Genomic DNA, 72,089 nt, shown 5'->3' on the forward strand with positions numbered 1-72,089 from the left:
TAAGTGACTGAATATTTAAGACAAAAAATATCAAGCCCCAGGGCCAGGTTTCATTCTGTATCTTACTACTCCATTATACTGGAATTTGAACGTTAGTGTTACTCTTTCTGAATGGTCTGGCACTATCCCCGCTCTCAGTCAGGCCACTGGTTCAATGATTTCATTGTCTGCACTGAAAAGCTCCATGTAGTTTTATTTCTTACCAGTATTTTAAACAATATTGAAAAGGCTTCTCTCTTTAGTCATCTTAAAAAAAAAAAAAAAACTCTCCAGATACAAAGATCAACTTGAAATAATGCTATGGTATTGAGGGTCATAAAGTCACTTTTAAAAATAATTTATTTTTGCAGCGTTAAATTGTCTCATCCTAATGATCATAACCTAACTGAATTAAAAACATACTATACTTGTATTTAAAATTTCAATTTATTGCACGTGACTATTTTAGACAAGCAGGCCCGGAGACCAATTTTGTCACGCAGCAAATATGAATAGGTAGCATTATGACATAGCTTCCTACACATTACCTCAACTCAAATGACTCAACTGCGCTCTAGACGGACTTCTTGAAAAGTGGAAGGAGAGCTATCTCCATCCCAACAGCACAGATCTGAAATGCAGACCTCCATCTAACTAGTGGACCAAGTAAATTTAGGGAAGGCCCCCATTAATCTCAAGTAAGCCAACGAGCCATTGCACAGCAACTCCTGATCACTACCGAACTGCACCGAATCTTGCATCGGCAATTTGGAATGAGTACGTGCCCCTCAAATCAACCAATTCTCTAAAAGTTCTCTTCCTTAAAAGATATATTTGGTACTTGCAGCTTATCTAGCAAGCAAGAACAATTAAGACAGAAGTATCATAAATGTTCACTTTACAGAAAACTGATCATCACAAAAAGCTGTTTAAAAATCTGAATGCAGGCAAGGAAAGGAATGTCACTTTTCTTTAAACCTTTCTTTAAAAGATGAATACTTTCATATTCTATTGTTAGCCCTTACTGTTTAACATACTATATCAAATAAGTTATAGCCATAGTGAAACACATTTATAGTGAACTTATTCTAAAAACTAAAACCCACCAATCCTCTTTGCTTGTCAGGTTGATTTTTAACTGTTTAAAGAAAAACTGCAACTGAAATTGCAGTTCACATTGCCTCTAAAACAGAGTAATAGAGGAAGGAGATTTCCCAGTGTGATAGTTACACGTGGAGTTTAACTCTCACAATGAGACATACATAACACTCCATAATGGTACCAGCTACCATCAAGTAACTCACACCCACTATGTGAGTTAAAACATTCTATGTTTGCTCAAATAAAGTTAAGAAATCTATTCTTTTGGTCACGTCCTAAAATGCTGCAAGACACAGATTTCCTCATTATTTATGCTCTCCCTGTTCTGATGGATAATTAGTTTGAAAAGCTAAAAACAAAAATGCAATAAAATTTCCCAATACAGAAGACTAAACAATCATCTAAATGTCTTTGTTAGTATACAAGTGTACTGATGGGATTGGGTCTGCTTTCTTTTTAGGAAAAAAAAAGAAACAAAACCAAGAAAACCCAGCCTCACATTGTCTTAAGAGTTCCACTTTAATACTAGCCTCTAGCCAGCCCAAGGTACCTCCTCAGTTCTAGACAACTATTATGCTACTCATTATGCAACTACTTTGTGTTTCTTCCTTCTGAGCACTGTTCCCTAACAAGTGCAAGTTCACATATAAGCATTGGCAGAAACCAAAGTTTTAATCCAAAGTCTCAATCAAAGGATGAATCCAAGTCTAAAGGATGAATCCTGGACTATGTATGCAAGCCCTGTCAATAAATGCAAGCTATACTTGTACAATTAAAGCAGGATTATACCAGTGGTGTAAACAGTCAGAGATAAAAACTTGCTTCTACTGGAAGGGGACAAGTATAAGGCACATTTATATGCCAGTATAATTGCAACCACATTAGTGATTATACTGATATAACTACACTGGTAAGAACCACAGTTACACTCATTCAAATTTCTTTTTAGATTAGGACTTGGTTATCAAGCACTTTACGACTGCTCAACCAAACATACATTAACAGTGCCTCAAGACAACAAATCTTTCCAACCACCTGCATTCAGAGATGTGTCATTCAATCACTACTAGAGCCATTTTTTAAAATAAGTTGCAACTGTCTTGAGATGTACAAGTTTCATACCCTTTCATGCTGTTTGAAGGGCTTGCTATGCAAGAGCCATAGATCAACTTCTTCCCTAAGATTCATATTGCAAAGAGCTATCACCTCCAGATAGCTTTAAGCCACTGCTACTTTCTTTTCTGGCAATCTTAAATTTGATATTTTTTCTTCAGAAAATTATGATACTCAGTTTCTCTTTATCTCAATATTTGCCAAGTATAGGTTAACTCATGCTGGGCATAGACATTCACAATAAAGAAAGGTTATCAAAGCTGTCAATCCCATTCTATGGCCCAAGCTTAAATAACCTAAACATACAGTGGGTACCATTAGACACTAGACATCTACTACCTGCAATAGTTGGTTTTACTGCAGCTGAGTCACAAAATAACAAAGCACCAAGCTGTGGTGCTTTAAGTGTCCATTCTTAAAATAGAACCCATGTAGCCAACTAAAACGTTTCTACAATAAAGATCTGTGCCCTTGTTTAATGGTAAACCGTGAATGATTGTGCAGTTGTGTTTTCCTCAGGTACTCTGAAGTAAACTGCTCCCATTTGTAATCTTTCAGTTGTGATCTCCATTTCTGGCATCTTGAACTGCAGGAAAACAAAATACAGCAACAATCCCCCCCCGAAACACACACACAGATTACCTCTCTTTTTTCTCCCTTCCCCAATTAAAAGAAAAAAAAAAAGTGTGAATTTGACACCTTCTTCTGTGTTCACTGAGCCCACTTAGGTTGAAGAGCCATAACTTCTACTCTGAAGGGTAATAAGAAACGTACACATCAATGCCATTTTGTACAGTTGACATACTCTACGAGCTGGTTGACTCTAAGCTTGATTTGGTCCAGTCTGCTGTTGCTGCATCTCTTAAGAAACATTAGTTATAGGTTTGTACTTCTTGAATCTGGTCCATTCACCAGTAGCATAGTTCATTTCAAAGACTGTATCAACCAACATAGTGGTGCTGCCAGTGCCATCTGCCTTTGGTAAGTCTTCTGTATGCTCACTAAGTTTAATCTGAATGATGTCACCTTGCTCTTGGCAAGGATTCTCTGCAAAAAACAAGGATAAAATAAGTTAAACATTTCAGCACTGTGTATTGGAAAAGGTAAAGAGCACTTAATAGAGATTCAATGCCTAATACTGGGGAGAGGGGAAGAGAGAACACAACAAATCTGATAGCAAGTATATGTTACTAACGCACGTAGCCACACGAAGACCTGCCTGCTTTCATGTCTCACAGACTGAATTTTAGGTATACTTAAAGAGAACCAAACCCAAACAGATGAACCTCAGGGCTGAAATAACTGGAAGAACAACTAAATGGAGCAGAAAGCATGCCAGTGTCATTTGTCTGCCTTGAGAACTGTAAGAGAAGCTTCTATTCAAATGGAATTTTATAAACCTGAATTAACAAGAAGTTATTTTATTTGGAATATATATCACTCAATAATTTTCAGTGGTTTAGGAAACCCAAATACAACTTCACTGAAATCCACTCATCCAGAAAACTCAGTTCCAGTCCAACTTGAGTATTGACTGTTACATTTTAAGCTGACAGTTGGGAAGCTCAGTTATATCAGAGTTGGCAGTCATTCACCCAACTTTCTGAAGGTGTGTACATTACTGTAGAATATATATATGTATATATATATATATATATATATACACACACACACACCTTGTATTACAAGAAAATGCTTGTAGATATTCAAATACTTCTGTACTGAACACTTTTTTTAAACACAGGAGTCATCACAGTAACTCTATGTTGTTCATGTTGAATTATTTCCTGTATTGATCCAAATGCGTGAGCCACACTTAGGCTCCAGCACTCCAGTGATAGAACCCTCAAACACCAAATTAAAAACCAGGGCTGGTACAGATGGACATAATTCACTTAAGAATTCCTGTACTCATTCTCATCTTACACCTGATACTCTTCCAGGTAAACCAGCTTTAGACTATCAAGGCCGATATATGGCAGCATCCAGCTACGAAATAGCTTACCTGCCTGTGATTCACAGCACCTATGGTTATCTATGGCCTTGGAAACAGCAACTGTTGCATTTCGAGTGTTAACAATTTAGTGAAGAAGCTCTGTACTGTGAATCTTGCTCCTCAATTTGCCCTATAAGTATGTACATTCATTGGTCTTCTGGGCAGAATACTAGAACCCAACCAGATTGTTCACTCTGACTGGCTGCCTTGTTTCTCCCCAATCCCTAAGCAAAGATATTATGTCTGTTCTGTTACACACATACTTTGTGCACAGTGGCTCCTTTAATGGTGTGTTTGACTTTTATTGGAAATAGGTCCTAAAGATTCCCAATATTTAAAGCTTTAAAATGTAAGACTAAGTACAGTGCAGCATACTGCTAAAGCAAGAGACTTCCATTCACATATACACACTAAGAAGTGCTAGGATATATTTCAGATTTAGATATTCAAAAGCAAACTAATTGAGTCTCAATACATACCTCTGGATCCTGCCATGAATCCAAGTATAAGAGCCTTTTCTGGCCTCGTAACTTTGTTTGCAGTCTTGAACATTTCCTGTGCAGCATACATTTGCTCCCTCTGCAACAGATAATAACTATGAATTCCACTGCAGAAAACACTGCCAACAGGTACTGTATTAATACCCAGAGACAAGCACGTAGGTCTACAAACTTTCCCCTTACCTTTACAGAACAACCTTTAACCCCAAGAATTTCCCTCTTACAACCCCCTCACCCTGCCCCAATGCTTCCTATTGCAACTCTGGACTGCAATAGTTTACAAGGGAGATTTTTTCGATAAATGAAGCAGAGCTACTACAAAGAAGAGAGTCACATAGTTTCTTAAGGTTCAGAAGTGCTTAACAAAGTATTTGAATCAGCTATATCTTGAATTAATTACCTGCTTATTTCAAGCATGAACATATAAACAAACATACCAGTAATAAAATTCAGGACATAAGGAATTACAGTTAAGTGTTTATTCTCCTCCCCACACCCAGGCTTTAAGACTTGTGATAGAAAAAAAAGGGTGGGGGGGAAGGCTTCCACTTTTGGTTCATCTATTGATATATTCTTTCCTACCACTGCAGTGATAGGATCATTTTTAGCAGCTTAGATCATATGCAATTAGTTGGGCAACAGCTCTGGGAGAAACATGCTATTCTCCCATTCTGTTCACCTTACTGGGTAATCTTAAGAACCACAGTGAAATTATTTGTATTAAGGAACAAAACATTTTATGTAACAAGCAACAGTAAATAAAGAGATCTTACAGTAACATTAACAATGCACAACTAAAAATTTTGCAATTAACATTTATAAGACAGCAAATGCTAATGAAGCTGCAAAGCATTTTCATCATCTTTCATTATAATTAAGCAGCCTCAGTCTCCATGATTGAAAGGTTAGAAATTTATTATTTACCTTATTCAATGCTTTGTCAAAGCTTATGTTTTCATATCTACATAAAAACAGCATTTGAAACACTCAGATGTCAAAAAGAACCTATTTTTACTTACCGTGAGAGAGAGGCTTTTCTTCGGTGGTGGCTGTTGTTGAGTTTGGGGAGCCACTTGTGGTGCTTGTGCTGCAGGGGAAATGGCAGGAGGTGTGGTAGGCGTTAGAGGTGAGGTAGGTGTAGCTGCAGGTGGATTAGAGTTACTATTGTACATGGGTGTTCTTTGTTTGAATTGTGCAGGAAGAGTCGTGGTAGCATTTGGAGCTGCAGGCTCTTCAGTCTGTCTGTTAGTCTGCAAGGCCTCTCGTGTAGAGCCAGCTGCAAAAAACAATTAGGATAATTTAAAACATTATTTCTGCAGACAGGGATCTGTATCACCAATGGCCTTCAAAAAATCTAAAAATTACAGTTTTCATTTTAGTACCATGATTCAATATGCCATCTAATATCTATGTGAAAATTCAGAGCCAAATGCTTTTTCCCACCAGCTATTTTTACCAATTATTGGATAATTAAGTGACTTATTCTCCAATACATAATACACTGTATATCATACTATACAGATGATACTACATATCAAGTGTTGTGTTTAATGGAAATCAGATTTAATTGAAAGTGTTATATTACTTTGTAGTTAATATTACTATAAAACTGTACTCTAGCCCTATCAAGATTATTGTACTTTTATTGCAGGAGCCAAGACCACAACAATGTTTAATCAATTTTTACCTAATGTAGCAGCAGCTTCCAAAGGAAATGGTAATTAAGTCTCAGTCAGTAAGCAAATACTGAAAATACAAATACTTAGACGTAGATAACAGAATTAAATCTAGTCTTAAAAGCTACTCATTTAAACACTGTTAGAAGAGTTAAGCCCACAGTACCAACAGTCCCAATTTTGACTTTCTTCAGTTGAGTTATTCACCTATACCTAATATAGGGAAGCTGTTAATCCAAAACTGAGTGCAGCCAGAAGTTAGGTATTTGATCCCGTTACTATTATTTTACAAGTTACCATCTGGCCAGCAAACAGCCATCACCCAGTGCACACTATAAGCAGTTAAACTCTTCTGCTCCTCTTAGATACAGGTACAGTCACTTAAGCAGCTTTCACATGAGGCTTAAGCTAACCTACTCCACTTTACATTGACAGTAGACTAAAAAAAGCAGATACAGACTAGAGATCAGCTGACGCCTCTCAGATCAGACTTTAAAGAATTTGAGTGAGGTCTGTCACTCTCCACCAGGTAGGCACAGACACAACGCTGATTTTAACAATATGACTCGTATCTTTAAGACATGAAATGGGACACTGACCACTTAAGATTAAAAACTCAATGATTAGCTACTCTTTTTCCTATAATAAAGTATAAGTAACTTAAAATATTTCCAGTTAAATTCTACTAAATCTTGTTCCAAATCCATCTGCTAGATGGATTGTTCAGTTTTATATCCCAATAGTTTATTCCAAACACAGTTGATACAAAGGACACACACACAAACATGGAAAGGCCTGCCTTTAAGATGATCATCCAAAATCCAGTTCTAATAGCTGTCTACACTTTTAAAACACTATAGGATTATTCTCAAATTTTACTGTGGCCCTGATTTGATGTGAAAAATGAATGGACTACTTTGAAGCTTTGCTCACAAAATACAAGATTAAATCACTACAGATTTACAAGATCTGAGCCATGTGATAATGAAATAGTGCAGTCTGCTTTAAATATATGTTTTAAATAAAGCAGGAGCTACACATTCCTTAGGTGAGCACAAATAATAAATTCACAGAACAGAAGTGAAGGAAGCAAATATATATGTGAATCAGCATCTCTAGTTTTATTCGAGATGAGCGGAAGTCAGTAATAAGTGACCACACAAAATAACATATGTCTTAATTATGCAACTGCAGATTACAGGAAGCCAAACCTGCAGATTTTCTTTGTGTCTTATGTTAAAAAACCAGCTCTATACTCCTTTCCCATGAGGAGATTAAGATACCTCACACTCCAGAAGGAAGAATTAAGTTAGAAAAATTAAAGACAATAGAGAATTTTAACCTAGGCCTTTCCTGTTGAATACAATGACAACACTCTAAAAAATACTAGCTGCTAACAATATGGATGTGCTCTTGGCTTTGTTCCTTCTGGAGCTGCCAATTTTCTGCCAAAGGGAGATATACATGGACCTTCAGAGAGATTCTAAACTCCTTTTCAGAGCCAAGTAGCAATCGGTTTTTGTATATGCCTCTTTCTATAGTGACCAACATGCTACATCTCACCTTCACAAAGAAATGTTGTTGCAATACTAAATCTCAACAAGCAAGAGTAAAAATAGTGAATTAAACTACAACATCAATTCTCTGTCAAGCTTTGGTACCAGCTTAGTACCACCTTTGGTAATGAATCCCAGTCACATATGTCTGTTGGAGCAAACTCCTAGGGTCCTTTCAGACTTTACATGCAACAGGGAAAGAAAAAGGTAAAAGCAAGTGTGTTAAAAAGGTGCAGAAATAAAGAATTTGTATGAATGCTCTTTATTACTCTTCGAAAAGTTTCTAGCATTTAAGTGTAGCATCCTTCAAAATACACAAAAGGTCACCTATTACCTGTTGGGCCTTTATAAAAAGGTAAAAAGAAAATGCGAAAAAAAGAAGAGGAGGGGGAGAATGTTTGATCCCAGCTTCGGTAAAATTTAGTATATACTTGACTGTAGAAATATATCTGACATTTGAAAGCAACCATCTAGCTTGGAAGTGCACAAGTATGGATATGTGTATAAGTTGTATATTCTATACTTATGTATATTACTGGGATGAAAAGTATGGATTTCCTCTAGTAGAGTAAGAAAAAACAAAGTAGCTTTGCTCACGTGACTAACAGTCATTTTAAGACCTAAAAAGAACAGGCATTTTCTTTATTTAGACTACATGATAGGTCTAGATACCTAAAAACCAAAAGTGTGGTTCCCTCACAAGTTTTGTAGACTCTTACGGTCAGTCTGATTAGAGTTAAGGGACAGTATGTTTGTAAATAAGAGCAGAGCTAGACAGTAAAGCTGTATAGAATCAGAGTTACTGAGTCCCAGTAGCGAAAAAGACTCTTCACCTGGCTGTGTTTCAGAGCTTGGGATATATGAGGAAGATGGCACCACACTCGGGGTAGCAGGTAAATAACTTGTAGAAGGCAGTGCAGGTTCGTTGTTCAATGAGCCAAGTTTCTGCAAAACAGCAAAGAAAGCATTATAGCCATACTGCAGGAACTCATAAGCTGTTTTTGCATTTTAAACAATTTCAACATTAGTTCTGCTAGGATGTTCCTTTTGGGACTTAATTATAGGCTTAATAATAGGGCAGTTTGCTATTTCAACCTTAACTTAGTATATGAACTTCAAATATTAGAATTACCCTGGGGGGAAAAAAAAGTAGCTTTCTTCCCCCCATAATACAGATCAAAGTTGCTTCCAAAGGAACAAACTGAGCCATAACAAGGTACTAGTATAATGGAATACATACTTCCACACACAAAAGAAAAAAAAAAAAAAAAAAAAAAGAACTGCTGCAGTTGCAGCTGAAGTTGCATTCTACCTGGAATATTATAACATTCCTACATAAATAAGCTAAAAGCTCCTAGTGATGCTTAAGTTTTCTGTAATTGTTAAGTCATTCCTGGATTACAGCAAGACAATTATTTACAGCATATCGATTCTGCGATATGTGGTAGCGACAGATTACTCTCTGCAGGCAGCACCTCCTAAGCAGCATTGTCTGTGGGCCACACTAGCAAACTCAGAGCCCTGGCAAACACCATAGTTTAGGCTACAATATGCAGACTGACTTCAAATTGTCCTCAATTCCTTTGCCTCATTTCTCAGCTAGCAGTATGGAGGCTAGATATGAAATTTTTGCAGATGGTACACTTTGAAGAATTACAGTTACTATAAAAATAAACAATCTTCAGCTTGAGTAAGCGTTGCATTTGTCTCTACTTCATGATTAGCGAGCAAAAAACTGAGTTCACACATGGCCAAAAGTCCTACAAAAATATCACTTAAAAATATGGCCCAACAGAATGCAAAGGCCCCTAGGACATATGTAAGCAGCAGACCTAATCAACAGTAAAAGCACAGAAGAACTTGTCTCCACTCAAACTGATTGTCTAAGAGACAGATATCATCTAGGCTCAAGCCAAAGGAAACGTCATGTTTTGTACATAGCAATTATGCATGATAACATTGCACAGACAGTGTAAACAACAGCATTGTATTTTTATGGAGCTCTTCACTTTAGTCCAACCCAGCCTTACTAAACATAAGGAGATGAGGGAGGAAAAGTTTTGGGTAAGTATAGCAGACAGATCATTAAAGCCTCAAATTATCTATTAGTACTTCAAGAACTTGCCATTCAAAGTAATTCCAGGTAAAGATGGGCTATAGTAAAAACAGACAGTTTGCAGACTCAGGAAGAATTCAGGACAGGACAGGACATTCTTGTAACAAAACATGTCCTGACTGAGATATGGACTTGCATCATGGTCTTTCCAATAAGTTTTATCTGAACACATAACCCCTCCATTCCCTCCCCCCCCAAAAAAAAAAAAAAAAAAAAAAAAAAAAAACAATATAGCTCTTTCAGTAGATCAAGACAACTTTTAGAAAAAGACTGCTAAGAGAAGGAAAGGCCACCTCCAAACCTTATAGGCTTTTTGAAGAACAAACTTATCACCTATGGATATTTTGGACCTTTCAGTGGTAGTGGGACATGCTGAAGCTAGTTATTAGACAGGTTTGGAGACTTCAGAAGACCTTGGTAAGCATTAGCTTACAAGCTTTAAAAAAAAAAAAAAAAAAAAAAAAAAAAAAAAAAAAAAGAGAGAGAGAGAGACAACCACACACAGAGAAAGGTATTAGAATATGGGCTGTTTTCTTAAGCCAGAAGATGGATGAATTTCAAAGATTTCTTTTGTACTTGGCTGCATATACACTCAGCTATCTCTTCCGAGTACAGACAAGTCCTCATTGAGATGACACTGCTTCATTAGCATGTCTCCCTCCCCACCCCAACTTGGGGAATTTTGAATCAGGAATGTACTTTTGAAGCAACTGTCCTCATTGTCTCCACTGGCTGCACTGTTTGCAACACAGAATGTCTTAAGCATGCAAACTAGAATTCTTTTAGATTAAACTAAGTGAGAAGTGCACTCCAACTACTAACAGTTGTTCACCCCAGAGGGCCAGACAAGAGCAAGTCCAAAGCAAAAACTGTCGAAAGGCACACATGTTGGATTTTTGGTTTTCACCATTTCACCCTGAGGACCCACTCTAAAGCTGCACCAGTGGCTAACCAGTGCTTCCCTGATACAGCTGAGAAGAAAGTCCTTATCTACAAGCTTGTGTGTTCCTAATCAGCAGGATGATTCATAGCAAGGTCTCTTCATTTTCGCTCAAGTGTTCAACAGCACAAACTCAACAGCTATATCTAAACTGCAGACCTCCTCAGAGATGCTGCTGTCAGTATGTGCCATCCAGGTTTCATATTTAAAACAAAAGATCTTCCTGATATTCAAGTAACTGCAAATATAGCTTCCTCATCTAGCAAGCACTTCTCTATGAAGTGTACATTTCTCCTAGATGGCACTTGGGTAAGACTCAATATTCAGACTGTGAAGCTGGGACATGGGAGTGGTACCGACCTAGAGTCGGTAACAATGCCTCTGCCTTCCCAGGGCATCCTCATTCCTTAGTGCCCCTCCGTCAGTGTTAACAGTGGTATGTTTGAGCTCGGAATTTAACTGTTCAACAGGAAGCGCCAAAAGGTATCTCCACAGATGTACCTAGGAAACGTGCCATCTTTGGACCACCTCTTGCTGTTTCAGTGTACTTTAACAGTGTTGAATACAAAATACAAAAATATACACAAAGCTTAAGCATAACGGGTTCTAGTATTTATTACTGTGCAACATAATCATAAATCAAAAAGACTTAACTTTGTCTATTTTAGATCTTTATACAGGTGGACAGAGGAAAGGGGAAGAAAAAGAAAGCAGCAGATGGAAAAAAGGTAGGAAAAAAGGTTATCAGATTTCAAGGATTAACTTCTTTGAATATAAATTTAGATCTACGTATTGAAAATAAAGCAAGTAAATGTTTTTCATAAAGGTTACAAGACAAACTTGCACTATCTTGCAATCAGGATTACTGAGAAGAGGAGGCCACCATGACCTCTATGCCTTTAACCACTCTGTTTGAAAAAGTTACCAGGACTAATGGACAGTCCTAAAGATAGTAACAATGTCAGAAATAATGACATGGAAAGCATTTTCAGTCACTAAGGAGACACTGACAGAGCAAAACTCTTGAAAAGGACTCTGTTTAGTTTCAGAGAACGTTCCTATCCTGTATCTCTGATAACATAAAGCAGTTCTCAGTTACAAAAACACCCCATCACAAACTTGTTCTCCTAGATAAATAGTAACAAGAAAACAATAAAACACCTTACCTTCATCCTGCATTGAACTTTTTATCTAGCTTAGTAAAAATGTGAAATGGAATTTTGGAATAATTAGAATTTTTACATTATAAGGCACGTTTCAAAATTTATAATAAAACATTATTAAAGCGTTTAGAATTAAGTAAAACATTTTTCATCTCATACTTTCTTACCTGTGTAGATACAAGGCCAGCAGCATAATCTGGAGTAGCATTTTCTACTACCGTTTCTTCTTTGGCTTGCTTTTCCACAACTTCCGTATCTATTGGATAAAAACAGAAGTCAACTCAAGGAAGGCTTCCTAATTATTGAATTATATTTACTTTAAACAAAGATATAAATCCCAAATATTTCAAAGTCCACTAATATGCTTAAGAAGTGTAACTTGAAATGTTAGCAGATACACCGATTTTCGTATTATTTTAAAATACAATCAACTTAATGATAAAATGAACTACAAACAATATATATATTTTCATCAAAATACAGTAAGTACGTGTCAGGCAGTATTGACTAATTTTGTGATATTAAGAAGTACCATCCCCCCCCAAAAAAAAGCAAAGATATTTAATTGCAATTATCATTTTGTTCTGAGAGATTCTATTTTTGGGTTGTTCTGGGATAAATACATTGCCTAGTGCAGTTTCCTGATACACCAAAATAGAGTACTATAGTGCTGCTTGAAATAAAAAATATTATAGAAAGTATTATTCCCTTGTTAACTTCTCTCGGTCTAAGTTTTGGGGAGAGCTATAGATGATTTCTACAAGATGACTTTAAATTAATTTACTCGGCTACTCAACTAGTAGAAATAAGCATACCAAAATATCTCAGAACAATTTTAGTACTGAAGCTATTCTCACACTTTGTTATACAAAGCGTAAATGGCTAGTTCAAACCTCTTATGTTACTGAGTCAAGTTATTCCCAAGTCAAATGGCAGTATGATTAGTAACACTGAAGGTGGAAAGGGGGGGGGGGGGGGAAAGGGGAAGAGAGAGAGAGAGAGAGAGAGAGAGAGAGAGAGAGAGAGAGAGAGAGAGAGAGAGAGAGAGAGAGAGAGAGAAATGTAACTCCTCCCTTACATTTGTGGTATTTTTTTTTTTTTTTTGAGCTCTTAAAAAAAAAATTAACTAAAGATGACAGTATTGGATTGACAATACAATACTATAAACCTGGATCCAATTTGCAGAGTATATTAACAGCCTTTATAAGTAGCTTTCTATACCAACCTAATGTCTTTCTTCTTCGTTTAGCTTCACGGCCAGCACCTACCATGTCCAGCTCAGAGATATCTAGAAGCTAGAAAGAGTGCACAAATCTTAATAACCATTATCAAACTGAGGTAGCAATTAGTATCTAAGTAATGTCCTTAATTTTTTTCTTAGTATATTAATAAGTGATTCAAAGTAACATAAATTGACTGTAGATCAGGAAGGACAGCCGAGCTGAGTGAGAATGCAAGAGTCTAAGAGTTCACCTACCTTTACTCCTCTTTCTTTACGCAGCGGTGCTCTTGAAGGAGGAATAGGAGTTCTGTTTCCAGAAGGACTAAATACACTAGGTGCTGAAGTACTTCTGAACGGAGCTTGTTTTGGTATTCCTTTGAGTGGTGCTTAAGAAAGATCAAAAAAGCAACAACTGTAATACATGTTTACTGATTTACAAAGAACAACATTAAAGAAGTATTTTAAGCTCTTTCCTGTCCTCCTCTTCCCCTTCAACTTCATAAGTTTCTTATGTGGAACTTTAAGAATATAATCAAAGTTCTTCAAGGATCAGATTGGGTTTTTACCCTTCAACAAGGACTAAAAGAACTTTCTAAGCTAGTGCCTGCAACACCAAAGGTTAAGTCATTTTCATTATACAGTCATATGCCTTGAATATTTTCACATACTAAGTAATCAAGAGATGCACTGTTATCAAAACACACTTTTCCTAATACACCAATGCATTCCTTACCTTTAAGGAATAAAGTTCAAAATCATAAAAAGGTATTGGACATGAATGTTTTGAATTTGATTATGACCAAGGTCACTCTTCAATCTTTTAAGATATAGTTACCCAGGAAAAATTGTACTTAATCAAAGATTTTGGGTACAGCTAGTTAAAGTTTCTATAACTGAGAAACACAAACATTCCTGCTAGCTTCCTTTGAATGAGCACGTGATTTGTGTTTACCGAAGAGCCTGAACATACCGCGGGCAGCAGTGGGACTGAAAGGGGGTCAGAATCAGATCTGTTTGTGGATGATATGTAAAGGTTAGCACAGAAAAGCTAAGATTCACAATGTGCTGACAGTAAACCAATTGTTCTGGTGCAAGGTAAGTTTCTGCAGGATAACAGCCTCCCTACTTTCATGAACCACAAAGCAAAATCTGCCATAGCCAGATGCCAGTGCACACATCCCAGAGCTAAGAGGGCAGCAGGGATCTGGCAGCAGCTCATAGCAGAAGGCAACAGTGATCCCCTCACAAGGGACACCACTGCTCTACCACAGTATGGGGAGGCTGGTGAACTGCCAGCCTCCAGAGCACCCAGGGTAGAAACTTTCTCATCAGCAGAGATTCAGAAACTCAGAACGCTGCATAGCTCCATCACAGAGATATTTTAGCTACCAGTCTGTCATGGGAGCCACACCTGGACAGTTCCTAAGCTGCAGGGTAGCCACCTCAGCTTGTTCCAAAGTATATTGAATCACCACCCTTATTAAAAATAGCATAGGTCTCATTAACATCTCCATTTCTGGTTCCCCCACAAAAGTGGCTACACTTTGAACCTCTGAACATAAAGGGATAAATCTTTACCTCCAAGGCTTCCAAAACCTCCGCTCCCAGCATTTTAAATAAAAAGGAATGAAAACCCAATGAATTTGGAAGAAATGGACGTAGAGTTCTGAATTTTTTTGGTGGATGGGCTGTTACCTCAGATAAAGATCCCATTTAGCTAGTGCTGCTATCTTGCAACTGAGGGAATAAGGGCTCTCATAATCCATTAGTAGGGTAAATTACTGCCTCACACAGAGGTTTGAAATTTTGGAGCTGTTGTTTGCACAAGGAGGAGGATCCAACTTGTTTCGATATTGCAAACAGAAAAACAGCTGCTTCATTGCTCAGTGGAAGCTGCTATATCCATAAGAAGTCTTCCTCCTGATTTTAGACTGTTACCCTCCACCTCAATGTAAATACTGAAAACAGCATTCTTTCCTAAGCTGCTAAAAAAAAATAGGAAAACAACTATATCCATCTATCAGGCCTTTCATCCTCCTGACAATCTTATCTTTACCCTGCAATTTGAAGATCTACATTTAAGGTCAAACAAGATTCTTGTATACCTTCAAATCCAGAAAACAAGTTAGATACTCCCCAACCCTCTAAATACTGCATGAAAAACATTTTCAGCATGTTTGCTAACCTCTCTAACCAAGGAGTCTAAGCTTCAGATATTTACAGCAGTGTAAACCCAATTGGTCCCATATAAGTAATATTTCTAGAGACCTTCTGGCTTTAAAGGTCCAGTCCAGCTAAGAGCTAAGTCACTTTCTGCACTGGGACAATTTTTAATTCAAAACACAACTGCACCTTTTGCATTTCATGTATGAACATGTGGCTAAACTTCAGTGCTCAAAACAATGCATGCTAAATAGCATCTATATAAAATATTTCACAGCTTCTAGCCACCATAGTAAATAATCACATCAAATTTTATACCTTAGCATTATTTTGGTGGTCAGAAAAAAAAAATATAGCTACGCAATGATTTAGAGTATGTTACTAGTTTTGAACCCTTCTTTGTTCCCAGTCACAAACTTATTTGGAAAATTCAAAGAATTCAGGAACTTCAGTAAATAGTTGAATCTAATTTTTCAACTCAGTATTAATGTTTATACATCTTTGTCATATTCATTAATAGAAACCACCGATGAGCCTTAACAGCGGTGGTCATACTGTCCCACTAAAACACTGTTACTTAACCTTTAGAAAGCAATTAAGAATATCACATTGATTGGCTGACTCTTAACTTGTTCAGAACTGTTTTGATAAAGATTTATCTGTACTTTTCTTATCTGTTGTTTCTAAACTAGCCTTCTCTAAAGAAGGCACAAGTTATTCCATGTACTATACTTATTATAGTATTCTGCTCCCCACATGCTTTCCCTACATGGAAATTCTACAGATATGTGATACTTTCGGTCTACTTCAGTGTTAAAAAGATCATAGCAGATTACTTTGATCCGCTCGCTATGTTCCCTTTTGAAACAAGATGTCTTAGTCAGGAGTTATTCCTGGAGTGATGAAAGTTAACCTCTTACCACTGTCTATAGGCATGATCTAGCTGCATATGTTTTAGCCTGATGAACATACTTGCCAATTAAGAAAAGCCTCTTGTTCTTTTAGAGGAGACATGTCAAATATTTAAATAGCAGCAGGAATGAGAGAGGCAGAAGGGGAGAAATCCTTTCCTTTGATTGGAATTAAGTATTATAAAATCAGACTTTACAATTTTACTCTTCAGCTATGCTATTTTATCAGATTTACTTTCAGGGAAGTAATACAAATGAGTCATACTTGTTGTATCTATTTTTTTCACCAGTCCCCTCCCTTTGGCATGAAAAGGTACTCCTGCAGTCTTCTTGAGTTGCTGTGCAGTTTCTGTTGCTAAAAAGAGAAGAGCTTTAGTTATTACAAAACCTGCATTGGAAAAATACAATACATCGCTTCTTATATTTTAAAAAAACACCACTAATACAGGAAAAGATGGGACTAGCCACAAAATAAGAAATATATTTTATTTTAGTATTTTATTTAAACTTGGCAAATGCAGTATTGGGGGAAAATGTAAAATCAACGTGACTATGCAACTGACAGAAAAGCTTGAGTTAAAGTATACAATTTATCTAAGAAAAAGAGGAACAATTAAAGAAAACTTTATAAAATCTAAAAATCTACAGGCCTTACATTAACTACAAGTCATAAGCAAGAAATAAGCAAGCTGCTGCAATAGAACAGTAGGCACAAAGTATTTTAAAATCACTCAGTTAATAGAGCCACCAATTTATATATGCATATCATATTTTACCTTTGTTAGAGAAAACCTTCTTGGCTTTCACCCTCTATAGCCATACTGAACAAAAGAAGAATTGGCAGCTCTTGTTCCCCGTTACAAAAACGTATAATAAAAATAAAACTAGATTCTCATTTCATTTCTGTTGTAAGAGCTTTAACCAAAGCTTTCCCTCACAAGCCTTCCTAACCAACTGTTAAATGCTGATTGTGACAGAAGAGAAACTATCTGTGCTTTAAAAAGATAGAGCTTTTTTGTATGCCTTGAAATCTGGACAGCATTACATTAAAATGCTAATCTCAATTTAAATCATGGCCAGAATGAGTCTCACCTGCTCCTCCACATGACTGTGTATCAAAGTGGGGAGCGAGGGGGAAATCAGTCAAAGCCCTTATAACAGAAAATTATAATTCATATTCCTGTATCCTGGATAAAACAACTGGATGTAAGTTTTCCTTTTACAATCTAATCTGTTACTCAATCTTACCAACTAGGTATAACACTACTTACACTTTTGCAAGAGTTCAGCTCGGAGAGTAGCACTTTTAGGTTTCCTTTTCAGCTGGAAGTGTTTCACTGGAGGAGTAAGTGGTCCAGCTAGTGTCGTCAAGGCATTTTTGTTTAAGTACTGGCATTCCAGCGGCAACATAGCTGATGTTTCACATTCACTTACTGTATAAAGAGTTAACACAGTACACATGGGTATAAGCTGATTTTGGTAGCTGATTATAGAACATTTTAAAACTAGACTGTACAGCTGTTTTAAAGTTTTAGAGTCTCTGTTTAAGCATCAAGGGAGTAATTTAATTTTAATTATTAGGATTAGCTAAAATGGGGAAGAAATCAAAGGGTGTATATTTTTTTTTCCTTAAACACCAGGTTCCATGTTAATTACACCTAGTTGACAGGAATCAAATACATGTTATTATTTTCAAAGAGAAAAGAGATTAAAAAAAAAGATGGAATTCTCAGATTCCATGAAACTTGTATACAAAAAGGAAACTACCAAACAGAAGTCTAAAGTAAGAGAACAACATGCTTCACCTCTAAGCCACTCTATTATTGGTCTACTGCAAACTAACTCCAAGATAGTTTCTGTCCATTGATGCCTCAGGGTTTTTTCTAGCCAATTTGCTAAATCAATTCCCCTGTAGCGAGAACAGTTTTTACATCATTATTTACTACATTGTTTGAAGCAGCAACTGAGACAGTATTTTTGACTCCTAGGTACTCCACAGTTAGACATCTGCAACTGAGCTCTTCTCATTTCCATTTTCCCCATCAGTTCCTATCACCTGTTGGCCAGAGGAAGACTTCCAGCCAGCAGAGGCACCCATTTGTACAACACAAGAGGTGGTACCTCCACACGGACAAGGCTGTCCGCACTGCAGAAACAGACCCTTACTCTCTTCCCTAGTACACAACATTCAAGATGCAGCAGTACACACACAAACACTCTGCTTGATTGAGCTGCATTAACTCAGTTATTACTCTGCAGTGTGCCAGTCTACAATGCTATTAAAGCCACACTAACTTGTGCGTTGCTCTTCATCAACATTTAGAATAATACTCATACGCAACTTCTGATGATTTGTCAAAAGATAATTTAAGATGTTACCATTCACCAAAAATCTGTTTGTCAGATTACAAACTAGTAGGTAAGAGATGGCCTTACTGCTTGTTCTAATATCAATACTGTTAAAACGTAAGACTGGCTGTGAAAAAACAAGTTATAAAAACAAAGTATCATATTTCTCTGATTTCCAACAACAGAAAAGGCTTACCTTTTTCTCTAAGCTCTCCTAAAATATCTTGAACATTGGGATTCTGTTCTTCAAGATCAAGGTTAAGGGAGCCAGTATCTGGAAAGGATTTTAAAATATCAGCTACCATTAAGACCCAGGGGTCTGAATCCAAGGTAGCGAGCTGGATAATTTCAGTCAGTGCCCCTTTCATCTAACAAAAAAAGAAAAAGAAAATCAGCCAATTGGAAACAGTTTTAAACAGGTTGTAGTTGGAAACTTTTTTTTTTTCTTAAAAAAAAAAAAAAAAAAAAAGACACCAGCACAAACACACACAATATTTTACTACCAGGGAAGGGAAGAGGGAGACTGCTTCCACACAGTTATACGTTAACTCTAGAACTAAGCAAAGAATGAACCAAGATAATTTTTTTTATACTGCTTTAGGTCAATCTAAACCAAGTTTGTTTAGAATTTTTGGCAAATCAGTTTTGTTTTAGTATTAAACTTAAAAAAAAAAAAACACAGCCCGATTCTTGCGGGAATGTCTCCTTGCTTACACTCTCAGTGTATCCCAACTTTATATTCAGCAATTAGGACATTCAAACAAAGCACAAGTTATTTAGAGCGGGAATCTAAATTAAGACATGTCTCTTACTGGGCTAGAGAATGAAACAGCTAACAGACCATACTTACACCATGCAAACATAAAATAAGTTCTCAAAATTTTAATTAAACTTAGACTAAAATAAATTGTTTCATGGTGAATCAAATTGTATCATCTGGAAAAATCTACTTATTACAGAAGTACACCCAGGCCTCTAATGCCACAAGTAACGAGATTTTTCCATCTGTTCAAAGCTTCTGTAGTGAGGAAAAAAATCATTTAAGTTAAGAATCTGTCTTAAAAAGGGGTAAATAATATAAAAGATTAACAAAGTTATATTTTTCACAGTAATTTTCTGAATTACTGATCCACATGCCTGCTGTTGGCATTAAAAATGAAACTGCAGCTACAGTCAACTGATTTTACATAGTGAATTATGATTTCTTAAATTACTTTATTCCATTCACAGGCAGCCAAACCCTGAAATAAAACCTGAACATTTGCTTTTTTTCTTAAGAAAGCTCTTATGTAAGCATTAAAACTATTAGTTTCATAAAACCAAGATGTTCAAGATCCAACATATGCCTATCAAGCCACAGAACATAACAGAATAAAATTTTGTGGCAAGTATTTAGACATATTCTATCTAGTCAGTATCAGCATTAAAGACCATAAGCAAGTATAAGAAAAATACTTGAATTCTGCCTTCTCATATCCCATTGTGCTTACATATTGTGGCACATATGGCATAATTTACAATGTCTAGAGGTTTTCAAACACAGTGAGAAAAACTAAAGATGGATCTTATACTACATTTCTTTTCCTTTATTTAGAATTTTCTCTTATATGAACACAATTTAATAAACTTACTCTACTCATGCAATTCTTTTAAGAGATAAAAGTTAAATTTCTATTATCTCTTTCTCAAGCACTTTTAGACCTCACTATTCCAAGTCAGACAAACATTGACATTTCTCAATTCCATTCACCCACACACAGATGTTACTGCCCCGTTACTTTAGTCAGGCTTAAAACTGTGCTAGAGGAGCAGCTTGTCATTTACCATTGCTTCTTTCAGTGCTCATGTTCATACACTCACAAAATGAACCAGATCAGTTCATCTGACTGAAAACTATCATCTCCTAATGATTTTCAGCCTGATCAGACCCTTGCTGCAGTCATTGCAGTGACACAAACACCAGAATAAGGACAGGAGCAGAAAGAAATAACAGAAGAATCAACCAACATTTTCAGTGGCATTATTGATTTATTTTGGATTAAAGTGACAACATAACCACAACTACACACAGTTTTAACTTGTCATCAAATTTAACAAACACGCAACAGAAAGAATCAATTTCTAAGAGTTTCTAATCTTTGTTGTCCTCCATCACTCATTTCTTTCTCAAAAAATAAGAGAGCCCAGATTCCACACAGGACACAGATATGGACAAATCTGCACCTAAACTGCCCATCACAAGTTGCTTCTATTATAGTACAAGAGGGCAGTGTGAATACTATCCAGAGTTTTATGTTCTCCTATCTATTCTATAGGAATTACAGAACAGATTTACACAAAATACCTGAAAATTTAAAATAACATCTAATAAAAGCTGATGAAACTTACACCAGCTTTTATCTGGATACTCTCCATCCAGACAGACTTACAGATTGTTTTCTTTCTTCCCCCCCATCAAAACAAACTCAGAAAAACAACAATTTGAAGAAAAATATCTCGAGTATCCTCCCCACTTGCCCATCATCTCTGCTCCACAAAACTCACATTTGCACTAAAAGCTCACAAAATGCCTGTATCACATATATTCCTACAGAGTTCTTGTCTAGGCAAGTTATACTGACACCGCTTTGAGGGCAATCAAAGCTCAGGCAACTTACTTATCCCCACAACCCACTGCTTCGCATGACTTTGGTTTCTTCAAGGAGGGAACAACCTGTCTGCCCAGCACTGAACAATATTTTCACAAGTCCTCATGAAAAGTGACAAAGGAACAGTCACTGCCATATATAGTCAAGCGAAGCATGCTTCACTATGCACTGGGAACTAACCAAAGACCATGCCTGAATACAGGCTTGCATTGAACAAGCCTGGATTTGAGTTTTTGTTCAGCTTTGTTTTCATAAGGCCATTTATATGTATGTTCCCAGTTCCCTGTTTAATTTATAAACCTGGCAGCTGTTAAAAAAAATTATTTTCATTTGTGGTTTGAGCATGCATGAAATGCAACTCAAAGTAACACAGATCCTACATGCAATTTTACTGTTACTTTTCAGAGCCATAATCTCAAGCTCTTAATTGGGTAATACTGCAACACTGGGTCTGTAAGTTGGAGTCCCCACAAGAGTCTTGTTCAGCGTGAATGTCAAAATCTCATGCAACATCTTCTGGCAGTTCTCTCATCTAAGGCTCAAGGATATTAAAGTGTTTTTCTCAGCCTGCTGGCACAGTAAGGCATACGGCACAACTAGAAACATTTAACAAGAAAGGATTGGGCAGGATGGAAAAATTCTGGGAACAGAGACAAAAGGCAGGCTGACAACGGTCGTGCAGAAAGAATATAGCCACAGCACCACAGGAAGGTGTGAAAATGGAAACATCACTAGAAATACACAAAACGATAGCTCCAGTGAGACTTCTGCAAAGAACTCCCATTCATTTTCTCTCCATTATGCCTAAATTAACATACATGACTAAACCTATATACTAATGCATTCACAGCTGGCTAATAAACCTAATTACATTTTAACCTTTCAGGGTCCACTAAGAAAGTGATATTTAATAGGAATTCATACTACTATAGTGCATTTGCATTACATTAAGTACATCAGAAAGTATGCAGAATTATTATTTATGATACAGAACTAGGATGAATCAAATACACTCTTGCATATGCCTTGTATTTTAATCATGACAAGCTGCAGAAGTGTCCTAGAGTAGTATTAAACACACCATCTTACGTCACAGAAAAATGAAAAATATTAAATGGTGGGCAGAAAGATTCATAGCAGCCTCTTCTGAATAGGAAAAAAAAAAGGGAGTATTGTACATCTTCTTATTTTGCACTAATACTCCGTAACTCCCACTTGCATGAAGAGAGGGCTCCCTATTCACATAAACAAGCAGGAGGAAATAGTCTTGACTTTTGCTCTCTTCAACACAGCTGCAGTAATAGGAAGGCATGTCACTCCAGGGATAGGCAGCATCTTCCTCTGAAAATATTTCAGAGCACAGGAGCACACTGCCCTCATTCCAGACTTGATAATAACATCATAGTCTAACCCTAAAAAATAAATGAAATACTGGCACAAAAATACTGCACTTGCCTTTGTGAATCAAGTTAACAAGAGTACAATACACAAAGTAAATAGAAATAACTGTTCTGCCTAATTACCCCTGAAACTCTACTCAGCACTACAGTGAGCTTCAGGCATCATTTCAAATAAGCATGATTATCTAGAAAAGATTTAGTAGATAAAAGGCTAGGGGAGGGAGCAGGGAGATTCAAAAGTTAGCAAATTCTACCTAGAGAACTGTAGCAGGAAAGGATACCTTTGATAACTATCTGCAAAACACACCTAAATGTTAAAAAGAAAGTGAGAGTCAATTATTCCTATTAGAGTGAATGAACAATCAGTAACAAGGTTCATAGTGTGATTAAAAAAAAAAAAAAGAAAGGAAAAAGGTAGGTTCATTACCTATCCCACATGGGTATTATGAGGATTAAGTCACTAGTATCTACACAATATTTGCAGTGTCAAACAAACAAGATAATATGAAAACACCATGATACTATCTTTTAGAAAAAAAATAACACTTAAGATACTGATCTTTCAAGAAAATTGAAAAGAGAGCTTTCAAAGGATTGAAGAATCATTTGTGCAGACTGAAGCCTTCTCAGAGATTTAGGAAGGATCAGTAGCTAATTAAATCTCTTCTTAAGCAAATACCACCATACTTCTTCTGAACCCAATGTAGTTTTTTTATTTAGATGTCTGCCCCCCAGAAGGTTTTTATGTTACTCTAACCTTCAGTTTAAATGTTATTATAAAGAACAGGGGGAGAAAAAAAAAGGATTTTTGAAGAGAAAGCGATTAAGTATAACCTGTTTTCTAGACAGAGGAATATCACTGAACATGTTACATGGCAAACCAGTAATACATGCTGCATCCACCATCAAGATTCAAAAAGATTTACAAAGCTGTACAGATTCTAATAGTATTAAGTTTTCAAATGCCAGTTCCGTGCTTCTCACATATGATTGATACAGCTGGCACATGACAAGTCACTGAAAACATACATATGACTTTCCCAAAATAAGTGCTTTCACAGTGAGGTTAAACAGTTTTCAGAGATCAGTAACAAATTTAAAGTGACTTCTGACTGAAGGATTTCACTTCCAGACAGCCACAGGTACTCTATACTGATGTACTTCTGCTAGCAAAAAGACTATGTCCAGCACTGTATAATGTAAAGTGCACAGAATAATGTATAGAAGTACACAGCACAGTGCATGAGGTGACACACACACATATATGGTCTGTGTATACACAGAACTGAACACTAGTACAAAACACTTAGCAGCTTTATGGTTAATAAATGTTAAACACCCAATACCAGTTAGAGTATCCCAAAACATGAGAACAAGTTATGTGACAAATCTCCATAAACACAGCTTTATTTTAGCAAATTCACTACAAGATGATGAATATCTGATAAGACAACATTCTCTTTAGGAAGTAGGTTTGTTGCACTTGCATTTTTTATCATTTGTAGGAAGAAGTCTATAAGGAAATTAGCCTATAATGAAACAAATTAGACCTAATAGCAAAATTAAGGGTTTCTATCTCATTGTTTTTAATTTAATATCAAAGATTAAAAAGGAAAAGATTAAACAAGGAAAGATTAAAAAAAAGTCCATGAAATAATTAAAATAAATTAGAAGTACTTTGCAAAGCATGGGAAAGACAGTAAAACTCTAGCTCTAGACAAGCATATTCTGTTTATACGTAAAAGATTGAATTTATGACTGATTTCACAAACTATGAAAGAACTAAAAATCAGGTAATACTTTATTTTTGTTAGAGCAGTAGTAATGAAAGATTTTGTATTTGGAACACAGCTGACCACTAACTTCATATTAAAAGGTACCAGCTTGCTCTTCTTCACCATATACTTCATCTCCACCACTAACAAAACCACAGATCAAGTGAATTGGCCTGCTGCCATCTTCCTTAACTTTGAAGGAGTCTTAACAAAAGTTAAGTATTATAAATCCAGTGAAGACTTGTGCAGCATTTCAATCGATTATTTTAGTTGACTTGAACTGCTGCTCCCTCACCACAGAGCTAGCATTTGAGTCTTACTTATGAAGGTCTCTAAGCTGTTAAAAATTCCCTTTTCTTAGACCTAAAAACACCCTTAGCTTTTTGGTTTTAACTAAATACTGTAAGAACTCTTCTTCCAAGCTATTTCTATTTTCACACTATTCAGGAAGAATTTTGCATACTCTGAGTTCGTGGGAACTTGGGGCTATTTCCTCACTCCCCTTTCCAGCTTTGGCTATTTTGTTTGCACAAAACAACAAAACAAAATTGCATGTCATGCATAAATAAGAATGCTTGTGCACTGGACATGCACAAGGTACCAGTACATTTTAGAAAACAGAGGAAACATAGGCTGAGCAAAAAGTGTCTTCTTAACAGCAACTGCAGTCATGTGTAACAAAGTAACAACCATGTATCTGTATCTGGCAAGACAGACCCTGGCATACACAAACCCATTGCTGAGAAGCAATGTTTTGCATTTTAAGCTTAGTGTGCAGAAGGAGAATGTAAAACAACCCAAATTATGCAGTTTCCCCACACCCTGTCCAGTATATACTTTTATTAAGTGTAAGCATACCCTATTCATGAGAAGGACTGCTACAAGCACAACTGAAGATACTGCACACAAGAAGCTGAAGCTCAAACTACTCATTGTCTCCAAAATCGTTATCAGAAATCAGCACCATACATGCTGGAAGAAGGACAGAGGTTCCTCCAACCTGGCCAGAGAAACTCAATGTTTCCCAATCATTTTCCAGTTATTACCCCAATCAGTAGCTGCCTACTGGTAAGAACAAGCCAACTGCAGGTGATGTACAGTCCAGAGCCAAGCAAGTAAACACTGCTGGATCTATGCTGACTCCCTGCAAAACTGGATCAGAATCCATCCAGCCAGATTACTAGCTGGGTAAAGGGCAGTAAAGGAAAGAACTAGTACTTCCCAAAAAGGTAAGAGGAGGCAAAAATAACTTGGCAATTTTCTCCAACAAATCCTGACTGCAAGGAGGTGGGGAAAACACTGTTCAGTGCAAACCCCAGATCTTCCAATCCCGAAGTTTCAGCACTTGCTGCTGTCCTTCCTAAATCCAAGATATTCAACCTGGGACATGTACACAGCTCCCAGCATTAAGGAGAGCAAACGAGCTCCTGTCCACGTTATTGTTGGCAGCCAGTCCTACCTCTGTGGCCTACACTTAGAGCAAGCATTGGCTCAGAGAAGGCCTTTCCCCCCCCCCCACCAAGATGCACCAAAAGCCCCAAAACTTCAGCAAAATATAGTCCTACAGCTACAAGCCTGCTTGGACACGTAAGACAGGTTTCAGGCTGAAAGCCCTGCTTTCGGAAAGCCTACTGCCCACCCGAGGAGCCGGACGAGGAGCGGCAGCAGCGCTCCCGCACCGGCGGGAACCCGAGCGCTTTTCTCGCGCCCAGGGCCGAAACCTCCAAGCAGGGGCCTCAACGGGCTGCGCTACCGGGGGGGGGGGGGGGGGGGGGGAACCAACCAAGCCACCCACCCCCAGGCAACCCCCACTGCCGGGGCGGAGCGGAGATATCCGCGGCGAAGGCGCTGGCTACCCCCCTCTCCCCCCCCGACGGGGCTCGGCTCCCTCAGGGCGGCGCGGCCCGCCGAGCCCGCGCTAACGGCCCGCCGCGCCGCAGGGGGAGGGCAGGGGCCCGGCGGACTCCATTTAAAGAGGGAGGGGGGAGGTGGTGCCCCCCGTGCCACCACCACCACACACACACGCACGCACTCGCTCACTCCGTTTCGCTTAAGCTTCCCGCGCAACGTCCTGCCCGCCGCCCTCACCTCATCCACCGCCCGGCGGGGCAGGTGCAGCATCCCCAGCAGCAGCTTGAGCTTGACGGCCGAGGAGAGGCCGTGGAAACAGAGGCGGATGTTGTCGATCACCGAAGCCGTGAGCAGCGAGGCAATGCTCGGCGGCGCCCACAGCTCGTCTGTGGAGCCTAGTTTGTTGTGCAGCCACAGGCCAGTGTCGCTCTCCCGCATCGACGCCATCTTGGGAGCGGGGCGAAAAAAGAGGGGATTCTCCACGGGCATTTTATGAAGACACCTAAGGGGGGGGGGGAAGGACCCCTGCGGTCGCCGTCTCGTTCGTAACCCAAAATGGCGGCGCCCTGCCAGGGAACCTCGGTCTAGAGAAGGCGGAGATTCTTCCGTAAGCTAAAATGGCGGCGCCCAGTGGAGAAAAACACTAAGGCTCTTCCGCTGTCTCGCTCAGATGCAAAATGGCGCCCGCCATGTTCCTTTCTTGCCGTATCGCAAGATGGCGTAGCCTCACCATGCGGAAGGTTCTCTGTCGGCTCCGGCTTGTTGCTCCTCACGCCCTGCCCCAACTTCCCCAAGACTCGCCGCGGCCGTGCGGGGCCAAGAAGCGGCACCGGGGCGGCTAGCGAGCCGCGCAGCCCGGCGGAACGGCTCTGAGACAGAGGCCGGGCCGCAGCCCCCTCCCCCCGCCGGCGGCCGCTTCCCGCGCGGCGCGGCCGTTGCTGACGGCGGGAGAAGCGCCGAGGGCGCCGTTCGCCGCCCGCGCTGCCTCCGCCGGGGCTGCGCCACTCCTCGGCCTTCGCGACCGAGGGCCTGGCAGGGCCACGGGTGGCACCGCCTCTCCTCGCCTCAGCCGTCATACCCGCCCTCGCCCTGGGCTCCCGAGACCTCCTCGCACCCCTTTGGCCTCTCCTTGCGCTGTCTTTGGTCGGCCTGCGGTGAAAAAAAGCCCGTTTCCCCCCCGCCCCCCTTTTTTTCATTTTTTTCCCTGCCAGCAGGCTGAGTGGCTCATTAGAGTTAATAACATCCTGAGGTGCACCATGTCTGCGAGTCCTGGGTCCCTCCTCTGACCCTCTGGGTGCTCGGGGCCTTCCATCCACACCACCCAGCAGAGCCTGCCAACACCGTGGTGGATGATGAAATCTCTGTGTAAGGCTGTGATTTGACAAAAACAGTTAGCTGCCTTTGCTGTCGTTTCCCCCAGTGCTGGATGCTTCTGAGATTTAGGAGGTTATCTCTGCGTCTGTAATGCTAGTGGTAGGTACACTGGAATTCAGGGCTTATTATGCATACACTCATATTCCCCTGTGATTCAGCTCATTGTTATTTAAATATGAAAAATTAATCAGTTACTTAAATCCCATAAGTTTTAGAGTTCTTCAGGTACAGCATAAAGGGTTCTTTTTGGTGTCTTTTCTAATTGAAATGAAAGCAGAGGAGCTGCGGTAGAAGTGCACAGCAAATTTGCTCGTTCTCTTTCTCCATTTTAAGCTTTTGAGGAAAAACTACTTTTTAACTGCTGCCTTCCTACACAGGAGGTTGCTTACAACCTGGCTTCTCTGTAAGAGTTTAGCAGTTGGTGCTGAGGAGCTTTGCATTGACTCTTCAACACTGCTGAGAACTGTATGTTCCTATACATCATAGAGCCTGTGAGGGAATTAGGTTGCCTTTACTGAAGGTTATGGACTCTGCTGAAGTATTGTGAAAGTAAGAAGTGCTAAGTAGCACAATTGTGACAATTCTCCCAGATCTGTTTGTGAAGTATGATCTCACCTTTAATTCTACTTTCTGCTATCTGCTGCCTCTGAAAATGTATATTCTGTGAGGTGCTGTAACTAGAAAAAATCTAGCTAAGCAAGGAAAGCTAGTGGTGTTTTCACCTTTGAATGTGAGGAGAAAACTAACCAACTCTTACCGAAGGTGAGTTGAAGAAAGCAGATCACAAGATACCCTGTACTTTTTCCAGCTGATTGCATTCAAGTAGTACCTAATGCACAGGGTTAAACTGTTTCCATGAGATGTTAAGAATGTTTTTTTTTAAGAGCTGATAAATATTCGCCACAATGCAAAGAGTAGAATTTTACAGCCTCTCTCTACCAGCTCACATGGACTGAGCATTTTCAGAAAAGGTAACTTTGTTCTGGTAGACTTTGTGTGGGATTAGGTACCATCATGCTCGGGTGATGCCAAAGCTGGACACTGACAGAAGACAAGGGAGTATTGTTATTGTGCTTACACTCCCTTGGAACACCTATTTCTGGCCACTGTAAAGGGTTAAAGCAGTGGGTTGCGTGGCCACTTGGTTTGTTCTGGTGTAATGATTTTTATTTTCTTAGCTGAAGTGTGATGCTGGAACAGAGTCTGAGTCTGAGACGTATCTGGAATATAAGGCTTTATATAGTAAATTTTGCTCCAGTTCTACCACCTGCAAGTCTTTGCCTGTCAGCTGCTGACTGAACATGCAAAGTTTGTGGAGATTAAGACAAAATGCCAACCAGTTTTAAGAACAACATTTTGTCCTGTCTAGTTACTAGTACTTTAGCTTTCTATTTGAATATAGTAAAGCTTTATTTATTTATTTATTTATTGGTTAGATTTTGTCTAGTTTGAGTAGTGATTTTCAGGGCAATATGGCAAATACCACGGTGCTCATTCCTCAAGGATTCATGAACTTGTAGATGGGTTCTTGATTTCTCTGAAAATGCTCGATATCCCACATATTACTGGCTTACATAAGTAACTGGATATTTTCTCCTCTGAGGCCCTAATTCAAAGTTTGTAATGCTGAATATCAAATTATTGAGAAATGTTAAGAGTGTGCTACAAGGTGAGTTGAGAGAAGACAACCGAGATTCACTTTCCCAGTTGTGATAGTATTTAAATAAAAGCAGACATAGCCAAAGAGTCACATGTTCAAATCCACTTTATATTTGCTTTGAGAAAGATAACTCTTCACCTCACACCCGAATCAGTGCTCCAGGAATTCCCTGACCTGCTGTTTGTCTCACTACCTATCCAAAGCTATATATGCTGAGATGAACTAGTCCTGCATCAGTGAGGGCAGCCTGCTGTGTTAGCTCTCAGACTCAGAATAAATGTGTATGTTCAGAAGGGAGTTACAGAGATAATGCCCAGTGGTTCCCTATTTTAGGGGGAAGCAGCAGTGCATCTTGACTGGGCACTGAAGTAAAGGAGTGGTGCATTGATGGGCAGAGGGTTCAGAGAGATGCTGGCATTGAGTTTTCTGTTAAGAAGCAGCAGCTTTTACTGTGTTTTAGAAAGCACTGAAGCATGGGCTATAAACATACCATTAGCACTAGCAGTGGCACTAAGTTCCCATTGGCATCCTGCAACTGCAGCTATCACAACTTCTGGGCCAGCAGTGGTTTTATGATAGAGTACTGTATAGTACACCGAACCCCCCGCGCACTATTGGAAGGATTCCATTAAGGTTGAATAACTGAGCTTTTCAAAGCTATAATTAAGTTTGTCTGTGCTATTTTATTTTTACTTGCCTGTGTGTAACTTTGCCATTCTAAACACTGGAAATGTTTAATACATTCAGTGCTTCTATACTTTTTTAAAGTACAACTTTCTAAGTTTTGGAAGTATAATACAAAGACAATTTTTATCATGTGGGATCAGGCTGACATCTAACTTTTCTGCACAGTTAGGACCTTTAGATCTGTCACTGGAGCTAACAGTGACTGGTTGTTAGGCTAATAGCCTTTATGGCAGCCAGCAACAGGTATTCTGTCAGTGGGTTTCAACTGCACACAGTTTTAAGGAAACACCATTTTACTTTATGTGTAAATCAAATTATCATTAAGCTGCAATTGGTTCCATAAAGTGGTATTTATTATCAGTTTTAATACCTGCCAATACATTTTTGTTTTCATTCAGTTCGTAAAACTCCGCTTGTTGTAAATTTATGTTTTCCTTTTGTGTGGGTGGTCTCTGGGGAGATTTTACTTGTTAAATACAAGTATGTGATTTTCATAACTGTATTGCTTTTTTTGTGGTCTTTTCCCTGCACACAAACACAATACTGCATTTTACAGTTAACTAGTCCTTTAAAATGGAGTTTGTTTAACCTGTCTTAAAAGTCTTTGCTGTAGCAGTGGAATCTGGAAGGTGACTTTCAGAATTTACTCCCAACAAAACCAGATTATTTGACTTCCTCAAGTCAAGTGCTAAGCTTACTTCTGTTAACCGCTTGCATCTGCTGTGGCACGGCTGGCTACCTTCTCAGCCACCCGAAGTCTTTTGAAACAGATATAGCTCTATTCTAGCAGAAATAAAAATAAAAGTACTTCTGTAGCTATGAAAATTTTACTGGCTACCTCCTCTCTGGTAAATTTATGTGACATGATGGGCAGTAGCTACTGCAAGGGCGCACAGAATGGTTACCTGTGTCTAAGATTGCTTACGTTGTCATCCCACCCTCTTACTTACGACTTCAGCTGCACAAACTTTTTTTTTTTTAAAAAAAAAACTTCAAAATGGTCTAGTGACTTCAAACCTAGGATGATAAAGACCCATGAAGACAGCCTGTGAGAGGAGGAAATCAAATGGTCATTTCCTTTAAATCTTGTTCTAGAGTAGTTTCACTTGATACAGTACCACTCACAGGCTCTGACATCTAAGTGGCTAATGGGGCTGATGGTTGAAGATTATCACCAGTGATAAAATAACTTCCTTAAACTCTCTGAAGAGCTGCAGCAGTGGCATACCTATATGCAGTTCCCATCCTTGAGGAAACACAGCCTTCTCTATTTGGAAAACTTTTGCTTTTCCCTCACTCATCCCCAGTTGTCACTATCAGTAGCTCATCAGTGTGGAGTTAGTGTGTCAGTCCTTAGAGTATGTACGGACCGCTTTGAAGAAGACGTGGCCCTCCTAGCTGGGAAGGCATTAGGGATGTTTAAGGGGACTTCCAGATTTCACTAGAGTCTATTATTTGCTTTCCACATTTGACCTCAGAGTTCATCAAAATAATGTTTTTGTGGCTGGTGGGCCTGGCTGAGTGGCATCCCTTTAGCTTTTTGTAGACATTTCTACCTACAGCCATTGCTACTGCTTGCATCGGCATAACAAGGCTCTTCACTGGCCTTTGCTACCTCTTACACTGCTTGTCTTTCACTCTTGGTTTGAATAAGTTGTTTAATGTGTCACTACAACAAAAGGAGGTTTTAAAATAATTATTTAAGACATGAATCTGAGAGACCTCCTATGTCATCGTTTACTGTCATAAGCAATATCATTGTATCAGTCATTTTATAAACTGTTAGACTCCATCTTATAACTAGTTTGCTTTTCCTTGTTACTGAAGTCTGGAAGTTTTCCAGAATCTCACTGCTCTGCTGAAGGTTTCTATGTTGTAATTTCCAGACTAAATTATGCCCATTTCTTTGAAAAAGTGCTCTTTTTCTTTCTGTGTGTACTGGATAAGTCATTTAGTTATAATAGAACTTGTCAGCATTTGCCTGTGAAAATTTTTACTCTTGAGTTCTCTGTTTTAATGACTGGGGAAAATAACTTCTCCTAGTGAGTCTGCCATGCTCCTTTCACTGTAGTCCAGTATGCGGTTTGCCTTACTTGCAATGAGAGCATGCTGTTGGCTTCAATTGGCTGTCACTCCGCCTGAGATCTGTTGTGATCCCTTGGTTATTTGCAGTGGGCTGATGCTCAGCCAGTCCATTCCCAGCCTGTCCTGATACCTGAGGTTATTCTGCCCTATTGAACTTTGTGAGGTTTCTATTGGCTTAATCCTCAGATTTATTGAGGTCTCTGTGGATAAAGTTTTGCCATTCATCATGTCAGCCACTCTCCCTAATTTGGTGTCCATAAATTTGCTAAGGATGTATTCTGTGTCATCACCCATGCCTCTGATCAAGATGTTGAACATATGAGCCATAGTATCAGTACTGGGATACTGTGCTGTTTACCAGCTGAATATACACCATTGGTCTCTACTAGTTGAGCCTTGTGGTCCAGCCAGTTTTTGGTCTATCTATCAGACTGAGAGTCCCAGCTGTACTTCCTTAAAAAAGATGATTTTGTGTGGCTGTATAGATTAAATCTTACCTTAAATCTTTATGTACTTTAAGTCTTGCCATAAAGTTGTATTGTATACATACCCTATTGTAGTGTTTGAGAGTCCATGCATGATAGAAGTGGATCTTCTAGGTATGATGTGGGAGATTAGATATCCAGGACTGGCTGAAACTCTTTCCAGACTTAAGCATCAATGGAGAACCTGGATTTCACAGTCTATCTCTGCTTGCTCTGGATCCCAGTCAATATCAACACTGGGAGAGATACATAACACAGGTAGCTGAATTTACAAGTTCATAGCTGTCACAGACACAGTTTCCTGCTCTTAATGGTAGCTGCAGATGCTGTAAAGTTTCCAGAGTTCCTGCTGATACATTTCTTACATTTATTAAAGTAGAGATTACTTATTGCAGTATTTGCTTATGTTCTAATTGTTTCCTTTTCCTTCATTTGTTGATATCTGCTTAGATATTTGCACAGCATACAGGGCAGATTTCCAGTGAGATGGCATGTTTTTGTCTTCCTAGGACAATGAAACCAGGACCGGAGTACCAGACCACACTGAAGCTTAAGGCTTGGCTCTGCAAACACAGGGAATGTGTCAGAAGCTGGAACACCAATAAATCAGGCTGTATAAGCAGCTGGTCAGCCTGATAGAAAGGAGAGTCCAGGTAACCAACAAACCTTCCTCCCCTCCCCACCTCCCCCCCCCCCCCAAGTGGAAGCACTTAGCAGCTTCCAGGTGGCGAAGTTAAACATACTTGGACTAATGGTCATTGTTTGAGTGATTCTTTTTCCAAAGAAGTTCTATTCTAATATAAAGCCAGAGGTTTCACTTAAAAAAAAAAAAAAAAAAAAAAAAAAAAAGTTTGATTTACAAATGCAAATCATTTTATCATGAAATTATACAAATTCACCCATGGTAGATTTCAGATGCAGACAAGCTTTTCAGCTTTACAGAATAGGCAGATAGTAATTGTCATTAATGTCATTAGTGACTGACAATGGAGAGCTCTAGCATTAGTTTAGATACTGCTTTGAGTACTGGAATCTTTTTTGAAAATACAGATTATAATGGGGAAAAAAAGGACAGAGATCTCAAAAGAGCATGACAAGATAGGCATAACCTTGGAGTCTGGTTGAAGTCTGACCATATCTCATAATTTAAGGGATACTGTGAACTTCAAGTATACTTACTTACAGAGAAGATGGACTAAAAGCTTTTCAAGTTCTTTTTCATGGCGGTGAATGTTATCCACCCACTTTTATGTTTTTATAATCATCTTTTTCTAGATTTTTGTTTCATCCTTTTCATTGCTGTGAGAAAAAGACAAATGGGAAAATTACTAGCTTTAAACAATTTTATCAGTATACAGAGAATAATGAAAATGATTATAAATCCTCAAATCCATTTCAGTCCAAATTATCTTAGGTTTTGTGAAGGAGAGGTTCCAACTTCGTTCTCCAGAGTTCAAATGGACATATTTTATTATGTCATTTCATGTAACTGCTTGTTTATTTTCATCAACTATAGTAAAGTGGATCTTGTAAAAGCTCTTACTTTTGAAGTAATACTGCTGTAGTCTACAAGAAAGGTTAGGTTTGTAGGAGGAGGTAGAGGTAATGTCTTTTATCATATATAATGGGAAAAATAAACAAGCTTTCAAGCTCAGGGTCCTTACATTTGGTCTGATTTCATCTATTAAAGGGTATTATCTTTCCTTACAAACTTTTATTTTTCAGCACAGATTTTGTCAGCATGGCTAGATTTACTCCAGAAGAGGAGTAATAACTTAAAAAGTTGTAGTTTTTGCAGGCAAGCTTACAGTGTTTAGTATGTGATTGTTTATGAATTCAGACATTGCTATTCTCATTATGAACTGATATTGCATGTGCATTACAAACCCAGTAACTGAACATTTTAAACAGTTTTACTTTTCTGCATATTTTGGATTTGTATTAGTTGTTTTACTCTGATGTGTTACAAATTTTCTTACTTTTATTATTACTGTTTTCATTAACATTTTAGCAAGACTGTTGTTCAAAAAGTGATGTCCTTATGGACTCATGTGTTGGAGCTTCTGAAGGCATAGATTTGATTTGTTTGTGTTATTTGTTTCTGTAGGTATGGTTTTAATTGTCATTGTATTTCACTGACTGTCAACCCCAACAGAGTGTATTCTCACAGAATCTCTTGAGATTCGTACAAGTAAGTGTTAGCCTGTTTAACAAAGAAGGAGCTAAAGAGGAGGATAGATGAAATATGACTAGCAGAGGAAGGTCTTTAACTCTGTTCTCTGGTGACTTCGTTACCCTACCTTTTTCCTTATCTGAATTTTAACCAAAGTGGAATATGCTAGAGTTAAAAATAATGTTGCATTCATCCCAATTTTAAATTATATTAATGAGGAGAAGGTTTAAATCCATCTTAATCTTTTAATCCCTCTTTTACTGTTCAGAAATACAAATTAGCTTGAAGGAAGATGTTTTGAAATGGATCCTATTAATAGTGATATAGAAGACTTTTTGATCTATAGACCTCAAAGCCCTTTTCAAAGAAGATATGAAGCACTTAGATTTTCAAACTGATAGAGGAGGGGAGTGAGAAGAGCAAAAAAGGGAAGGAAAAAATGAGGAAAAGGAGTAATTATAAAAATATTTGGATTTCAATAAATGTTTTGGAAAATGCTAATGATAGCAATTTCACATATTTCTTAAAATCTCTTCAAATCCTACTTCTTTTGAAATCAGTGGGAGACCATCACTGAGTTTGATGGCAAGAAGACTGAGCATAATAGGAAGACACTGACAGAGGAATGAGGACAGAAGACAGAGAAATGTGGCCACCAGGTATAACTGACTTATGGGTACTTGTGTTTTATAGGATAATTATTAGTGCATAATTTACTGTGTCCAGATGGAATAGATTGTTTGTATGCTGACATAAGGACAGCCCAGTTATGGAACTGTATCTTAATTATTATATCAAGTGATAAAGAACAAGGAGCATAATTTCACCATGAAACTAGGTACCAGCTTCTTTGCAGGGTACTGAACACAAAGCTGTCAAAATACTTTGAAAAGACATCTATTTAATTCTCACACTTTAAATACAAGCCTTCACACTGAAATGGAAATACTACAGTCCTAACCTGTAGGCTAGACAGAACTTTTCCCTCCACCCTCTTAATTTAATTGCTGAAGAACACAGTAATTGGGGGAATTATGTGGTAAAATGCTCATGCTCTAGGGGCAGGAATAAATTAGTCCTTTACAAGTTTGACAACATGGCAGGAAAATGCAGAAGAGGGAATGAGCAACGAAAGCGAAAGCTCGTCCCGGCCAATTAGGGGGTGGCAATGAACATGAAAACAATGGTGAGTTCGAGTTTTTTTGTTTGTTTTACTGTCAGTCACTATTTGCTTTTTCACTGTTAAAATGTTCACAGATGAAATGCTAAAGTTCCTGATGATTTGCATACAAACCTTTACAAAATTGGGTCCAGAACTGACTTTTCAGAGGAGCTTGCAAGACTCCAGGGAGGAAGCCTAGAGTGAGGCAATTCAGTTGCAGGTACAATTGACAGGATTGATTAGATCTTTGAGTAAATTCAGTTAAAATACTCTGGAAAAATTATTTTTGTAACTTTGTGAAGTATGAGGACCGATGAAGGTGGACACAGTAGGAGAGGATCCTTTGTATGGTAAAACCATAAACAGGAAAACCCTTAGCATTCTAATAGTCAGTTTACAAGTGTTATTCCATCCTCTTGGCTGATGCACTGGGGTTGCAGTATCAACTGGGCATTAAGAGAACCAAGTGTTCAGCAGATTTGTGTGCCCCAAGATGAGGTATACTCAGTGAATATGTGTAAACACTAAATGTAAAGAATCTTTGGCAAATAGGAGTTGTGAGTAGCAGAATATTCTTTTTTTGAGCTCACAAGCTCCCATAAGCTTTACAGAACATATTTGAACTAAGGCTTATCAAGTGGGCCAGTTTGTGCAGTGAGTCATAGCAGTAATAAGAAGCACATCCCCAGTGCAAACAACTCCCCTGTTAAACTTAAAGGCTCTGCTTCAAAGCAGAGGATGTAAAAACTTCTTAACAGAGCAATCTTGCATTTCTTTTATTAAGATGGGCATTCTTCTATCTTCTTATTCTCACAGAAAGCAAAGCCAACATTTTAAGAAACAAGCAAAGAAAATATCCTCAGGTCCTTGACAATCAACCAGCATAAACAATCTTGTCCAGTTAAGGTTAAAAGTTACAAGCTGTTGATAACAGACCTAGTAATGAAAGTGTCAGGCCACCTTAATTGTATTTGTTCATATAAGTAGCCAAACAGGAGTAGCCAAACATATAAGAGCAGTAACTTACTTTAATAAGCTATTAATTCCTGAGATCTTAGATTCTTCAATTTCTCCAGCTTTGTTCCTCCAGTCAGATCAGTGAATCAGAGCTTTAGTTTTAGGTGACCGAACTCAACATTACATGTTTGAAGTGAGATAAATGATTGCTGATTTTTTAATTATCCCCAACAGATTGAACAAATCTGAAATATATGTGCAAAGTTTATAGCACCAGTTTAGAACATGAAGGGATGCTTCTTCCACTATATTGATTTTCAGCTTGTTTCATTACAGGAAAAGGACGCCGTCTTTTAATTTCCATTAGCTAGATCTTTCCAGATAATATCTGTTCTCATTTCTGTAACCAAAAGGTGGCAGCATCTTGTCTACTTTCCCTTTTCATCCATCCTAGCTCCAAGCCCCTAAATAACCTTACTTAGTTTGTAGGGATGCCAGAAAATCCAGAACAATCATGCTGACTAAGGAACACTGATGAGACCTAATGTGAATTCAACTGTTCATTACCTTTAAATAAAAATATGAGACTAGATCAAGGACTAGTGATTTTATTCAGTTGTTTCAATGACAATCTGTTTGACTTTTGAATGTGTGAAGGGTTAAATTTCAGCTCAGCATGGTGTTACTTCAGGAAGAACACCTACCTAGAATCTAACACTATTATTAACAATAATGATAGCTAAGAAGCCTGTGCCTGTAGTATCTGGTAAATACTATCGATCTGTTGGACTTGCACTAATTTTTTTCTACTTACCCCTTCTGGTCAATAGGCAAAGTTCTAGTAGGCATCCAAAGGGGCAGAAAAGGGAGGGGAAATACTTTATGCAGAGAGAATACCAAGGTGAAAATGATGTGAATGTCTTAGTTGAGTTTTGCTGCATGATTGCATCAGTTCAGAGACTTCTGGAAAAATGCCCAAAACACCCATTTGTCATTTTGTCTGGTAAAGAGATTTTGGGGAGGAGAAAAGTATCCTGAAACATCACCTGCTCTTGGATCTGCAGGGATACTTTATGCTTGGCGTGATGCCACAAGTCCCCAGGAAACACAGTGCTACAGAACACTGCAGTGTTTGTCCTTAACAACTCAAGACACACAGAACTATATCAAACTGATTCTTACTCTTTACACTGGTTTTCCATAGAGTATCCAGTCAAACTCAGAGCCTCAGTTATCATTTCCAAGCTACTCCAAGACCTGGATTGGAGATTTCAAATGAAAAGCTCTGGGATGTTGGCCAGAGTTGATAGTACTGTTCCCTAGACACTATGAAGCTTCTTACCACAAGAATAAATAAAGCTTGTGAGTGCTGGAGGAAGTCAAGAACTTCAGTTATCCTCACTGTCCGGTGGGAGATTAGATGCGCAGTAAGGATAAGAATATGTCTGATAATTGTGGTTGACTTCAGGCTCACCTTCAAGCTCCAATTCACCAGATACCTATACAGAAACCTGTTAAGTATATGCCTTAGCAGCCATCCAGTCGGGGACCAGAAGCTTTTCTGAAGTTACATATGATATATTTAGTTTATCTGGCTGCTGCAGCCTGCAAGAATGGGTAGTTGTTAGCAGCAATCCCACAGTTCCACATGGCACTGTACCTCCTATCTTTGTTCTCCATGACCAGGGACAAGACTGAAAGGAGAAAGAAAGTCAATTCATAGACAGGGTTGGCTGGAGAATTAAGAAGAGTGATGTGGAAGCTGGTGCTGACAATATACAGATGCAGGGAAGGTCACTCAAATGGCTGGGAGTGTGTGATCCTTTGGCTCTATCGTAAGTGTCACTGTAGATGCATTTTTGGGGAGTACCTCACAGACTGAAGATACAACTCTTCCAGATATTAATGATCATCTTAAATTATTATTCTTCCCTCTATATATGCCTTTACGTGGCCTCATTGCTACGTAAAGGCACGTACGGAGGAGGATTCCCAGGCTTTAGGCTCTGTAAGCAGAGATGTCTTTGCAGAGGCTGGACGTTTTGATGTAGTTGTTGAATCAAGATGCTCCTCTGGAGCACAATACTGACTGATTTGCTGTGGAATATTCTGTTGCTGTCTATTACAAGATCAGATGTTGCGAGTCTGTCAGTCCTTGCAATTTACCTTCATTTTTAATCTGTGCTTAGTTCAGTCACCTTTATACAATGTCAGCATTGGCTCCTGAAGGAGATGATGACAACAGAAGGTGGCACACATAGTGAGCCCCAGGCGCTGCAAGTCTGTTACTCAGAATGAAGCATGACCCTCACCAGTCGTGCCTTATTTAATGTCTAGCATTGGAGAGACAGGGGGAAGAGACTATAACTTATTATTATCTGTATACTTATAAATGCACAGGTGGGAAAATCCTCTGAGAATTGTCTTGTCTTTTACATGCTGTCATCCAAGAGATGAGTTAATACAATTCTGCTATGCCAATATGAGCAGGTTTCAAATCTGCTTGCCTGTTGCTCCCTCTATTTCCCACCTCTTGTAGAACAGCTGGTCTCTAAAATAGAGGAATATTTCTGTTTGGAGATTTCAAAGCCTGCTTGAAAGATTGGGGACAGAGGACATCTCAGTATGTTCTTTCCCTACCCCAGTGTTAGCGCAGCCAGAAAATTGTCTGTATGACCAATAAATCCCAGTCCATTTTAGACCTGTGACAGACTTTCTACACATGCTCTGTTTTGAATGGGAATCTAGTTTCCTCCATCCCTTATTTTAAAAGCATCTGTAGTTCGCAGATACACTCAAAACTGACAAGTCTGCATGTCAAAAGGAAATGCCAACATAGTATGGTGTGACATGAACAGCATCCAAACATTTTCTTATGACATTTCTTGCTGGTGCAACAAAGGTATTTTCGGCATTTGTCTGCTTCAGATGAAGATGGGGTCTTCAACTGTATTATCTTTATTCCAGGAAGTTGCCATTTCTGCTGCGTTTATACTTTCTTCTTCTCTGATGACATTTGCAATGTGATACTGTCTTTCTTGGTTAGACAGAAAAGCCAGAATTCATTGATTCAGAAATTTCCCACACCACAATATCCAGTTGCCCCTCCACCTAGATGAAAAGCACTAGCAAAACAGTGTAGACTGCATGAGGTTTAAATAAGCGATCTTAAGGTAAAAAGTAACTCATAGCAAAATCAGGCAATGCAAAAGGCAATGTAATCCTCCCAACTAAGTGGAAAGAGGCAATTTTCAACTGCCTCGAACTTGGACGGAACTAAGTGTCAATAAAGAATCCTACAGCATGAAGATGAGATCTCTAAGTATAGTGTGTGTCTTGTGCCCTCAAAGATACTTTTGCTTAGATCTAGCTGTAGTCCATAAGTAAAAACCTTGTTTTGGTCATTGCTTTTAGTTGATGAAAAGCAGCAGATTTTTGGATAAGCTAATGTCTCCCAGCTGTGCTTAACTGCAGCCTTTTTGAAAAAAAGTACATTTGACAATTTCTCCAATAAATAAAATAATTGACTAAGTAAAATAGTCTAACGAAGATATGTGATGGTGAAATGGCAAATATTTCCCTTTCTTTAAGAATTCTTAAATTTCAGAATATGCATATACTTTTCTTTGTTCAGCAGGTCTGAAACAGAAAAGCAGCTCTGTAGGTATAAGTGATAATGAAGAGAGGCAGTCCTGCAGTCCAGGATAAAGAAGGTTACACTGCTAATCTGGAGAAGTTTCACGTTTCTGTTCTCCAGAAGAAGGTACATATTCCTATAGAAACCTGGCTGAAATCAGCAATCCTGCTTAGTAGGGAAGTAAGATCCTGCAGCTGGTCAGCTGATGGAAGGTGCCTTGCTTCTCTAGAAGGCTCTTGCTGAGCTCAGAACGCAATTTTGAACCAGGAGCTGACAGCTGCTGCCTCTCACAAATACCTCTCTCAAGATGCTGGCACAGGTTGCCCAGAGAGGTTGTGGAGTCTCCGTCTCCGGAGATGTTCAAGGCCCGCCTGGATGCAACCCTGTCTAACATGCTGTAGGTGACCCAGCTGAGCAGGGAGGTTGGACTAGATGATCTCCAGAGGTCCCTTGCAACCTTACTGATTCTATGATTCTATGCTGTGGCTCCCAGCTCCTGGCCCTGTACTAGCCCAACAGCATGCTGTTCCCATCTGCCTGCTTGCCATCTTGGGTGTCCTGGTTTGCTGATCTTTCTTCCAAATCATGTGTAAAGCCCCTCCAGTAACATCAATACAACAGGGCAATGAATCAAATCATGCACATTAAGGAAAAAATGTTAAATAGGTCTAGCTTTAAAATTGCAGAACAGATGTTCTTTGTTTTTGACTCAAAACCATTGAAGTTTAAATACAAAAAGAGCTGAGCCAAGTGTGAGTGCTTCAGGCTCAAAAAAACATTGGAACTAATGAGGAATGGCAAGCTTGTTTTGTTCTCACACCAGTGCATCAATTCAGTTTAAAGTGCTTTCCCTAAATTCACTTCTGTGCTTGGACAGTTTATGAAAAACTACAGTTCCAAAGACATTCTTTTGCAACAGTTATGAGCAAGTGGAGAGCTTAAGTGGGGGTTACAGTAAAAGCTGGAATTCAGCTTTAAAAACTAAATACACTATAGCCATGTTTACATGCCATATGTAGTGGCCTACTTTTTCAAACACTGTACAGAGCCCTGGTACCCCTCTTTTAGAAGGATTCTCATCTGAATGTAACTTGAAAACCTTTCTTTGCCTCAGTTATATTGTGCAGTTGATATAAATCCACTAGATTTTTTTAATCTTGAAAAATATTTGCTTAAATTTCAGTATTGTCCTTTGCAAAATCTCATACGACAACCACATACTGTGTATGTGAATCTATTGCCCCATAGTTACTGTGGGTCATATTAGATTATACTATATCTCTTCAAAAGAGGCTGCCTGTGTTTGCAAAATTAGCATAGCACAAGACATTGCAGGAATCTGTGCTTTGAAAAATAAGAACTTTTAACCCTCGCATAATCTCTTCTCCCCCCTTGCAATTTCCAGAAGATAGTAGGAAAACTAGTTAAAGATACCTGCTCTCTGAGGGAAGGATGCTGCTCTTTGGGGCTAAAAATGCAGGATGCCGGCCTAGAGAAGATGCCTTGGCAAGAGAAAAGTATTTATGCAGCTGAGAACTCTGTCTTTTTCTTTACTTTCCTTTTGTGAGATAAGGAGATGAGAAGTAGTTTGTGCATGATCACAGATTCAAGCATAGCACTTAATACAAGATAGTACCATGGGATGCCCACATTCCTGGACACATGGAGCTCCTCTGTCCTGCAGATACCTCCTCCAGAAGCAATAAACAAGAATAACCAGTTGGTTACTACTGTGTCTTGCCCATATCCCTGAAAATAGGGAGAAAGTCTTAGAAAAGAAAAGATGTGCAGTGTGGAAAAGTGAAGAACACCTCTCTAGGGCCTTTGCAGTATTCTCAGGGCTTCCTGCTAAAGACTGAAGGTTTAGTTCTGAGCCAGTTGTCACTCTGTTGGAGGTGAGCTGGGCAGGTTTTGTCTCTCTCTCTCTCTCTCTTTTTTTTTCCCTAGCCCTCCCCTGCCTGTAACTTTCTTTTTTAAAAAGCGTATGTTGTTGTTTTACTGTCCCCAAATAGCTAGTATCAGTGCTACGCACTGATTCAGCACAATCCCAATGCATGTATTGATTTATTGACTGCTCTCGGGGGCCTATGCCACTGACTTTCTCTGCAATAGTTGAGTGATTTCTATGCATGTTTGAAGTTCTCAGGTGATTACATGACTTCTAAAACCAAGAGTGTCTCTTTCTTTTACATTGATTTACATATTTGTTTACAGTCTCCGCTGTTTGGAGCTAGCTGTGTTAGGAGCAGCCAGCCAGCTGAGCTGATGCTAATTCTGCAGACTGGACAAGCATGTAGTCATTCAACACTCCATGTTGCCCTTTACAAAGCACTCTGTGATCCGTTCTGGCATAGCATGCCATAGACTGTCAACTACAAGGGGATAAGAAGCCGATATGTCTGCCTCAGCCATCTTTCAGGGAACAGTAACATTTTGGCAGAGGGATAAGGTGGTTGAGAGGGGCACAAACGACTACTGCTTCTTTGGAGGTCCTCCAAACTGCACTCAGACAACTGAGGACCCAAACTGAGGGTTAGCATTCAGGCACTGCAGCTGAGCTTCAGATCACCGGAAAATTACCAAGGGCTGAGAGAACAAAGGGTGTCAGATGGGGGCAGAAAACTAAGGGACGGAGAAAGAGACAATGAATAATTATAGCAGAAGTTGTATAAGAGACAAGAGGAAAAAAATGAAAGGAGCAGAGGTAAAGTAAATGAGGGAAGAGCTTGGTTGACAGATACCGCTTCCATATTCTCTCAGCAGCCCATACTGTCCTTTGCGCTTCTCTGAGTGCCTGGTAGAATATCTTCTGTGATTTCTCTTCTTCTTCACCTTGAAAATTTGGCTGCACTGCAAATAACTTGTTCCTCCTTTTAAACATAAACATAAACTATTAAACTTGTATAAGCATCTGTCCAACTTTAACTGAGGCAGTGCTGAGTTTTGAAAGAACTGTTCAGCTGTTTTGGCAGGCAGATTCATCCATCAAGTGAGTATGTTTAAGGCTTTTTGACAGTTCTGGGTTCCAGTAACAGTGGAAGTCCTATTTTTCTTGATTCGCTGAAGGTCAAGCTTCTGTAAGCAGTAATGCACAAAAGTCACAGTAATGGGACATGTCTAGACACAACAGAATTGTATGAGGGCATTTTATTCCTCATGATTTCTATACCAATCTCATCTGAAAACCTGGAGGAAGATTTCCCAAAATGAGTCTCCACATCTCCAGCTAAACTAACCTTTCTTTTTTTTTTCAGCCTGCCCAGCTTCTGTGTTAACTTCAGCTCCCCATGTTTGTCTGCATCTTGCATGACCATGCTTACACTTTCCTCCGCAAAGGGAAATTTATCTCCAATATGACTTCTGTGGTGGCTCCCTACATGTCTTTCAAAATCCTCAGCAAGATTCAGTTTGTCATCATCTCCTTCACATATATGTGACTGAGTTATAGATGGATCTCTGCCTTATATGGAAAAGGATGGGAACACAAGGAAAGTTTTCTTCATGTGACTGGGCAGCTTATTATTTTATGTCAACGGGAAGAAAAACATTCCTTTTCCTGGCTTTTCAGTTTCCTATGATTTAGTGCTCTAACCAGCTTGCAACTTGTAGCACTGTAATTGTAAAAAAGAGAAAAAAACTGTTAAAAGGAGAAGCCATATATATCAGCTTGCAAGTACCTTCTTTACATGAACTCAGGTTAAAGATGTTGTTTTCAGGCTTAATATATAAAAGTTTATCCATCTTTAAGTCACTAAAGTATAGAGATCTTACTGTCAAAATTGCTGATTATCAATGAGGTACAGGGATTGCTGTCACCAAAGTAATCCTGGATCAGTCCTGGATGGCTGGCTACAGAGAAGTTGTTTCCTATAGCAGGGAATGTATTTGGAGCCCCCAGTTATGTTTTTTTCTGGATTCTGGAGCATTCTGGTGTGGACTTTCGGTAATAAACTTCTTTTAGGGGAAAAAGGTCATTGATAAGCTTTGGAGTTCAGCAATCTCCTTCCTTTGATTTCCTCAGTTCTCATTTTTCAAGGCAGCATTTGCAAGGAAACTGGCTAATATTGCTTCTCAGCTGAGACATCTTCTCTTTACCTTTCTATGCCACCCATATTAGCAGAGGCCTCTGCGCTGTGAAGTGCAGTTCTAGAATAGGAAGCCTGGAAAAACAGTTCGCTTGGCTCCAGTTCAAAGCACAGCCTGTTTATATATATACACGCATATTTGTGTAGCTGCTGCAAAGTACTCAAGACATCTCTGTGGACATAGCATGCCATTGCAAAAAAAAAAAAAAAAAAAAAAAAAAAGAAAAAGAAAAGAAAAGAAAAAGTTGCAACTACTGTGTATCTAGAAATAGCTCAACAACAGCTTGGAACATGAGAACTTATTTCCCCAAAGGTTGTGTGTAGGAGAGCAGATAGGGACAGTGCAGTCCAAGGATAGCACAAGTAATGATAACTCTTCCTGAAAATTGCCATGGGATTTTTAAATGCCTTTCAGCTCTCAGCTGAAAGATTTGACCTGAGTTTAGTGTCTCATCTGAAAAATAGTAAGTACTTCTAACAGTGCAGGTTTCCCTGAGAGCTATGTGGAAAAGTCAGCATTGGACACAAGCCAGTCTTAGTGTTGCATTGAAATTCAAGACTTTTGGGGTTTAGAATGATTTCAGTTGTTGACCATACTCTGACTGATAGGGGACTGCAGGAATTGGAGTCCTTGTGTTACTGATGAATCATTCCTAAAATTACTGTTGGGGAAAATGGAAGAAGGAACAATTTCATTTGTTTAGCTGCTTAGCCAGATATGCGAGACCTGCTCAGGGAACAAAAGACTTCATTTCTTAATCTGGTCACTCTGACACTTTCCAAGAGCTTTAAATCGGAAGAAAGAGAACAAGAGGTTGCTCTATGAATAGCTCAGATACCAGTATAAGGGACAACGGAGTCAGCAGTGGGTAGTTTGACGTTATTAATCATGCCTACCTGAAGCTCTCAATCAACAGTTCAGGCCTTGTGGTGCTACGCTAGCAAGTGAAAACACAGCCCCTGCCCTCAAGTGTTTGCAGCCTGGGATTATGACAAGATGACAAGGGGGGAACTCAGCGAGAGGTGTGAGGCAGTGAGATATTTGTATAACGAGCATATTTGCATAACATCAGCAGTCCTGGCTGGCTTTCTCCCCAGGTACTGCCAGACAGCAGCACTTTGTAGAAATCATGGTAGAGGTAAAGCTTAAAAGGAGATTTGATAGAAGACAAGATGGTACCTTTGTAGAGATATTTTTACCATGATTTAGAGGGCAGGCTGTGAGAAAGCATTAAAGTGTCTGCAGGAGAAGTGACAGAATCTATTATCTTTAGTGAGGGAAGAAAGTTCTCTACTGTGACAGAGTATTAGATATAAGAGATAAGGAAAGATGGAACAGTGAAGGGGCTTAGAGCTAAAGGCTTGAGCTTCTTCCAATTCCACAGAAATGTTTATAATATCAAAACATGTGCTATCAAATCAAGATGAACAACTGAAATCTCAGCAACAGTGCTTTGATGCTTTTTAGTTGTTGGGGATCTCAAAATAAAAGCTAGTTTGTTCAACTTAATCTTGAAAAGGAGGTATACAGTAAATTCTCACTGATCACCTCATGAGTGAGTCCACGGGGCAGCTGGGGAGTCAGCACCTTCTAACTTTCTCCCACCTTTCATACTAATCCCAAGTTGTCACAAGTCTATCACTGCGATTTTGGGGAAAGCCAGTGAAATCCCCGCTGAAGGCTGCTGTGCAGGTGCTTCATACTCCTCTCCTGGTGTCCAGAGGACAGACCTGGACAGGCTGGAGAGCTGGGCAGAGAGGAACCTCATGAGGTTCAACAAGGGCAAGTGCGGAGTCTTGCACCTAGGGAGGAATAACCCTAGGCACCAGTACAAGCTGGGGGCTGACCTGCTGGAGAGCAGTTCTGCAGAGAAGGACCTGGGAGTGCTGATGGATGATAGATTGACCATGAGCCAGCAATGTGCCCTTGTGGCCAAGAAGGCCGATGGTATCCTGGGGTGCATTAGGAAGACTGTTGCCAGCAAGTCAAGGGAGGTGATCCTGCCCCTCTACTCAGCCCTGGTGAGGCCTCATCTCAAGCACTGTGTCCAGTTCTGGGCTCCCCAGTACAAGAGAGACATGGAGCTACTGGAGAGAGTCCAGCGTAGGGCTACGAGGCTGATCAGAGGGCTGGAGCACCTGCCCCATGAGGAACGGCTGCGAGAGCTGGGCCTCTTCAGCCTGGGGAAGAGCAGACTGAGGGGGGAACTTATCCATGTGTACAAGTACCTGAAGGGAGGGTGTCAGGGGGACAGGGCCAAACTCCCTTCAGTTGTCCCGTGTGACAGGACAAGAGGCAATGGGCAGAAATTGAAGCACAGGAAGTTCCGCCTGAACGTGAGGGGGAATTTCTTCCCTGTGAGAGTGACGGAGCACTGGAACAGGTTGCCCAGAGAGATTATGGAGTCTTCTTCTCCAGAGATATTCAAAGCCCACCTGGATGCAACTCTGTGACCCTGCTTGAGCAGGGGGGGTTGCACTAGATTGATCTCTAGAGGTCCCTTCCAACCTTACTGATTCTGTGATCCTGTGATAACACCCAAGCTACCAAGGGCTGACTGCTTGGTGTTACTATTGTGGTAGAGAAGGAACAGGGCTTGGGAGAACAGGGTAAGATTTACTGGGAAGGGTCAAAAACACAAGAGAAGGCACATATTATATATTTGTAAATGATTATGTCCATATGTGTGTTATTTTATCAAGAAGACAGGCCAATGTTTGAGATTAGATGGCTGAGAATGACCATGAGTAAAGCTTCGCATTTGTAATTCATGTATAAGCAGATACTTAATCAGACCAAATCCTGTATTTTTCAATCCCTGCAGAACAATGCTATCTTTTTTTTTTCCCCAAAAGAACAGTCTCTTATAAATATTTTCTTTCTTTCTCTTTTTCTTTCTTTCTCTAATTAATTCTTTCTTGATGATGCTTACGGATACTGTAACTTTACATGAATTTCAGAATAGACGGGGTTTGCAGCACCGTCAGAAAACGAAACTTACACATGAGACAAACTGAAATTCTAGCATCTTACTTGAAAAGCTGAATTAATGGGAGCAAAATGTTCTCTTATACAGGACAGACAGCATTTAGAGCATATTGAAATGAAAAACGTAGGGCAGCAATTTAGTCATAACGCTGAGTAGGTGTTTCTGCTTGTGAAAAAAAAGGATTGCGCTGCTGACCTTCCCAGATGCCGAGTGCCCCTGACTTTCACCCTGAAGGCATTTAAAGTTCAGCCTCTATTGAACTGGCCAAAAGCAGTCAGAACAGTTCCCTTTAAAGTTCTGTAAACGCTTCTTGGTGCTGCACCTGCCCTCGGCTATATCCATTCACTTTGGAACAAGAACTCATAGTGTCTAATGTGTGATAGGAAACGTGTTTGGGAAGGGAGATGAAACCCTTGGACTGTAGCACTTTACCACCTGTGCTACATCGCTGTATTGCATTCGGTACCAATGCCAGCAGTGTACTGTTACGCAGTGTAGCTCATGTACTGTTGAAAGGGGAACAGAGGTGCGGGCTGGGAAAAGAGGATGACGTTTACTCTGAATTCAGACTCAAGTTGTTTCTCAGGCTTTAAGTGCCTGCAGTCTTGCTACTGCTCCTGCCTTCTGACAGCCCTGATGCTGGGATCACAGCTCTGAAGAACTGTCTAGTAAAGCAGGTGTGAGTGGTTTACAGACCCTTTAAGTCAGAGCTGCTCAAATGCCAGACTAGGCTGAGCAATTCCTGCCCTTCACCAAAGCCTCAGCTGCGATGTGGCCTGCAGGTCCTGAGTGAAATGCCATCGCTTTCCCTGGTGTCCCATAAAGCAGCTGCAATTTGTCATGGCTATTTTCAGCCACTAGGAAGAAAGTTACTTGAATCAAGCACCACATCCCTGAGCAGACCTGAGGAAAACCGTTCAGTGGACTTCAGGAAAGATGAATCAAATGGCTTTAACTGAGCATTCAAGCCAAACCTTACCTGAAGCAGGAAAGTCACTGCTGGAAATCACATGTCAAAGAAGAAACATCTTTCCTCAGACCTGGGAGACACAGCCTGTTCCTCTTTAAATCCTAGCTGTGTGCTGCAGTGCTCTGCACTGTTGCCATGGCAGAAATCTCCCCATAGTAATAACCTCTTTCAGAGAAGGTTAAAAAGAGACAGCGCACATGCTCAGAAATGCTGCACTTGTTCTGTTAGCAGTTTGCAGCGGCCATTTCAAAGGGATCATCACAAAGACGAGAAAGAGAGAGAGAAAGAGAGAGAGAGGGGGAGATCAGGTACTGATATTTTTTCCTTTGTTGGAGGGGGTGACTTTTCTCTTTCACAGAAGTCCACGCACAGATCTGTCGCTGTTCCCAGTTGCACTGCAGACAGGGACCACCACTGAAGCCTGTCATGATTATTCCGTGCAGACAGCTAATTCTCATGGAATAGCTAAGAGGCAGTAGTTAGATGTGGTGTGAGGTGACTTCTGCACTCGGAGAGCAATTATTTTGCAGCAAGGCTCACATCTGAAGCTGAGCTGAGGCTGGGGTAAATGATGTGTAAGGTGCCTTAGAAACTAAGTTTAACAGTGTATCTATATTGTTTTACTGAACCCCTATAGCACAGAGTCAACTATGGGAATAGCCTCTACTCCTGCTGACCACGAAGGCTTCAGCATTAGGTACTTGAAGGAGCTTGTATTATCTTGTTTACTAATTTACTGTTACGTGTAAACAATGCTGCATCCCATTGCAAAATCTGATGTCTTTGATTGCACTTGTTTTGATTGCAGATCACCATTAATTAAAACAGCAAAAACAAGCCACTTGTTATTTTTAAACCCCTTTATTAATGATTGTAGAAATAAGGATTAAATCAGACCACATCACTTCTAAATATTGGGAAGGGTAAAGGACTCAGTCCTGGGTTTATAGGAATTACATTACCAGATCTGTTATGTGTTGTGGGCCCAGATATGTTTATGACTGTACACGTGCACATGTCTCCCTTGCCTCTGAACCCTCCCTTACCCACCTACATTTAGGTAGAGGTGCAGAGGAAGGGAACATGTGTAATGCTGTTCCTTCCCTGGGTGAATTGCTGGTTTGCATGTGCAGCAAATGTTTGTACAGAATTTGCAGCTGCAGATTAACTATGTCTGAAACAGTGACTTTGCACAAGTTGAACAAGAGACCTGTACTGCTTTTGTGGCAAGACATGGGGAAAACCTTTCCTTTCCTGCCTCCCTCCATTGCCCTTCCAAATATGAAATATAGGTTGTTTGGGGGGATGGTGTACTCCTACATTCAGCACACTGAATCAATATGCTTACACAACATCTTCTGTTCAGTATGAACTGACTTAAAAATCAGGAAGAGATGCCTGTTGTCCTGCTTTCCTGGGCTTAGCTGAAGAGTAACTTCATGTGGATTTTGTCGTTTTGTTACAACTTTATTTTATCCTTTCTGTTTCCTCCCTTCCCTCCCTACAGGAAGGGAAGTTAAACTTGGCTGGACTAGGGACCACCCTGTCAGTTTGCCAGGATTCTTAAGGATTGTGACTGATACCTGTAATACACAGCTGCAGCTTGTACTAGTCCCAGTTTCCCCTTTCTTCTCAATCTGAACAGTTTACATGTTGACTCAAGAAAATACTTCATTTTGAAACCAGTGAACTTCTCAAAAACTTCACCTCTTTGTGAAGGGGAGGTGTTGCTGGATGAGACTATCCCTGTCTTCAGGAAATGGCATGGCCTGGCTGTGAAGTTCAGGAACAAATGGATGGCTTCAGATCTTTGTCTGAAGTCAGGGCAGGAAGGGAAACACAGAGTCAAAGAATTTTTATTTAGTTGCCACGAGAAATACTACCTGTGGATTTGTGGAGGTTTAACATAAGTGTTTTCCTTCAGCTGCTTTCATAAAGGAATACATTTTTATGATCAATGTAGTAAGTAATTAATGACAAAAATTAGCTTTGGTTATGTTTGTGAAAAGATGGTACATCAATAAAAAGAGCCAGTTGGTGAAAACCTCATTTCGAGGTTCAGGGCAATTTCACCCAGGCAGCAGAGCGCTGTAATGCCTACAGGTTTGATCTCCAGGTCTAACGGTGAATCAGCTTTCCAGATTCCTGTGTTGTTCTGGGGTTATGTAGGAAGACGAAAGTTGGAATTACAGAGTTGGGTCACAGTTGCTGGCATCCTGGCTTGCAGTCCCAGCAAATGAACCCCTAAACTGGTAGACAACTGATCTTTCCCTTCCTGTCTAGGACATTCTCTTCAGGTCCGGTTTTATGTGCACTGCTGGAGAAATACAGAGAACTACTGTCCATGTTATAGTTGTGCTTTTTTTTTTCTTTTAAAGAAGAACTGTCAATCCTTTAACTGTCACAAACATTAAGTTCTTTGTAACAGATCTTTTGTATCTGTATTGTTTCTCAGTGACTTGTTTATGTCTCTTGATAAAGGAAGAAGCAGCTATTCTCAAGATGCTGGCAGCCTGCCTCCTGAGAAGAGTTGTCCTTACAGTTCCTTTAGCTTTTCTGGTTGCACTGCTCTTCACGGAGCCTGCTAGAGCTGATCAAGAAGCAGGAACAGCCATACCAGCTGAAAGTATGTGCTACCATAAAATTCTGTCATACAGCTTGTACAGTTTTACTGTTGCAGGACTCCAGACCATTGACTCTTGTCCAAATAATTCAATCTATTCTAGAAACTTCTTGCTCTCGATATTTTAAAACTGCATTTTGACAGTACGCTGATAGTTTTCCTCATGCATCCAAGACTTTCCTCTCTCCTCCCATGGTGTTACGCCTGTTTCTGTCTTTTTGCACCTGAAATCTGCCACTGTTGTGCACCTTTTCTTTTGTCCATCCCTTTCATTTCATTCTTTCTATGCCACAAATCACCCTGCTTGCCTGCTTTTCAGTGACATTCTTGAGACTTGCTTTTTTAAGTGACATTGACCTTTCATTTCCTCTTTCATTCCTGATGTTGTCTACCATATTAAATTCAGTATTTTTTATTAAAAAATAACTCAGTGAAGATGCCAGGAAAGCATCTCAACTTTCAGCCTTGCTGCCTTCAGCCACCTAATGGTTCTTCACTGGTCTGTGTTGAATTTAATTTACATCATAATTTAATGACAGGTCCTTGCATCAAGCTGTTGATCAGCAGTGCAAACCTTCTCCTATTGCCTGGTGTATATGTCATAACACTAGAGTTCGTTGGTGCTGCAACAGTGGGAGAGGAGGCCTTTTATGCTGCCTAGTGTTTAATTTTTGCCTATTTTTTTTCTTTTCCTAACTAGTTAAAGAATTTGGCAGACTCCTTTCCTCCAGTAGGCAGGATTGCTGTTTGCTGGTTAGCACACAGACCGTGAGCTGGAAGCATGTGCTCCAGCTTATCAGAAGCTTAATCAGTCAAGTATCAAGTGTTTGTAAAATAGGCTGACAAGCACCACAGGATTTTCAGACTTCTCTCTAGGTTTTATTCTTTCTTCCTTACCAGCCTTCAAAGAGAAAATTAGGCCTAGACTCAGAATTCCTCACTTGCACAGTATTTGCTAGGAAGCTACCAGAGAGGCACAGGCATTGAGAAGCAAATAAGAGCATATGTAGAACCTGATGATTCTAAGGCGTTTTATCATACCTATATTTGTTCTGTCTTTGTACTGCTATTTGTTATAGAATAGCTTCTTGTTACATGATGATCAAGACAAAGCAAGCCTTATGACCTTCAGTCTGGATTATCTAGATTTGAGAATACAATCTTAAACGCTGCAGTTAGTCCAGAATGCAGTAGCTTTGCTTATCAGCAGTACTCAGTAATGTCAGGGCATTGTGTTTATCTGCTGTTTGCTTCACTGGCTTTGGACAAAACTGTATCAAATTCAAAGCTGCAGCCCAAGCGATCTGTCTTTTGATAATGATCTCAATTGCATTCCATTAGCTTTCTATTTAGAGCTCAAGTTTGTGAGATTAGGAGACAAGATTTTTCTGGGAACAGATCTGTGGTTTCAGAGACCATTTCTGGAAGTTAGGTAGAATGTGTGCTCAGGGCTGTGGAGCAAAATGTTATGTTTACTCATGTTATGGGTTTAGCGTTGTGTGACAGAGAAGTGAGATGGTGGAAAGAAGGAGGAGGGAAAAGATATAAAAGGATGAGAGAAATGGCAATAAAGGCAGAGAAAAAGGGGGAAGGGAAAATCAAAATTTTAATGCAAATTTGTTGAAGCATTTCTTCTGTCATTGAGACACTGGATGGATGATCTTGATGGACTAGTTGTAAAAACCTGGATTGTTGAGGAGTAGATCCATCAGTACTCACTCTATGCACTCTTGTCTGTAGCTCTTCATCATGCTCAAAATCCATGTTTATTCCTTCTGCTTAATACTTCATGTTGTTTTTCCTAATTCTCTACTAAACATATTCCTAGGCCGTCCCTGTGTCGATTGCCATGCATTTGAGTTCATGCAGAGGGCTCTGCAGGATTTAAAGAGGACAGCATATAATCTAGACACACGGGTAAGGAAACATTTGTCTTTTATTTTTTTTTTTTTTTTTAGTGTGGAAGAAAATGCTATAGATAGAAGCAGATAAACTGAATGGATTTTGCATAATATGCTGTCAATCGACTGTACTGTCCTATCTTCAAAGGTGATGTTGGGTAACTTCATTTCACCACTCAAGGCAAAAATGTTTGGAATTATTCTGACGGCTTATCAGGGTCACTAGGAAGCTTAGGAGAGAGCAAACTGACAATCTTCAGCCCTCTACACTTCCCTTGCCCAAGTCAGAGTATGTTATCTAAGGACTACCATTAGCCCTTCCACTCTCATTCCAGATGTTAAATGCACATTTTTCTTTTTATATTAGAGTGAACAAAGTTCAGAACATCAATTATATTAACTGTCCATAAGAACAGAGCCAGCTGAAGCAAAAAAACACATACAAGAGTAGAATACTCCTCTGCACATGCTTCTACCCCAGTGAAGAGAGCAAGGGAGGAAATGTCATTTCACAGATGTTTTTTACATTGCTCTGATTCCATAGTGATGAAAGTAACACAAAGTAGAACAGAAGAAAGTAGAGAGAGAAACTTCGTTGGCTTTTAGTCAGTGTGGAGAATTTGCCAGAGTTGGTATGTTCCTTCTTTGATGGAAGCTGAATCTCTCTCTTGCTACTGCAACCTGCAGTCTGGGACTAGCTGTATCCCAGCTGCTGTGAGATCATGGTGTCTCAAGAGGTGGTTTTTCCTCTCCCTCCCATGTACTCTTTAGCTCAGGTGCTGTATCTACACTCTTGCACAGATTTTTCAACAGAACGCACTCAAAACATTTTTGCTGTTCTAACGTATGGTCAAGATTTAAAGAATGATTTGAGGTCACTCCAAGCAGGGTACATGATACTTAAATGAAAATGCAGCTGTAGGAAGGAAGATGCCTTGAACTGTGGATTATTAAAAAAAAAAAAAAAAAATCAAGCCAAACCAAGCTGGTATGTAACAGATTTATAGTTAAACAAAATCTGTTCAATAAGTGCAGGTCAATTTCTGGGCTCCTTCATGAAGAAATCTGGCTAATGAATACATCTGCTGAGTATGGTATACAGACACAACAAGATGTTAAGACTGCTGAAAAATGGTTCTAGAATACTTTTTCCGTCTATTACAAAATTCTGAACATTCTGCTAGAATTTCTAAATCTTACTTAATAATGTCTCAACTACTAAAATCTTCTCTGGTTATATGGTTGTGGAAATGATTTTTGTGACACCTATAGCTTGGAAACCAAGCATGAAGCTTTATGAGATACAGATCTCCAAAGCAGAAAGGTCGCAATGAGGACTGAATTGCTGAGCCCTAAAGATAGCAACTGTATTTGAATATTATTGTTTTAAAAATATAAATAAATAAATAAATAGAAAGAAGAAGGACAGGGAAAAGGTTCAGTTGAGAAGAATGTCCTAGAACTGAGTTTTGCAGTTGTAAATTTGACAACAAGCCTGAAAATGTGGCTTCATGATACATTCTTGCAACAACGAACGCATCACTTTTTGATTACTTTAAAATCTAAATAATTGCATCTATATTGAGATCCTTCAGTGCCTCTGGACTAGGACAGGCCTATTCTAGTCATTAAGCTAGGAATTCTGTCTGCATCTTCAAAAGTCATAGAAATATTTAATTGTTGAAGACTGCTTGGCTCGTGGAACTGCCTTCTACAGTGATTCAATTCTTAGTTTTGTTATTCAGCTGTGGTCCAATTGGATGGGAATGGGCAGCTTTAAGACAATTACTTTTGGCTACATATATATTTTACATTTGACTATTTTAGTCTGGTTTTCTGCTTAATGGGGCAAATGATTCTGTCCCCAAAAATACAATGCCCTTTGTTAATATTCCCCCTGGAGACACTTATTTCCTTGAAAAACCCTCTTTTGTTTGCAGGCAGGATTTTTAGAGGATGACTAAGCAGCTCTTAACAGTGTTGGAGGGGGAGAGATTCCCAAAAGATTAGAGAGGAAACTCTCATTTAATTCTCTCTGGAAATCTTACCCTGCAGTTCTGCACCAGGGAGACCATATACTTTTACTACAAACTCAGAGTTTTCACAGTTAATTTGGCCCTGTGTTGATCTGCCTGGTGTCAGGAAAAGCAAACTGACTCTAGTGTAGGTTATGTAATTTTTGGGGGGGCCACAGGCTGTGTCTTCTTCCTTTTACAAGACTAGAGATGCTTGTAACCCCCACTGATGTGATGATCACTTACTGCTTGTCAGGATAGTTGCATTTTAGTCATGCAGTAAGAGAACGGTCACAGCCCATCTCTGAGAGGTTTACTATCTGTGCAGGTACCAGATCTGTTTGCGCCCTTTACACGCTGTTTTCCACCCTTTCATTCCTGCTGGGCCCTCAGAGTGTGCTGCAGGCTGGATAATTGTTGTAGCAGCAGTAGCCAACTCCGGGCAATCTTGTCTGAGAACACCTGTGGTCCTGCCTCACCTAACCAAAACACAGTAGTGTACTTCAGCAAGTGCAGCCCTGATCATGAACTGGAGGAGAAGCCCTTGTACTGCTGGGAGGGAGCTACTATCATCAAACCCATTCATCGAGCCTACATCCTGTTCCCTACTGCATCTAAAGGCTGCTAAAAGCAGAGGCCAGCAGGGAACCGGCTATAAACCAAATTCTGTAAAACAAATCCAGTCCATGGGCTGCAGAGTTCACTATGGACATGAAAGACACTTATTTTCAAAATTCCAGCCCATTTTTGGGGAGTTACCAGGTGGACATTGCATTACAACTTTAAAGAACTCAGGAACTGCACTTTTAGCTGGAGCACATAAACTTTTGTATAGATTAAGAATCTGGACCCTAGGATATTTTTTTTACTGTCTTTAGATCTACTAGGGGATAATAACAAATCTCTGTGCAAATGACTTTGTGATCATGCTCACAGAACAGTCTGTAAAGCCATTTAGTGCTATTCATTTTGTTCTTTATTCATTTCTAAACTGTCAATGGTTATTTGGAATGTTCAAAACACATTAAGTTAGATGGGCCCATGAAAGTAAAAATAAAGGCTCGTAAATATTATTAAAGATATATAAGATAGTAGGCAGCCTTGGGGCTTAACTCAGAGCGGTTGGTGCGCTGTCAGCCTCCTTTATTCAAACCGTTGTGAATGACGTCAAGGTGATATTTAGAAGGTGGTGATTGAGTGTCTTCTAGAGGATTAGCAAAGTCTGATCAGATCTTTCCAGTCTTGCAGGGTAGCTGAAATGATCAAAAGCGATGCCTGATTTAATGCAATGTCACATGGCTGTGTCTAGTGATTTATCAGCTGGAAAAACACCTAACCAATAGCTCTTCCTATACTAAGAAAGTGGTAAGCAGGATGCTTTAGCCTAGTTCTGCTCCCAAGTGCCTTTAGCTGATGTGTTCCAGTGGATAACATAGCTTTTAAAACACAGTCTTTTATTACATGGTTATCCCATTTCATATGGCAATCACAGAACAGGCAGATTAGGGATATATTTCACTGACATTTTGAGTTGGCAGTCTTAATAATGCCCTTTGAGTGGCAGTCTTAATAGAGCCCTTTTTGTGTAAAAGGGGGCATTATTCCAGGTTACACCAGTGGAGATTAATTTGGTGAGTGAATTTCCCACAGCTAATGTTGCACAGCGATAAGGATAAAGTCATCTCTTGGGTCCAGCTGATGCCCAGATACAGCTTCACTCAGCATAGATAAACTGAAATGACTGTGTATGATAGATGAAGACCTGATGTTGGTGCAAAGCAGCTCTGTGCTCTACCATGCATCTACTGAAGCCACAAGTGTTCCAAACATCTGGAGAAACAAAGTCTGAGTAGCTAGAGAGGAAGGATTCCTGTATTTCTGTTATGCAGTCCTACTTTTCCTTCTCTTGTTTTTGGCCATCTGTAGGCTGAGAAGATGCAGGCCTTTCTGGTCAGACCTATAGCTCCAACTCTGGAAAGTTCCTGATCCACTCTGGTTGCTCCAAGAAGCCCCTGGGGAGAGCAATGAGTTCTTGTTGTTGACGAACAGCAGTTCAGCTGGAGGATTTAGGCTCTCATGGATTTGGGATCCCCTTCTGTAATGAAGCTAGAAATTCCATCACAAGTTTGAACTGTGATTGCTATGTCCCAAGTCAGTGCCTACTGTCTATTTTAAGCACTAATAGCGTATTAATAATAACAGTTGTTAAGCAGGAGAAGTTAGAAAAAACAGGTAGTTTATTCCTTACTTTCTCTATATAACTTCCAACAGTTAATCCAGCCTGTAACACTCTCAATTCTTTCAAATTTTTGAATGTATTTTTCAATAAAAAATAATAGGTTTGGGGTTTTTTAAGGGTTCTCATGAAGCAGCTTGAGCAATTAAAGTTAAGATTGTAAGAAAGACAAGTAACTTCAAACAGAAAAAGACAACATGCAGACACAGTGAATGTACTAATGTGAAAAACACAAATGTGTACTAGACTGAATTTCTCAGTGTCAGAAGAAGTATTGCCATGTTGGTATGTCAGTTAATCAGATAGAAGCTAAATTAGTGCACAGCGCAGTAAGCAGTAAGTCTGATTGTTACTTCAAGTCTCATCTCATGAAACCATTCCCAAATCTTACAACAAAAGTAAAACAAGGTTTTTTTTAGGAGCTAATTAGTTTTATAGCACTGAAACTTGTGTTTTGATGTTGCTTTTGTTCCTCCCTCTTATAGACAGAAACACTGCTTCTTCAGGTGGAAAAAAGAAATCTGTGTGACTGTGTAACTGCAAACCTGCTAAACTGAATCCTGGAGGCCAGCCAAGGAGTGTCACCTGTTCAGCGATCTTTAAAAAGCAGCTGTATAAAATACAGCTTTATGGAGTTAATTTTGCAAGCATGTATGCCCAATGTACAGAGGAAATTGCGGGGGGGTGTCTTACGTGTTTGTTTCTTCTGTTTCTTTCTTTTTTTTTTTAATGGTCTTCTCTTTTCACATCCACTGAGTTGCCAGTAAAGGCTCAGTTCAGTAAATCTGTTACTTGGTATTAGAATAGGGAAAAATCTACTTGCTTTGATTTTTAAGTCAGAGTTGGCCAAGTGTAACCCACAGGATAAATATGGCCAGCACTGTTACAGAGATGCTTGCAGCTGATTTTTGTCTCTAATGTCAATGTTTCTCTGTGGCAACTTACCCAATTATACAGCGAAAGGGCCTTGTGGTCCCTGTCAGTTTTGCCTCTTTGTCAAAAATTATGGAAGTCCTTTTTGCTTGTTATGTGCACTGTGACCACATTCAGACATGATGCAGTTCTGTCAGCTGTAATGAGGTATGTGTCCTGAGGAGGTTCATGTGCTGTACTTGGACCAAAGTGGCCTATATCCTAGTGTGGAGTCTTCTGGTATCCTGGGTAAGAGTATTGTCTTTTTAATTAAAACTTTGCATTTCTTCTTCTCGTCCTCCTGGACAGTCCACTCTAAAACCACCGTATCTATAAACAGCTCTACCTTAGCAAGTTAAATGGGTTGAATAGAAAAGCAGAAAAAGGAGAATAAGACCATGACTAGGCAGCCTTGCCAGTTCCAGCTCTACCAAGATGTTACCACCAGCAGCTGCTCAGGACCACAATGCAGAAGGTTACAGACTCCATGTGTTGCCAAGGAGCTTCTTCATGTGAGTGTTCTTTACTTCAGGTGAAACACAGTGGTTAGGTCAGTCATATTTTGTTCATTCTGTGATATTGTAAGGACTAAACTGTGAACTTCTGAATCTCTCCTTGTAATTTTCTTTGGAAGCAGCTCTTTTATTTCAGGCAAGAAGAAAGACTTGGGCACCTGAAAGCTGAGGTGATTTTTTCCTCAACACTATCATTTTGTTCTAAGGTACTCTGCCCACCTACAAGTCTGAAAGAGGTTGAACAGTTTGAGTAGATGCTCTTGAGTTTGTTTGATGTGATTTAGAGCCTTCTCAAACCAGTCCAACAGTGAGGCTGCATGGTGCTAGCTAAATGCCATGGGGAGTGGAAGACAGCTGGGCATCTGAAGGTCAAAATCTATTCAGCTGAATTTAGGAGAATTTAGGTGCCTGTCTGCAGCCTCACCTCCCTAACTAAAATGGCAGGACTTTGCTGGAAGAGAATTAGGAGTCACAGGAACTGCTCTGGCAGTGCAGCTGTAGGTGTGGTACAAACAATTGGCAGAGTAGGGGAACACAGTAGACTGCCTGAATGATTTGCAAAATGAACATCTGTCCACAGTTAAACCAGGTTTGGAAAAACGATTTCTGCACACTGAAAAGTCCAGGATACCCTTCTGGATAGGATCAAGATAATAAGCCAGCAGAGAAATTTATTGCAAATGGAAGAGGAAGGAATTCTGTTGGTTTGGGTTTTTTTTAATCTCTTCCTGAAGCACCTGTGCTGTGTATATTTTTCACTAAGTCTTTTCATACCCCACAGAAGCATTGGCACCAGTCATATCTGACTGCTGTGCAAAACAAGAGTAACTGCCAGCCCCAGCTGAAGCTCCACTCCCAGTGGGAGACGGCTGTGGGGATTTGATAAACTTCTTGGAGCAAGGCCTCCTTTAGATGGCTTTATCCCAATCTTGATTGTAGTGGAATGGCTCTTCAGAGCTTCTTGACTATTGCTGCAGTTGGGTCTTCCCTTCTTGTTCTAGATTGGCTGTCCTTTCCACTGCTACTTTAATTCCCTCTTCTGATCTGGCATTGCCTTCTCTCCAGGTCCAGGGATTTCTTAGTAAACTCCTTCCCTCCATTCTGACTCTGCAAGCCTGAATGTTGGGGCTGATACTGCTCAGGTCAGCAGCTGTACTGCAGGATCAGATGATCTCCAGAGGTCACTTCCAACATTACTGATTCTAAGATTCTCTGATAAGCGTGTGGCTCTCCCACTTAACAGTGGAGTTAGCAAACATGGTGCTGAGCAACACTGGTTCAGTTCCTGCCAATGACCTTAAGTGAGGACCTTTTTTACTTGAGAAATCAAGGGTCACACTGCAGAACTCAGAAGGTGTTCCAGAAGATTGCAGGTGGTGAAAACTCTGCTCCAAAAGCTGAGTCCATCAGTGGACTGTCCACTAGCCTGCTGAAAACTTACCAGCTTGTTATGGGTGTGGATAGGAACCCAACCACAGGCAACTCCTGCTTTCTGTGTCTGCACAGACATCTGCATGACAAAAGAAAATCTGACCATGTGGAAACATTAATCTTCAGTCATTTTGCATTCTGATTCTCACTGCCAGAACTGGGGTAGTGAGCCTCGGGACATGATAGATGTCAGCCCAAGAGAAAGCAGCAGGGAAATCAAGGAGGGGAGTAAATTGGGAATAGCTTCTCTCATTCTCTTGTTTAGGACCTAAAAAATTAGAGATTCCTTCCTTCCTGCAGAAGATCCATCAGAACCAAGAATTTCCATTAGGACTTGCTTTGTGCTCCTTTAGAGTCCACCTTGCCTATTTTTCTTTAGTTGAATGACTTCTCACTGTCACTTTTTTTTGTTTAAAACCACCATAATAGCAGGAGAGTGGAAGATGGCTAATATAGCACAAACTCTAAAAAGAATTGCTGAGAAGATCTGGGAAATATAGACCAGCAGCCAGAATATCAGTTCTGGGCAAATGAAGAGAAACTTTTGAAGATCTTAATTTGTATGCCCAGATCTAATGTGACATAGTGACAACAGTAATGACCATTTTTATAGAGCAAAAGAATACAGTAGAACTAGACAACGTGCAGACAAAAGCAACTAGAATAATCCAAAGTAATGTGCAAAGAACAGACTATGAGTCTTCAGTTTGAAAAAGAGATGACTGAACAAGGAGATGATGGAGGTTTTTAAAATCATGAGTGATCAGAGAATGATTGTTTGCTGTCCTCTCCCAAACAAGAACTGGTGTGCATCACCTGGAGGCAGGTTTAGAGCAAATAGGATGATGAGACTCTTCACCTACTATGTGTTCAAACTGGGAACTTCCCCACTGCAGGATGTTGCTGGTGCTAAAAATTTATGTGGGGTTAAAAGACAGTTGTTCCAACTCATGTCTGAAAAGTCTATTGCAAACTGTTAAGTATAAAAACATCAGTTTTGTTTCAGGAAGTGCCTGAAACACAAGTTACTGCAGACTAATAATGTTGTAGGAAGAAACTGTAGCTACCCTGGTTTTATACTTCTCCCTAGACCTTTCCTATTAGTCACTGCCAAGGACAGGACACTGGCTTTTAAAGGACCTTTGGTGTGATCTGATACAATTGTTCTTATGTGTAGAAATTAACCTCTTAAATTTATAAAGCAAGCCTTTTCCCTGTGCTTCAGAAAGCCATTCCTTCTAATCCCTTAGAAACAAGCACCTTTGCAAAGCCTCTGAATTCTGGGTATCCCCACTGCCTGAGCGGAGGCCAGTGGGCCTGCTTCTTCAGCCCAGTGCAGAGACTGCTCCACAGGCAGGAGAAAACACTCCTTTATAAAGGGAAAGTAATGGGACATCAAACCCCAGTGACATGCCTACTGCCAGTAAGCCTCACTGTGGCCAAGAAGGAGCTATGCAATTACTCAGAAATTTGTGTCTCCTATGTAGTGTACAAACTCAGTCCTGACCAGAGGAAGATGACTGCTCTGCCTAGCTTTTACTCCTTGCTTCTGCTTCTGCCTTGGCTTTTGCTCAAGCCACTGCCTTGGCTGCAAGGTTACAGGCATCTGTGCTGACTACTGGATATGATGATCATCATTCATGTGCCATAATGAAATCTTACAGCAGTGCACTCCTTAGTAGCACACTTGTGCATGTCAAAAATGTCAGAGGATGATTGTATGCTGTTGTGCTCATGGTGTTGCGCTCTTTCCCACTGAGCTGGGAAAAATGTATGTTCTTATGTCTTTGGTGCGCCTGGCACTGTTTTGCCTCTTCTCCCTCTTCATCTTCACATGCAGTATTTTCTCTGTCCTCTTCAAGCATGGCATATTTTTAACATGAAAAGAGGAAGTGCAAGGGCTAGAAAGGGTTTATACGAACAGACTGACTTTCTGTTCCAGTTGTCCTTAAAACTCTGCCACTGTGCCTCCTGCAAGTGCATTTTTTTTCCTCAATATCCAAAGGTCCCTGCTAAATCCAAACTGTTGTTTTGTATGTATTTAACAGGGCCATCAGAACATGCACGTGGTCTTTTTACTATATGTTTTGTCCTGTTTTTCTTCCTGTACTGCATTTTTTCAGTGGTCTCTTGCTTTGTGAGTGCACTGGAAGCTGCTTGGGGCAAAAATCTTGTCGTGTTAATAGCACTAGAAGTTGGCCATCACACCTTCAACCATTGTGAACTTATTAAATAAAAATCAATGTAAAATATGCCTGTCTGTTGCTCAAGTTTGAAACATAATATTTGTTTTTATATAACAGATGGATACAGAATGAATCCAGGTTTTCAGTTTGATCTCCGTGGAGATATCCCTTAAACTTCTTGCTCCAGCTTACTTTTTTGTCTTGAGCTTTGTAGAGATGGGGAGTGGCAGAAATAGTATTTTCATAGTCTCTTAGCTCTTGAATTTTAAAAAGTAGTTTAAAACATGAGAAAAAGACTTCCAGGTGGTGGAGGCCATGAGAAAACAAATAAAAATATATGCATTTATTCTATTTCTTATGTTGATCTGCTTTTGCTTGTCTTTCCTGGTAGTCAAGGTTGCAGACCTACAGGAGGAGTAGTTTGACAATAATAATTATATATTTACATTAGTTTTCACTGTGATTCTGGCTTTATGATAGATATGACAAATGGGATCTCTCTGAATGCTTTTGAGATACCCAATACCAAAGAGTGTTTCCCACAACTTGATCCTGTATTTTCCAGGATCAGATTTTTGTCATCATTTGATTTCTGCTCTGAACCATGTACTTGTTGAAAACCTACATAACACATCAGTTTGTCTTCACTAGCCTTGAGCACATTTTGTAGTTTAAATCAAAGAATGTGATGCTGCACTTTCCTGGTCATTTAAGTCCTGTTTGTCAATAGAGTCTGAAAATGGAACAGCACTGAAAACTCATTAAACTTTATATAGCTTCACTCTTCTTTGAGAGTTCAGTTCAACTGGAAAGATTGCTGACTGGTTATGCAAGTTAGACTGTAGGGTAAGTAGGACAAAGTTTCAAGAGAGGTCAGTACTGAAATTCTTGTTTTTGATGGAGGAATCTGAATGCTCTGAGTGTGTGTGCTCGTTAATAACTGCACTTAATAATTAACATTTGTGCTCTGGCAAACATGAGCTACATATAATTCTTAGATGTTTTTAAGCATTGATGCTATTTTCATGTAGTTCTTAAAGATTATATTTTTACACTTAATCTTGTATTTTATTCCTAAACTGCCTAGGAAATTTTAGTATGCAAAAACCAATAGGTATCACTGACAGAAATAAAGGAATCACGTAACTGGGGTGGTGAAAATACAACAGATTTTTTTGCACCGTGAAGTGTGAATTGTTGCATTACAAGAACTTGAGTCTTGTGTTGATCGTTAGCTAAAAAATAGAGGCAAAACATAGCTTGTATTAGCTTGAAGTGCAAGGAATTTTTAATACATGCCAATTTGATGTACATAAAGTTATTTATCTAGGGAGCTGTTCTAAGAAATGAGCAGGAAGTGTAGGAGTTTGTATAACAGAATTATGACTAGTCCAAATTGCTAACATAAAGTACATTTTTATTTCAAAACTAGACTAACTTTAAAGCAAACCAATATTCATTTAGGCAAACAATATCAACAAAATTTGTGATTTTTTTGTGGCTTCTGCACAGAGCCTGGTGAAGCTTGGCATATTGCTTTGCATAAATCCACACTGACTTTCAAGTTCCCAATGATACCAGGTTTAATAAGGTTATATCTGTTCACCTATCAACTACAACATAAAATTATGACTGATTGAGAATGGCCGAAATAACTGTTTCACTCTGAAATTCTTCAGTTGAATATAGAGGGCTAGGGAGAGACATAGACTCTGGGACAAAAATCAGTTACCACCACTTCTGGATGCATATTATCAAGGCTTTGACTGGACTTTCAGACTGCTGGGTATTGTTGGTTATTTCTCTTCCCCGGTTAAAGAGCAGCCCTTCAAATCACCCATGCAGTAAATTTGATACACATGGTTTCTTGCCTGAGCAGCTCTTGCGTTCCTCCTCAACTAGATCTACACTAAAAAAGCATCCAACCTGTGACAAGTATCTGGTTTCAGCCAACAGCACTGAATATAACTAATGCACAATTCAGTCTTGCATTGAAGAGGGAACTGAGCAATGTTTAAATGCGTTCGACAGCTGGTATATTGCACATTCAAAGAATGGTTTGGTTTATATACAATGTAAAATGGAGAGTTTTAACCATGGAGGGTTGAATCATGTCCTGGAAGTCAACAGCTTTTTTTTAAACACTATAAGATCTCCCCACCTTCCTTTTCAGTATGCACATACAGGCCAATCAGAGGAGAACTGCCTGCACCTTCTGTTGCTCTGGTTTTGGCAGCCACAGAATAATGTGCGAAAATCCCCAGCTCTAAAAATGCAATGTACTCACAACACATAACTCAGAAGGAAATTTTACACATATTTCTCAAGCAAGGAACAATTACTTGCTTTTATCTTCCTAGACGGGGACAAAGCTAGTAATAGTAAGGCAATAAGTAAGTAAGGCAGGACAAATAGCTCAGCTTTACTGTCCATGGCATTGAGGCTGTGTGTATACAAACTATACACAGCCCTTGCCTATGGTGTAATTTGCCCTACATCTGGCACAGTGCTCAGTTGCTAGTTTTGCTGCAGTGCAATGCAAACCTCACAGACAGTCCAGGAAAGCCATGATATTTTGCTAGTAGTTCTTCCTTCTTCCTTTGAACCGAAGGACTGCAACTGACCTTCATTTCACAATAGCTTGGCAACAGCTTTTCCTATGTATCAGAAAGCATTCTAGCCTTTAGGAGGGGTTTAAAGGTGCCTGTTACACTTGGCTTCAATTGTTGATTTTTGGTAAACTGTGAAAGATTTTTAGCCTGGTTTCTTTCCCACATCTGACACTGTGGTTTAAGAGGCCTCTTGGAATTGAATAGTTCCTGCACTAAAGGGGATCTCAGTGTTGAGTTTCTATCATGCTCCCTGTTTGGAGATACATGCCTTTCTTGAACTGTTGCATGGACTTCACTGGGACAGCTGCAGTGTCTTGAACCTTCATAGCTGACCAGAGTTCAGCTTGTGGTTGGATTCTTGAAGGGTTTTCCAGGAAGCTCTAAGATGGAGAATTTGTCAAGCAACACTGCCAACAGCAAATTTATCATTTCATGAAGGAGAATTTTTTCCATCACCAAACCTCTACCTTATTGTTTAAAAAAGATACTGAGCCATCAAACAAAAGTGAATCATTATCTCATGGCATGAAAGACAAAATAAGGATAGAGTAGTTTGATTTTCAGTCTTGCTCACAGCCTGAGAAGAGTATCAGGAAAAAAAAAAAGCAGTTTGTTCTATTCGTGTGCTAAAATGTCTACGGTGTAGCAGCCTGTCACCTCTCAACTCATCTACAAGACTGTAAAATAGTTATTTAAGTGAGAATTACAAAGCTGTGGGTCCTGGTTGCTGCACTGTAGCCAAATGTCTCTGAATTCCTGTATCAGTAACCCATCCCAAAATGTGAATGCTCTCCAGCCATCTTACTTGTTCAGACCAGAAAAAGTTGCCTTTGCCCTGGTAACTGAGAAAGGAGAAATGGAAGTTTTCCAGGGGCTTTGGTCGTACTTTGATGCAAATTAACCTGTTACTTCTTGTGTGATCCATCAGAGATGAACCAAACAATAGTTTCTATGCAACAGCCTTTTATGTCCTTAAAAAGAATTCATATCCCCTTCTCTTCTTCATGTTATATAACCTCAGTTCTTTCAACTGTTTTTGGAAAGCATGATTTCTAAAACTCTGATCATTTCTGCTGTTGTTGGGGTTCTTCTAGTTCATAGCATTCTTGCACTGCCATGACCAAAACTAGACGCCGTAACCAAAACTAAGACCTTGTGCCAAATAGAGTCTAAGATCTTGCACTCCTTTTTGCACATCCCAGTATAACTGTCTTTTTTGGCAATATTGCAGACTTATTTCAACTTGTGGTTCTCTATCTTTTTTACAGAAGTGCCACTTAAGCTGCTGTTCCCCACTCTGTGTATGTACAGTTGATTATTTCTGATGAAGTATAGCTTGTTCTCCCCTTTATCAATTTTTATTGTTTTTAGACCATTTTTTCAACTTGTCCTTGTCATTTAGAATTTTAGTCCCCTCACTCAGCATTGCCTGTAGCCTCCCAGGCCGGCATTACAACCACTGAAAATTACCCCTCCACTTAATCATTATCCATTCAATTAATATTGAATAATCCTTGACCCAAAAGATGTCTCTGCAGAACCCCATGAGATATATGTCTCTACAGAGACAGTGACCCATTGCTAACTCTCAGCAGAATTACTTGGCCAGTTTTGCTGACCTTCAAATAGTTTCTTTAGCTTACTTCTGAGGACACTGTGTGACACAGTATCAGAAACGATCCTGAAGCCAACTCCCCAGGGAGTTCTAAAATTAGGGCCCTTGCACGCCTCTACCTTTTATGCATATATTTTTAATTAAGGCCTTTAATGTTAGTGATTTTAATTAAGTTTACATGTTTTCTTCTCTCACTGTAAGAATGTAACTTTTTGCAGTTAAGGCTGCTAACATGTCTACTTCAGTGACTGCTTTTCTTCCCTGAGATGTCACCTTTCCTTATGTCCTTTGCTCTTGTTAGGGACCACGCAACAGCACAGCAGCAGCTGTTCTTGTCACTGTTGGTACTGTTTTGGGATCTGCCATTGGTTACCTACACTGACAGTTGCTCATGCTAACTGTAGGTTGCTGAGAGCTTTAAGGAGGGATCTAGACAATTTACAGCCCATCATGCTGTTCTTATGCAAGGACAGGGATGTCAATAAGGCTGAAAACATAATTTTTAGATGCTGGACTGGTTAGACACAGGCTTTGAGGCTTGAGGTAGGTATCCATGAGGTATGGCTTTGAGGTTTATATCTCTGCATCTGTCTCCCAATCATCCTTTCGGACTGTGTTTCATAGCTTTGATTTTCCTTTTTACCAGTCTAGTTTCATCCTTGAGAACATAAAGCCACATATACCAGCACAGTAGACAAAACTTAAGACATTCTCAGATATGCTGAGAGGCTCTTCTTTCATTTACATTTAAAAATATGGGAAACAAAAATTAAAAATATAGAAGCCAGGCCTTAGACTTTCTTTGAAACCACCTGGAGTTGGTGGCTAATGCTCTTGGGAATTGAGACCTAAATTCCTGACGCAGGGCTGCCTTTAGAAAAAAGAATTTGTGAATTATTGTGGGTTGTGCTCCTTTTTCTACTTACCTACTGGAAAGACCAAGCAATTATGAAAGAGTTTACTCTTAGAAAAGACTATGTTGGTACCTTGAAAAAGTATTAAACAGCAGCTTGATGTTGTCAAACGTTATTGCATTTGTAGGTAGTTGCTTTTGCTTTTGCTGTCCTCTTCTTTAAGCTCATGTATGACAAGTGTGATATGGCCCATGGGACCATAAAGTGTCTATGTTCAAGGAACACATATGCCAGCGCTGATGGAAGTGTAAAGTTTTGATTTCATTCCAGAATTTCCATTTGGTGTTATTTAAAACTGTGCTGAAGAGGGCTACACTTTGTGACCAGCCCTAGATGAGTGTATAGTCAAACTTTGCAATATTTTCCCATTACATCTTGGCTCTTATAGAGCTGTTCCCTTAAAGAGGCATCTGAGGGCATGAGAAAAGATAAATAATGTTAAAATGGGCAATCTCACCTAGTCTAACTTTAGCCATCCAACTTCAGAGCTTGGATTAGGAGTCTCAGCTTCCTTTGGAATCAGTGGAACCACTTTGAGAAACACGTGTGTCCTAACACACCTTCTGAAGACTTCTTTCACCAAGACCTTCATTTGGACCCTTTACACAATGCAAGCTGGATTGCAGCTGCATTTTGGAGCTAAAAATTAGCTCAGTGTGTCATTCCTATAGGAATTCAATCCACTGCTCTGGGCTGACCCTCTGCAAGTCCTCTTTCATGTGCACAAAGCAATTCCACTTTGTCAGAAAACAGTCGAGAGCCTGGAGTCTTTTGAGGTGACATTTAGACTAACCTCACTCAAAATCATAGGAGTTGAAATGAGGAATGTGAGAAGTAGTTCTGAGGGAAGACAGGGAAGCAAACAAAATGGAAGAAGAATATTGCTGGTGATAATCCTTATGTCTGAAGAAAGTCAATGTTAAATTCTGTCCCCGCCTGGGAAGGCTGATACTTCCACAGTTTGGCAGGTTAATCCTTCTGTTACAGACCAGCAAGTGGGAGAAGGTAGAACAGTTTCCCCAAGAGAATCGCAAAGCAGTGGATTGAACAGATATGCTGTTGAGTTTGAATCTTTAACTACTCTCTGTGGCAACCAGGTCTTCAAAGCCTCTCTCTTTTTTCCAAAAAGTATCACCTTTGTTTTCTAAGGGCTTGATTTCAGCCAGATAGTTATTGAGGAGATTCATGCTTGAGCTTCTTCTGAACACAGCCTGTTAGCAAAATGCCAGATCAAAACCTGAGTCTGAAGTGAGTATTCTTAAAATTTTGCAGTGCATCAGTTTTGACTGGGCTGTTATCATGGCTACCTAGCATGATGCTGCGCAGGATTTATATTCCCAGTTGGCTCATGCGCATTGCTGTTGTCCACAAGGATTCATTATTGTCGGAGTTGCACTAAGCCTTTAATGAGGTTCAACACAGAGAGCAAGAGGTCAGTGGCAGTCTGTTTTTTTCCAAGCAAACTTGTGAGTTTTCATTTCACTTGAAACCTCCTGGAACAGAATTTCACTTTAAGTAAATTACAGCTAAAGCAAGAGATGGGTGCTGCATATTTCAGCATAGTCCTTTGGGGAATAAAAGAAACAAACACAAACATTGGCTAAGTCCCTCTTATTCAGATTGCAGCAACCGATGTTCACCAAGCAGAGGAAGTGGCCTTCTGGGAGCAGAGGCAATGCATGAGTAAAGCAGCAACCATCATTGCGGTCCCTTTAAATCTTCTCCTCCACTTGGCAGCTCCAATTTTTCAGTGTTGCTATAGCAAATCTCCATGGCAATGACCCTAATCAGGGAAGGGGGAGATGCAAGAGGGACGCATGCTCAGTGTGGCTGCGTGGAGTCTCGCCTGCTTGCTGCAGCTATTTCCAAGGGTCTGTCACATAAGCGAAGAGAAAGATCAGGTACTTAGCAAACTGGCCCTGGGGGTGCATCACATCTCCAAGTTCATGGCATGCTGCTGCAGTGATGTGTGCATGTGGGTTTGCGTGTACATGTGGATCTGTGCCTATCATGTCTTGTCTGCTTCCCTGGGGGGGGACAGAGCGTGCTGGGAGAAAGCAGCTGATTTTCACTATTTCTCCTCATTTCAGGCTGAGAAGACAGCTTGAATTATTGATGAGAGTAATGGCGTTGCCGTCTGTCTGGAGCGTGATCCGTGTGGCGATCCCGTTCATTTCGGTGGTTGGCCTACTAAGCGTGAGGCTTGTTGGGGCCAGCCAGGACTCTGGGAGTGTCATTCCAGCAGAAAGTATGTACCCTGCCGTGCTGCACTCATTCCTTCCCTCTGCACTGCTTGCTTTCTTTCCTTTAGTTAACCCACCTCTTCCACACAGATCTTAAGCTCCAGGGGGATACTGCATTGCCTCATATGTGAGGGTGTAATGATGACTTTATAACTTGTCAGCAAACCACATGAAAACAGCACTTACAGAGACAGCAAGCAAGAATTAGTAGTTACTTAAGAAAAAAAATATAACAGCATACTGCAATTTTCGTCTGAGCTTATTTGAAAACTCTTTGGTTGTAGGTCTTTTTGTTCTGCTTCTCGAGAGCTGTGTCTCCAGATTTGCCACTATGTATACAAAGTTCTTGCTTGACTGGTATTGTTAGAAGGGAAATCATGTTTTTTTTTTTTTCTGCTAGGGCATTGCATTTTCTGTATTTTGGTGTCTGGTTAGAACAAAAGGTCAAATTCAGCTTTTTTGTAACTACTATGGATTGACACAGGGGAAACTGAACTAAACAGCAGATCTGTAAAACATAGACTGATCTCTGAAATTATGCTGCTACTCTGCAAAGCAAAATAATAAAACACAACAGATTGGATTGCATACAGCCCATGGAGCTGGGAGTTCTTGAATTTAGATCACAGCTCTATTAATTTCCTCTGTGTTTTTGAGCAAGTCTCTAGTTCAACTTTCTTAGCTCTAAAACGAGGCAATAGTACAAAGATATTAGGCAATGTTTTCAGGGTGTTCTGTTGAGGACAAGTGTGACATATCCACTCATTAGAAATGTAAAATAGCCTCTGGAGAGACAAAAAAGGAAGATAACCACATACAAACCAGCCTCTAGTTAGTAGTCACACTTACCTTTTATCATAGCAGTCTTTTTACATGACCACCAAAAAAAAATCCTTTATCCCAGGTCTGATTTAGTCATTGCATATTATTCTTCCAGAATAGAATCACTACTTTTTAAACAAACCTATGGCTATCCATAGATCTATATTCTATAGATTCCATTCTCTTCTTCTTCTTCTTCTTCTTCCTTTTTTTTTTTTTTTTTTTTTTTTATTAGTGGGACAGTGCTAAGTTTGAGTCTGTTCTATTCTCGTTCTCGTATCACACTCATCTCTATTCTGTCTGTCTGCTTTCCAGGTGTGCATTAACTTGAATAATTTTTGTGGCAAGTAATCCATTTTTTCTTCTCTAGGAGAAAATGGTGATTGAAAAATAAATTGTATGTGCCTTTTGTGTGTTTTTGTTAGTAGAGGCAGGTCAATGAAATACACACTTTGAGGAAAAAGTATAGGGTGGTTCCTTGTTCCATTTGTGTAGTGGAAACTCCTATTTTTTCTGGAGAATGGTATCTTGGCCACAGATTCTCACCCTAATTCAACATGTTATTTAATCTTTTTTATATCCTGTGGCCAGGTTACTGAGTCCCCTGAAGAACCTTGAGAAAGATTCTGTAGTTTGTCTTGCTCTTGCAGGTGAGAATGAGGAATTGAAGGCAGGCCTGAGTGCTTCTGAGGAGAGAGGCTGCTCCATCCTGAATAATGGAGCCTGGCAGCTTTATCCTGCTAGCATTGCTACAAATGCTAGAACATTATTTCTGTCTGAAACCAGGCCAAGAGGAAGGCTCCCAGTTGATCGCAATTGCTTTGTGATGCTGCAGGGGCTGAATTTTAAGGCAACAAGGAATCCAGGATGCCCCTAATTATCCAGTTGTTGAGAGTGCTGCACTGCTGTTAAGTGCTTTCCTCTGCCCATTAGTGCTATTTCTGATAGTTAACTTGTGGAGCTCATTCCCTAGGACACTGTGGATGCTGAAAGTTTATATAGGATCTGATTTAGATTAAAAGTTTACATCAGAACTTACTAGCTAAACTCGAGAAAGAAAAATCTCAGAAAAGACTGTTAGATACAGAAGCACCTCCTCTGACTTGGGAACTCTGTAAGCCAAGTATTGCTGAGGCCTGGGAGGGTCTTCTAGGGACATATCCCTGCATGTTTGCCATGTTCTTGTGCACGTCTGTGGGCATCTGTTGTTGGCAGTGGAGGTCAGATCTACACCAGGAAAGTAAACAGTGCCCAGGGCTGTTCCCTGGCATGGGAACATGATATAAATGGCTAGAATGGCCCCTGGCACAGTTCTGTCCATGACAGGAGGCCATTTGCCT

The 72,089-nt window shown here is 39.7% G+C and overlaps 3 protein-coding genes across 3 annotated transcripts in view; 2 read left to right on the top strand and 1 right to left on the bottom strand.

The window, feature by feature from the left end:
* Positions 1-407: 407 nt before the first annotated feature.
* NELFA (negative elongation factor complex member A) lies at positions 408-26,922 on the bottom strand. Its single transcript, XM_062575254.1, has 11 exons — positions 26,697-26,922; positions 18,982-19,153; positions 17,708-17,869; positions 16,702-16,791; positions 13,618-13,748; positions 13,366-13,435; positions 12,308-12,396; positions 8,755-8,866; positions 5,709-5,965; positions 4,669-4,768; positions 408-3,240 (listed from the first exon to the last, which is right to left on the bottom strand). The coding sequence occupies exons 1-11, from the start codon at positions 26,904-26,906 to the stop codon at positions 3,056-3,058; spliced, it is 1,578 nt and encodes a 525-aa protein (XP_062431238.1). The 5' UTR covers positions 26,907-26,922; the 3' UTR covers positions 408-3,055.
* A 21,999-nt stretch (positions 26,923-48,921) lies between these two features.
* On the top strand, positions 48,922-63,266 carry LOC134139792 (NELL2-interacting cell ontogeny regulator 1-like). The gene is made up of 4 exons (XM_062574544.1): positions 48,922-49,032; positions 51,206-51,350; positions 53,176-53,264; positions 57,985-63,266. The coding sequence occupies exons 1-4, from the start codon at positions 48,922-48,924 to the stop codon at positions 58,054-58,056; spliced, it is 417 nt and encodes a 138-aa protein (XP_062430528.1). The 3' UTR covers positions 58,057-63,266.
* Positions 63,267-69,776: 6,510 nt separating this feature from the next.
* Positions 69,777-72,089, top strand: part of NICOL1 (NELL2 interacting cell ontogeny regulator 1) — a 13,480-nt gene continuing 11,167 nt past the window's right edge. Inside the window, exon 1 of the mRNA XM_062575255.1 lies at positions 69,777-69,932. Within this exon, the coding sequence (XP_062431239.1) occupies positions 69,800-69,932 (133 nt within the window). The 5' untranslated portion in view covers positions 69,777-69,799. The remainder of the gene's footprint in view (positions 69,933-72,089) is intronic.

Source organism: Rhea pennata, chromosome 4 (assembly GCF_028389875.1).
Source record: "Rhea pennata isolate bPtePen1 chromosome 4, bPtePen1.pri, whole genome shotgun sequence".
Taxonomy (NCBI): Eukaryota; Metazoa; Chordata; class Aves; order Rheiformes; family Rheidae; genus Rhea; species Rhea pennata.

Coding starts and splice junctions, on each gene's coding strand:
- LOC134139792 (XM_062574544.1), top strand. CDS start 48,922: ATGCTCAGAAATGCTGCACTTGTTCTGTTAGCAGTTTGCAGCGGCCAT. Junction 49,033..51,205: donor GAGAGAGAGGGGGAGATCAG/GTACTGATATTT, acceptor CTCTTGATAAAG/GAAGAAGCAGCTATTCTCAA. Junction 51,351..53,175: donor AACAGCCATACCAGCTGAAA/GTATGTGCTACC, acceptor ACATATTCCTAG/GCCGTCCCTGTGTCGATTGC.
- NELFA (XM_062575254.1), bottom strand. CDS start 26,906: ATGGCGTCGATGCGGGAGAGCGACACTGGCCTGTGGCTGCACAACAAA. Junction 13,436..13,617: donor GTAAAGAAAGAGGAGTAAAG/GTAGGTGAACTC, acceptor CACTCTTTCTAG/CTTCTAGATATCTCTGAGCT. Junction 8,867..12,307: donor CTGGCCTTGTATCTACACAG/GTAAGAAAGTAT, acceptor GCTGTTTTGCAG/AAACTTGGCTCATTGAACAA.